Raw genomic sequence first — 72,089 nt, forward strand, 5'->3', positions numbered from 1 at the left:
GTACATATTTATTGATCCTAAAAAAATACAAAAAATAATATATTTTAAAAATACAAAAAAATGATATACTGTCAAAATTCTAAAAATTAGAAAATGTCCTGAAAAAATGATCATCTTAGTAATAAGAACTTTGATGTATCTCCAAAAAATTATATATTCCAAAAAAAATGAGAAAAAATAATAATAATAAGCCAAGTGGTGAAAACTTGGAAATGGGCGCTACTTGAGGCCTTTGCACCCCTATTTCTTAGCACCTATCATTGACACTTGGCCTTTCTCCATCATGCCTTATCCTTGTTGCCTTGGTTTGGAATTGGTCTTTATCATGGGGGCATAATTGTGTTTGATTTGTTGTCTTGGCTGCATTAGTCTTTAGGACACCTCACAAATGGTGTTTTTCAACACTACCCCAATTGTATTTTTCAATACACCCCCTAACATCGAGTGTTTTTCAACACTTATTGGTTTGGTCTTACCCAGTTTCATCATGTGATCTTACCTACTTGCAAGCATTTGATCCTTATCCTTAGAACTTAGTATTAGTTAACACACTTAAATTTTTAAACACAAACATTTAATGCTTGACCTATGTCATGATCTTTTCTTTGTATGCTAATTGTTATTGATTTTCATTGAGTGTCCTTGTCTGATAAGTCGATCTAGCATGCATTACTAGAGGACTTGGGACATGGAGCATGTTTTTATTTGTTTTCTACTTGTGGATGTGGTCTTGAAACTCTAGAGTGTCTCTTATTTTCCCCTTGAGACACTTCAGAGATTTGAGGCATCATCCTTGACTGTTTTTGCACAATTGTTCCTATGGTCATCCTGGGATCTATGCCTTGATGCGAGCATAGTTTTGTTAAATTAAATTGAGTAAGTTAACATCAAATTCATCTTGACCTTTACGTCTTTGATGCTTATGTTAGAATCTTTCCACATTCCAATTTGATATAAATCACATTCATATCTTCATAGTTGCACTTGTGACTAGTGATGATTGTGTGATTTTCTGATGTCCGTTAATAATGGACCAATAATGAAAATAAGTTCTTTTACATTCTCTAATAAATGATGAACACAAAATCCTATGTTACAATTTCTCTATTGCAAGTACACCTTTGCATTTTCATGTAGCTTGCATTATTAGATTTCATGTTAGTTTGCACTTTTTAGGCTGCATTATGAGTTTGAGAGGGTTTCCCCTTCATCTTTCTTATGGAATTTTAATCAATTGTGGTCATGTTTTGATCTTCATTTCCTTATCTTCTTTTGTGATCTCAATCAACATTTCTATCTTAAACATTTGATTGATTTTGGGGCATTCAATTTCTTACAGAAAAATTTATTTTCTTCTTTCTATTTCTTTCCATATACTTCAGATTTCTACCTTCCATTCACTTTCACCCCACTTCTTTTCTTCTAATTCACCTTTGGGGCAAAATATTTCATGCTTGATGATCTACTTTGGTTCTGTGATTCTTATATCTTTCATCTTACATCAAGAACTTTATCTTTTGTTCAATTATTAATTTGTTGTTTCTCCTCTATCTCATTTCAATTCCGATCACGAGGGGGCAGTATCTATCAACTTCAATCCTTGATTCAATTTTATCAATTTTATCCTTAACTTTTTAAAGTCAAAATTTATTTGTATTCTTTTTCCTAATGTGTTCTCAAATTGACCACACATTTGGGTTGTTTTGTGATCCCAAATCAATCTCACACTTCAATTTCTTTCTTTGACTTCATGTGTTCCCAAATCGATCACACTTTAGTCAAAGAGGGGCAAATGTATGCACCCTAAAATGGTCACCTAGACTATGGGCCCCCATTATTCAATTTATCAAATTTCCTAAATCAATAGTTTGCAATATTTTATTAAATCAATTCAAATCATTTCCCTTGATCAAATTGTAAGTAATTTAATTATTTCAATATTTCCTAAGGTTTGATCATTTTATCCTAAGTCTTATTTAATTAAAAGAAAACATCTCTTTTAATTAAATAATTAACCTGCATTTAATTAATTAAGAGAAAAATCCCTCTTTTAATTTAATTACATATTTCCTATTTAATTAAAAGAACTTGCTCCCTTTTAATTAAATAAAATCCCACTTGAAAAAGGAAATAAAATAAATAAAAATTAAATTTATTTTTTTCCTCTACACTTAAATGCACATATTCCTAAATGGGATTTCATTTAAATTTTCTCCTCTTTTCTTATTGGTGGAATTTTGTCTTACACGGATCATTCTTTCTCCACCCTTGATTGCCCCTTAATATTAATCCTCAATTCTTTTTTATAAGAGAGAGCCCTCTCCTCATTTTTGACATCCATGGTTATGCTATTGTTATGCTACAGGTTTGGAAAGCAATTTTTGGACGATTTTGAGCATTAAATATTTTTGTGGAGAACTTCTATCTTCTTGTCTTCTTGTCTTCTTCTCTCATGCATCCATGGCTTCCATCATCATGATCCATCCTTGCATTTTCATATTAGCTTAGATCCATATTTGTTTTCATAGATTAATATTGCATTGTTATTTCCTTTCATAGATTATATTTCCTCTCTTGCATTTCTTTGCGTTATCATCATTTAGATTAGTTTGCATCTTCATTTGCATTCATATTTTGATTTTTGAATCTCTCATTTTATGGTATACTTGCATGGGCACAAACTAGGTCAAACTAAGGGCCTCCATCACAAACCCTTGCACTCCATGAATAGAGAGCTATGAGCTGCCATTAGAGACATCTTTCTTGAGCAATCTTGGATATAATGACTCCTAGAAGTGTGCTCACATTTTAGGCATATAGGTAGGACATTACATTTCTATAATCCAACGAGACATTAACGCCTCAATACCACAATACAATATACCTACAACACATCACAACATATCAAGAATATTACTATAGTTAGTCAATGATCCTGTATCACTCCATAGCTTCTCCTTATCCCTCTGAGGAAATTAACTATCATCACCTTGTAACTCCCAATACTAACAACAACAAAAACCACCTCAACAATGCACGTATGTGTGTGGAAAAAAGGAAGTGACATGAGGATAGGAACATAGAAAGCAACACGAATGACAAAATAGGCTGGCAATGGTCAGCAGTGGTTAGGGTCGAAACAAGTGACAAACCAATCAATGGTCACCTCGTGAAACATGCCAGGCAGTAGCGACTCTCACATGGGATGGGCATTCAAAACAACAAGCAGGAAGTTTCAAATGTAAGAGCTCAATCAACTGAGGCTTGTGACAAACCGTCATGCTACGGGGTGAACCTTATTTACTTATAATAAGTAGAAATAAGCCTAAGTTTGAGGTTATTAATATCATATCTTGCCCCAATATGCATTGAAACAAGAGCACATGCCAAACGTAAAATTTTAAGTAGAAGATCATGAATAACACAATGTGTGTCCCCAATACAAACATAAACATTTGATTACAAATTGTCTCATTTTTTTATAAAAAGATAGTAGCAGTGAATCAACATGACCGATGACAACAAAAACACCTACTATGCTTATGTAGTTGATGGCAAAGTGACTGTGAAGGAAGAGTGGAAGAGTGAGGTTATCTATGTGTCTCCTCTACCCACACCCTCCACTACCTCATCAGTTTTCATGAAACAATAATCCTCAAATGATCACAAGAAAATAATGAGGTTTGATCTCCCCCTAAAATTTGACACTTCACATACCCTATAAATGATATTATGAAAGTGGATTTTGTATTTTTCCCTGTTAATACAGTTAATTTTTCTTCCTAATATTTTGTTGATAGTCAATAGCAAAATAGATAAACAATTTTTTAAAATATATAAAATCATAAACCATAAGAAAAAATAAATGTCTTTGCATTTTTTAAAAAAAATGTTAGCTAAATTAATGGATGCATGAATCAAATAGATGCAATAATATCTTGTCAGTGGTAAGAACTGTATGACAATGCTCATGAAATTATTGTCTTAGCAATTGCCTCGTATCCTTATTAATATCGATCATCCTATATTATTTTTCTAGTATAAATAAGAACTCACATGCGTATGAAATGACCATCCATATTGATTTTAAATTTGTTTGCTCCCCAATGTTTGTGGAGTGGTTTGTGTGATGATACTATCATCGTGATAGCTTCTATGTTACTTCATCTCAATCACTTCCTTAATTACTTGCTAAAATTTGGTTTCATTGTCAAGAATCTTCTATAGATACTTTGGTGTTTGCCTTATTCTTTGAAAGACTTATACTAATGATGAGTACATGTGACTTATCATCTTATAGAACATTAGGATCAATGTAACTTTACTTAGTTTTCAACCAATGTGGATTTCATTTTATCAAAAATATTAGTCATTGAAGAAAATTAAACCTAGACTATAAGATATATTTGATGTCTATCTCTCATACAAACATCAATTAATCCCTTCATTATATCATGTTTACCATCTTTGTCAGACATCATAGTTAAGTTTCTTTTTAAGCATGCTATAACAATGGTTAAGTTGTTGTTTAGGATCGTCACTTTGTAATATTATTGTTAATCAATTATTTGATAATTTATTTATTTACTTATTTACTAATTTATTTATATTTATTATTGAATCTTACTCCAAGAAAGGAACACACATTATATGAGTCCACTGCTTGATTTCTATAATAATTTATGATTTTGATTGTGTGACAAAGATCAATATATTGTGATAAGATGTTCTTCCTTTGCAAATACTATAGGTGTTAATATATAACTACTTAAAGATGCAAGGTAGTAACTTTAGTATACAAGATGTTGTAATAAAAAATTGTACTATACTTCTACGATGATCTAGTGTTCTTGTTGATAACAATTTGATTAGGTCTCTCATTATGCTTGGCTATTTCTAGTAATATATAAATAATTCAAATAAAACACATAAGAGCTTGGAGATGGCTTGCGATATTTCTAATTCTTTTAAAAGAAAAAGGGAGATTTTCTTTTTTGTGAGGATAATTGATTTAATAAATTTTTATTTATTTCCAACACTTTGTATTTTTCTTCCTCCCTTTTTGAATTTCATTTTACGAATTTGAATTTTTTTTTCCTTTTTTAAAGTTGATTTAGGTCTTGTTAATTTGATAGATAATTAATGACCTAACGTGATTTTGATTTGAAAATCTATTGTGTTCTTCTAATTTCTTCCTTAATTTGTATTGATTGATCGAAATTGCGCAATTCAAGTCTTTGCCATTTTTTGGTTGTCTACAAATACCCCTTCTTTGAGCTAATATGCGAAGCATATTAGTTCAAAGATTGTCTTCATTTTCTGTCTTTAGGTTGAATTCTGATGATTGAATGATGTCTTGACATTTTGTAGTTGTCATGGTGTATGGTTGTTGATGGCTTGATGTCTGATCTTTGATGATTTTATGTCTTGATTGTCGTTGATTTTGTTGATTGATGTTGCAATGCTTTTACTTGGATATCTTGGATTTTGGTTAATTTGATGTTTGAAATTTTGGCTGGGGTAGAACATTTTTTATTTTTCAAAAAAATTTAATGCCTCAATTTGATACAGATACACTACTCCCTCAGAAATGAAATTGGAAAAAAATGGAAGTGCAAAAATTAAGTAGGTTCCAACTTTATTTATGAAATGGTGGATAATTGACGGGTAAAGATGGTTAATTTGATTTAGTGTAATATCCGATTTGCGAAAGGGAGAAAAAAGATTCTAATGTTATACAAATAGGGTGAAAAGGTGATATAAATGCCCCTACGGAGGGTTAAATAGGTCACAAGACCTTTTACCCTTGTCATTTTCACACTCCCCTTTTTCATTTAATGATTTGGAGCTTTGAGTTAGCGAGGATGGTGGTCCCTTTACGAGAGCATAGATTCAAAAGGGGTCATAGGTACGAGTGTCCAACAGACTATGGTGCCCTGATAAGTCATCAAGATTCTCCCATGTTTAAGATTTTTGCATTTGTACCTGTGTTTTTGGAAGTTTGCACAAATTTTTATGATAAATGTGGCAGATTGAATCTTTTAGCGCATTTACCTTTTCTTTTAGCACTTTTGAAATATTTTAGTGCATTCAAGTGATCCTTTAGTGCATTCACGATGAAACAACACATTCAAAAACCTAGTTTTAAGGCATATTAGTGCATATAGGTAAAATGTAGTGCATTTAGTGGTTTTAGTCATGCATATGAATGATTTAATGCATACAAATAGTCTTATAGTGCATATGTGTAATATTTCGATGCTTCTATTTAAAATAGCGTGTATTCCCTATTAAATAGCACATGTGGGCATTGTAATAGCACTTAACCATCTTGTAGCACATTCAATGTATGAAATAACACTTTTGATAGTTAAAATAACACATCCATCTAGTATAGCGCATATGATTGATTAGGTAGCACAAATTATCATTGAAGAGCAAAAATTGAGTGTAGGGTCTGAGTTGAGCATAAGATAACGCAAAAGACTAGATGCTAGGTCTATTAGCCAGGGATTGTCAGAATGAGTAAACAATAGGAATTATGTATTCATGAAGTGATGTTTTAGGATCAGTCTGATGATAGATAGGTAAAGATTGATGCCCCAACTCAGGATACAAAGTAGGGAAAATAAACAAGTCCGACTCAGGATAGAGAAAGATAAGTAATAGGCCCAAGATGGAATCAGTAGCTAGATAGCTAGATATAAATATTAGACTGGTGTCTGATGATCACTTTATGACAAAAACTGACATTTTTATTTGTCTAATGAAAAACAGGTTGTGGGCGAAAGCTTATAGTACAAGGACTATATATGTGGCCTTTAGAGGTTGGTAGGTTGATTGTCGAGTGCAAATCGCCAGGTGATAGACAGATGTGGGTTTACTCATTTACTACAAATGCCCTAGTTCTAAGTGAACAAGGGGATATTGATAGTTGTGGCTGAGCGGTGGCACTTGGACCACAACACATTTCATTTGTCAATAAGGGAGATAATAATGACTCCCAAGGATGTATACCAGATATTGCAGATCCCAATAGTAGGGGATTTGGTGTACTATGATCAGACCGCTAATGGCACTGCTTTTCAAGACTTATTTGGGGATTATAGCATTAGTGATGATAGCATATCATGGTTTTCAGATGCTGTAGTATGAGGCATTACTGACAATTTTGGCTGGTTTGATAGGAGGATTTTTGTTGCCAAACTAACAAGGGCAAGGATGTTTGGTTGGATGGGGCTGATTGATACAGGATATGATAGATCAGCCATAGAGATTTGCATGGGGCAGTTGCATTTTGGCCCATTTATATCATGACTTACATCAGGTTGTATATTCTGGAGCCTCGTCGCTATCAACAAGGGTGATTTTGCTATAGTTATGGACATGGAAGCATTTACCCATTACTTGTCTAGTGTGTGTACAACAAAGATTGTAGGGTATGTCATACATGTATACTTATTCTAGTATGATCATACAACCCCATTGGGCAAGACAGAGCACTGGCAGTTGATTTTGGATGACATTGATAATGTTGTGTGGAAACCTTACCAGTTCATAGAGCCATGGGCTGAGAAAGATGATGAGATGGTATATTTCTTTGGTCCAAGGTATTTGCTAGGCTAGATAATTGTAGTAATAGAGCAATTTTGTTTCAGGCAAGTGGTGAGATAGTTTGGTTGGTGGCAGGGCATGCCACAGGGGTCAACACATTATGCTCGGTGCAGTCAGAGAGAGCAGTGTGGGGGCTGACTTTGGAGTATGAGGCTTGTTTGGAGGCCTTTTTGTAGATGATAGACACACCATAGCCATGGGCATTGTGGGATGGGGTGGTAGATGTAGGGATGGAGGGGGATTATGCATGGTGATTTCGGGAGTATCCCTTCCCTAGATACACAAATCTGACCAAGCCTATTACAGGGATCGATGAGTCATTGAGTAGGGAGAGGATGAGGAAGATGAGGGTGGTACAAGGAGAAGCACAGGGAGATGATGGGCCAAAGTCAGTGTGAGAGGTGTGGTTAAAGCATGGGGGAGGGAGGTTGAGTAGCTGTGGTATTGTTGCAAAGGGGTGTGGCACGAGGTCCAGTGTAGGGACCAATGGGTGTAGGGAGGGTTGGAGGGATCCATGGCCATAGTGGTGTGAGGGTGAGAGGAGGGATGGTTGGTGGTGTGGGAGTTAGACAGTGGGATAGAGGTTCTGAGCAGGGTAGGGTAGAGCAGGTGAGGGCTAGGTTGCCTGAGGATGTGCAATTTGTCTAGCAATAGAGGCCATGGGTGCAGGTGCCTATTAGGGATTGATAGGAGGCATAGCCACAGGTACAACAAGTGCCACCAGATGCACAGCTACCACTAGAGAGGCTGGGGGGATCAACTAATTTGGAGGCTAGTATGAGTGCCATGGAGGCTCGTATGGGTGAGGTGTTGAGTACATTATAGGCATTTATAGTTGCGCTGACATCGAGGCCACCACCACCACTACCAAGGACATATGGGGTATTGACCAGTTAGATAGTCAATGTTGCACCAATGTTAGACGTGACAAGGAAGGCACCTTAAGAGGATATGAGTGCCCTTAGTGAGCAGGGACTGTCGGATTAGGCACCTTTGCATGGATGAGTTGACATTATGTGTTGTGACCGTATTCCTCATTATGTATGATTATTCTTTTGATGTTCATTTGATACTCATGCTAATGTACTTGGTTGATCCTTGGATGTTTATGTGGATAAATGTTGTGATTTATTAATGTTCATGTTATTTAATCTATTGGATGTTCTCGTTGATGTAGTTTATCTGGTATTCATGTGGATTTTGGCCTGTGGATGTATTGTCTGATTGTTGTTTTTGCTTTATGAGATATCTGAGCTTATAGATGTCCATATGTGTGCACTTGTTATATCATGGACTCATGTATGCATGTGATGGTTTGATTTGATGGATATGGTAGTCATAGATGTTAATGTATATATCTATGAATGGTTAATGGAGCATGACATATTGATAATGATTAAAATAAATGACATGGAAATAATGATGTAATGAAAAGGTGATGTGATAATATGAGTGTGATGACATGAAATGAAATATGGTAAAATGAAATTGGATTTAATGAAATGAGATGTAATGGAATGGAATATAATGGAATATAATGAAATGACATTGGGTGTAATGTAACATGATGTAATGAGATGTAATGTGATGTAATAAAGTGATTTGTAATGTAATGTAATGAAATGAATCGTGAAAAATGAGTTGGAATGGGATGAATAATGTGGTAATGCAATGAAAATTTGATAAAATGTGGAAAGAAATGATATGTGATGAAATGATATGTAATGAAATGATCAGAGCTAATGCAATGAAATGAAAAGAAATTGGTAAGTGAATCATAAATGTAAGGAAATGGAATTAATATGATGTACGAGAAGAAATATGATATGTGGTATGATAAAATAGGATTATATGTAATGGAATAAAAATTAATGTAATGCGATGTAATGTAATGTAATGATATATAATGAAATGAAATTTGTTGTGATGTGATGCAATTTAATGTAAGGATATGTAATGAGAAGAAATTTATTGTGATGTGATGGAATGTAATGTAATGAAATGAAATTGGTTGTGTAAATGAAAATACAATAAAATAAAATAAATGTAGATGAACGAATGTGTGACAATTTCGTGGAAGTGAATATGGTAAAATAAGAAAAAAATGTGAAGATGGGATTGTAATGACATGAAATGATAAATAAAAGTGTGAGAAAATGTAATGGGAACGTAATGAAATAAAATGTGATAAAATGTAATGTGACAAATGGAATGTGAAAGAAAGTGAAAAATGGAAGGAAATGGATGGGATGTCAACTATTGAGATTCAAAAGCCATGAAATGAAATAGAGGAAATGCACGAATTAAAGGTAATGTGATGAAGAACATGAAATGGAAGTCACAAATGTAGAAAGTAAAATATAATGAAATGAAACGAACGATGATATGTAAGGAAATGAAATGGGGGGGGGGGGGGGGGGGAATGATGTGTGATGTAGTGAATTATGATAAATGAAAGGGAAATGAAATGTAATATGATGAAATGAAATTATTTGAGATTCAAAAGTCGCGTAATGCAGTAGATGATGTGGTAAAATGTGATAGTGACTAGAATTATTTAAGATTTGAAAGCCATGTTGTGTAGTAGATGATGTAGTGAAATGTGATAGCATGGTGGTGATATGATGAGGAGACAAAGTTCATGATAGTTGAGTGCTAAAAGCTCGCCTTGATGTTGATGTTGTTGTCTGTTATTGGATAAACAGTCGTGAATTTGCTGAATGATGTCGTGAAGGCCTCCTTGTGTAATCCTGATTTATGTGCCAACTGTTTATTTTTAAAGAACCCAACATTAAAATGCAAACTAAATGAATGCAACTAACTGTCACTTTGTAAAGAGATGCAAAATTAATTGTCATCATAGAGCGTTTAATAAAAAGTGACTAAGTACAATCACCACTAGCTCAACTATGGTGATATGAATACTATTTCATGGTAAGGAGAACCAACAAACATGAACAATGTTCATGAAAAATATGATAGTTATTGGAAAACAAAGTGATATCTATAGAAGAATAAAAATAGGCACGCAAATAGTCATATGTCAGATGAAAAACCAATAAAATATCATGACTTCATCCTGACACCTCTAGTAAAGCACATCATCGAGGCACTAGAAGTACATAGTAGTGAAAAAAAAACCATTATTTACAGACCAGACATGCTGCTAGTTGTGTGTAATAGTGTCAAGTTTGTTTAGTTTTGTCTGGGAGCAACTGGTGTACTAGTTAGATAAGCAAGCATGGGATGTGTCAGTGGTGATTTAGCAGAGGATTCTATCAGGTGATGTGCATCGGTGGGAATTAGGGTGGCTGAATGTTAGAGCCACAGGTCAAGTGTATCAAGTACTAGTGCGGCAGGATGTAGAGAGTGGATACATGGAAGACTAGTAGAGAACAAGTCTTTGGTGAGTGACAACTATAAGTAAGCAGATAACATGGGAATGGAACAAGGCAAGGTGAAGAGTAGAATGTGGTTATTGGATATATTGAGAATTTGCAAGAAGCATGCAAGTGAAAATTATGTTGGGCTCACCAGATTAGTCTCAATGGGAGGGTGATGTTAGCCAAGGCAGGTGGATGAGGCAAGGGCAAAGAGCGAAGCATGGTCGGTGAACCTCCAAGGAGCTAGTGGATCAATTGGAACTACAAATGTTAATTTTTTAGCCAAGTGAAGCAAGTCAGGTGGGACAAGGGTCAATGTAACCCCAAGAGGTGGGGATTAGGGTAGAAGAAATGCCCTTGTCTGTGTTAATGATGTTTTCAGGGACTATAAACATTATAGGTAGTGTTGGATGATGAGCTAATGATGTAGGTAGAGAATAGTCCACTTGGGATGACTACGAGTATGTCAAGAACGAAGGAGGAGGTAGGGGAAATAAAATCTCCTAAAAAGTCTAGGGGAGAAGCTCCAAAGGATACGAGAGGTGTTAGTGGGAGTGAGGTAATGAGTGGGACAGATTAGTTGATTAGCCTCAGGACACTGGGACAAGAGTCAACGGAAGGGGGAATGAGCGATGTAAATGTGGAGGAGCCATAGCTAGAGGCAGGAGGTGGAGATCAATCATCACAAGATGTGGAAGAATTATGGAGAATGTTAGCTGCAGAGAGAGTCTGAGAGGAGAATGCAGAATAGGAGGTCATTTTTTTGTTGGGATTAATGGAGAAGATGCAAGAAGATGGAGCACAAACGGAGGCAAGATGACTAGAAGCGGTGGTGGATGTAAAGCAGGTGCGGGTGCAATCACTAGAAGTGCAATTGTGTGTAGAGCAATCATGAGTGGAGGGAAATAATGCAAGAATGTGGGCAAAGCAGTCACAGACTTAGAGGTTATAGGAATCTCTAAAGATGGTGCAAGTGGGTTTAGAAAGTGCTCAGAATGAGCTAGTGTTGCTGTAGTCACAATTTGAGTCATTTAGGGAGGCAATTGCAAAAGCAAACTCCCTATCATTGAAATTGTAGGAGCGGTTAGTGTTAAGTGAGGGGAATGTGAGATAGTTACAAAATTGTTTAGGCAAGGCAAAAGCAGATGTGGAGTCCTAGCAAATGGCTACTGATCAAATGCAGCAGGAGCAGGATGTGGCCCAATGGGTGATCACAACACCAAGAGTAAACAAATTGGCGGAGAATGTGTTCATGGAAATGCATCAGATGGCGAAGGTACATCAAGAAGTCACTTATTATATGGGACGTTATTATCATGCATTCTCAAATGAAGATTGATGAGAAAAATAGTTCGTAGATAGGAAATTTACACAACTATTGAATGTGCAATTATGCAGTGGGAGGTTTCCAATTCCCATAGATGCGGTGTTGGTACGTAGAGGGCTGGCTCCAAGGGCTTCCTCTTCTAAAGTTGAGTCAGAAGAAACACCATTAGTTGGACACCCTGTCTTACCACCTGCCCCAGCGAGGCCAGAATAAATAATCCACCAGACACTGTCTAAATGTAATGTTGTCATTTTTGTCATAGTAGAATAAAAATTTGTGCTTGTGGTTGTGGCAATCAAGGGACAATGGATGTTGATTGTAATACATTGTCATATTTGTTTTTGGTATTTTTGGAATATATTTGGATGTTTTTAGCATTTTGAAGAATATGTGAATGTTTTTGAGATTTTGATAGATATTTGAATGTTTTTGTGACAAATGTTGGAAAGGTTTCAATCTCTATAAAAGTGGGAACAATATGATTTGTAGAGTAAGGGTAACCTTTATTAGTATGTAGGGGAATGGGATGTCTGTGTGGGCTCTTAACGAAAGATGAGGATAGATATGTGTGATATTTGGGGAGCCGTAAGATGTAAGACATAATTCTATGCATATTAATAGCCTTCATAGATGATTACAAGGCTAGCATTGGGATGTTTCTCTAGGCGTGTTCCGAGATGGATACTCCCAAGGCCTATGGAAAGGTGTTTGGGGACCCGAAAAAAGTGCTTGAGGGGCCTGAAAAAGGCATTTGGGCCTAAAAAGGTGCTTGAGGGGCCTAAAAAAGGTGTTTGGGCCTAAAAAGGCATTTGAGGGGCCTTAACAAGGCGTTTGGGCCTAAAAAGGCGCTTAAGGGGCCTAAAAAAGGCACTTAGGCCTAAAAGGTGCTTGAGGGGCCTAAAAAAGGCATTTGGGCTGAAAAAGGCATTTTAGGGGCCTAAAAAAGGTGTTTGGGCTTAAAAAGGTGCTTGAGGGGTCTAAAAAGGCATTTGGGCTTGAGAAGGCGCTAGAGGGCCCTAAAAAAGGCGTTGCAGGGGAGCCAAGCTCTCACACTTACGCTTACTTATTATGTGCCCCTAGTTAAGTGAGGATGAAAGAGTCTGACAGATATCTAAGTTTTCGAGATAGCATTGATATATTTGTTGAAGGGGGTTAGACCAATTGTGGCCACTACAACATAAATAAGACTAATGATCTATTGGTCATTGTTGTTCTTGACAAGAGGAAGGAAAAGGGGATACCTCTTGCACTATTCGCATTGTGCCAAATTTTCCAAAGCTTAGCAAGAGGTTTCAAGACATAACTATACTGCTTCTTAATACTAGTGTGGCACACTGTATTCAAATATTTTATGTCCTTTTATATGGCTTGTTTGAGCTAAAGTGAGCCACGTTTGACAGGAATTTTGAGGTGTTAATTTTTCGAGCTTTCATGACTATGTTTGGCAATTATGACCCCCTTTTGAATGGTTTTGGCAAATTTTGACAATTTTTGAATTTTTTTATAATTTTTGAATTTTTTGGTAACTTTTGGCAAAAAAAATTGATAATTTTTAACAATTTTTTATTTTTTAAAACAATTTTCAGCAATTTTTGAATTGTTTTAATGATTTTTGGCAATTTTTGAATTTTTTGATTTTTTTGGCAATTTTTGAACGTTTTTGATAATTTTGGATGATTTTTGGGTATGTGGGAGTGGAATGGAGAATGTGAGTGAGATTTGATGGAAGATGGGGGTAACTAGGGCCATGTGAGGTACCTAAAGAGGCAATGAAAGGATTTTGGGACATCAAATGGGTCGACTGAGGGCTAAAATAAACATTGGGGATCATTGGTCAAGGTGGATAGCTAAGATATGCATTGATTTTCTTGCAATTCATGTCTATGGTATCTCAATACATAATTTGACTCCATATTTATCCTAATATGTTGTGCTTCCCTTTGGTGTTGTTGTATTAATTGTCTCTGTTGCAATGAATTGCATTTGAGGCCAAAGAACCACTAAATAGTAACTCACAAGTGTTTCTCAATTGCGTATGTGTGAAATTAACTTGATTGTGCTAGATAGGCCTTAAACAAGCAAAAATTTTCACAGAGACAGTCAAGTACTGTCATGATTTTTACAACATTAAAGGACTTGTGTTGTATAGGGAAGTCAAAAGGTGAGATCTCTCACTCCTTTTCAAACCAAAGGTTGGCATTCTCACTTCTTTTGTACCATTTTTTCTTTTTTGGTGTTTATTTGATTTTTTTGGTATTTTTGATGTGTTTCTCAAAGCTCTAGACATAAAAACTTTTGGGGTGGATGCTATTGATGGGCTCTGCTAGGTCTGTGCCATCACAATTTGAGAGTCTATAAGTGCCAGTCCGAAAGGAATCTATGATAATGTAAGGACCAATCCAATTGGCCTCCCACTTTCCTTTCTTTTTTCTAGCTACTTGGTTCTTGGGGTTTTTTTGGAGCACTAGGTCACCAAATTGAAAAACACAAGGTTTGACCCTCTTGTTGTAATGTCTTGATAACCTATTCTAATACACTTTGAGGTGTTCATGTGTTGCATACTAATGTTCTTCTAACAATGCTAGCTATTTTAGATGGGCCATTCTGTAATGCTCATCTGATAGGATGTCTCGAATAGTAACTCTCAATGATGGGATCTCAACCTCTAAAGGAAGAATAGCTTCATAGCCATAAACCAATGAGAATGGTGTTGCACCTGTAAGTGTCCTAACACTAATCCTATAGGCCCATAGGGTAGGGTTCAACTATAAATGCCAATCTCTACTAATATCATTGACGGTTCTTTTGAGGATGTTGATAATGGTTTTGTTGGTGGCCTATGCTTGGCCATTGCCTTGGGGATAATAATTTGACGAGGAGTGGTGTATAATGTGAAATTTTTCACATAGTTCATCAATTATTTGACTTTTAAAGCACAAGGCATTGTCGACAAGAATGGCATGGGGTATGCCAAACCAACAAATGATATGGTTTAGAATGAAGGAAGATATTTGTTTTCCTGTAGAGTTAGCAAGTGGTGCCACGTTGACCCACTTGGTAAAGTATTCTATGGTGATGATAATCCATTTATGTTTTTCAGAGGAAGGTGGATGGATGGCTCTAATCAAATCAAAGCCCCACTGATAAAAAGGCCATGGTGTGGCCAAAGGGTTGATCTCTTGGGATAGCGCATGAACAAGGTTACCATGGATTTGACATTTTTTGCAAGTTTTAACATAGTAAATAAAATCCTTTTCCATGGTTGGCCAAAAATAACCCATCCTAAGAATCTTCTCTAATAGCATAAACCCACTGGAGTGTGACCCACAAATCCCTACATCGACCTCTTGTAGAGCGACTCTAGACTCTTCCTTTTCAAGACATCTAAACAAAGTACCATCAAGACCTTTCCTATACATTGTATCGACCACCAAAGTGTAACATGAGGTTTGGCATATGAAATTTCATTTTTGGTTACGTGAGAGGTCAAAAGGAATGATGTTATCACAAGGGTAAGTGATGATGGGGTTATACCAAAGGGAATTGAGAGTGTCTAAGTGGAAAAGGATAAGGGAATCAAGTTGAATAAATGCGGGCTGAACCATCTCTTCTACTAAGAACTCATACCGCTCATGTTACTCTGAGAGCTAGAGTAAGGAGGCTAAGGTGGCCATAACATCTGCTACTTTGTTCTTTTCTCTAGGAATTTGTTCAAAGGTAATATGAACAAAAAATGCCTTGAAGGTATCAACCATATGTTTGTAAGGCAATAACTTTTCATCTTTGGTCTGATAAGTGTTAGTGACTTGATTGATGATCAACTGGAAGTCTCCATAAACCTCTAGTGTTGTTAGTTTCCACTCTAAAGCTAGTTTGAGACCTAAGACAAAAGCTTCATATTCTGCCATGTTGTTGGTGTAGGGGAAAAGTAGTTTGTAAGACTTAGGGATGATAACACCTAGTGGCGTGATGAGCAAAATACTGACGCCTAATCCATGATGTGTGTGGGAACCATCAAAATAAAATTTCCATGTTACTGGCTCTGTCTAAAGAATGTGCATGTTTGGGAAATTAGCTAAGATAGGATTTGAACTCTCTAGAGGTGCATCTGCCAATTGATCAGCAATGGTCTGTCCTTTTATTACTTTCCTATCAACTTACTCAATATCAAATTCACTTAGGATCATCACCCATTTGGCCAATCTGCCTATTAATGTTATTTTTCTGAGAATATATTTGAGGGGGTCAATTTTGGAGATGAGCTTGACTTTGTGTGTTAGAAGATAATGACATAGCTTTTGGGAAGCAAAAACTACAGCTAGACATGCCTTCTCAATAAAAGAGTAATTGAGCTCATAATTGACCAAGGTACGACTGATGTAATAGATGGCCTGTTCCTTTCCTTTGTCATTTTCTTGTGCTAGGAGGGCTTTGATTGATTTATCCATTAGAGAAATGTACAATAACAAAGGTTTGTGTGATACTGGAGATACCAACACTAGCATATTCATCAAGTAGGTTTTGAGTAAGTCAAAACCTTTATGACACTGATCATCCCACTGAAAAATTATATCTTTGTGTAGTAAGTGGGTGAAAGTTACACATTTTTCCACCAATTGAGAAATGAACTAACAAACTGATTGAAGCTTGCCTTGAAGAGAGCATAATTGACTTAGGTTCTTCGGAGGTTGCATACTGATTATGGCTTGTACCTTTTTAAGGTCAACTTCTATTCCTTTAGCTGAGACAATGTATCCTAGAAGCTTGCCTGATTTGACACTAAAAGCACATTTCTTGGAATTGAGCCTAACTTTGAACGCTTCTAGATGGGTGAATATCTTGGCTAGTATGGGGAGATGTTTTTCTCGACTATGAGATTTTGCGAGGATGTGATCTACATAATATTCCATAAGAATATGCATCATATCATGGAAGATAATGGTTATGGCTTGTTGAAAGGTGGCCCCTGCATTCTTTAGCCCAAAGGGGATTGCATTCCAACAAAATGTGCCCTATGCACAAGTGAAGGTAGTTTTCTCTTGATCCTTTGGTGCTATCCTGATTTGATTGTACCCTGAAAATCCATCCATGAGTGAAAACATGGAATGGCCCGTTGTCAAGTCTACAATGGTGTCAATTTTGGGAAGAGGGAAATCATCTTTGGGACATGCTTTGTTTAAATTTCAAAAATCAACGTAGATGCGTACGTTACCATTCTTCTTTGATATGGGAAAAATGTTGGATATCGATGATTCATACGCCAAGGGCCAAATAAAATTGGTGCTGATTAAATTTTCTAATTCTACTTTGATTGGTAGAGCTATATGGGGATGCATCTTTCTGAGCTTTTGTTTTACTAGCTTGACCTCCAAAGAAATGTTGAGATGGTAGAGGATTAAATTCGGGTCTAATCCTCGCATGTCTACGTAAAACCATGCAAATTTTATCTATCTTTCTTCAAAGAAGTGAATGAATGCCTTTCTTTCCTCTGTGCTTAAAGACTATACCAAATAAATGACTCTTGGTTCTTGTTATGTGCCAATGTTGACCGGTTCTGTTAGTTCAATCAAGATAGAAGATCTTTCTTCGGAGTGTTCAGGCAAGGTATCAATCACCCCATCCGTGGGTTCCATAGTTGGGTTTTCACTTTGGTATGCATCACTTCTATTTGTTTCTATTTTTTTCTTGAGATCAATTATAACTTGGTAGTGATCATTAAGGCCATGAAATGCCTAACCTGTTCTAGTGTGACTGAGGTGATTAATATCAGACCCAACTATAAGCATCTCTTATGTCCTTTGTTGACAAGATGGTTCAACTACATTAAGGTAGACAAAAATGTGATGGTGAGTGTCAAAATGAGGAATGTGTTGAGGCTCAATTGTATCTAAGCTAATAAGTTCGAGATGGACTAGGGAGAGTGGTTCATAATATGGAAAGGGTTCGACAGGGTTTGAAGACATGATTTCATTGGATAGCTTGTACGCTATATTCATTAGATCTATGACATGAGCTTCTTCTGGAGTATTAGGAAAAGTAGAGCTTGTGAGAGGCTCGTAGTAGTCATCTTCAAATTCTATTGGAAAGAAGTCAAGAAATAGGGTTTGAAACTAAAAAACTTCACCACATTCACCATCTTCTAAGTTGCTTTTTTGTACACTGACTCTCACTGAAGTGGGTCTCGGACAAGAGGTTGTTCCTTGTGTAGTTAAATTGTTAGATGTAGGTATGTGAACAACATCACATTCTTTGTTATGGAGAGACTCCTCGGATAATAATTCAAATCCCATTTAGTGGAGTCATCATCATCTTCGAGAGGGATAGATTTACATTTATGATGTCATTTGTTGTCTGGCTATTATCGTCCATTTGTTTAGGTACCCATACAAAGGTGGAAGAGGAGGAATCACTATGCTTAGGACGAGATTCAGAAGAGATTTGTGTCTTGTCTTATTCACCATACCCTACCCTTGTTTTGGACCTGTTGGACCTGAATTGTGCTATCAAAGGTTCGACAATGCCTATCCCTTTCCCTAAGGACCATCTCCTGTATATCCCATTTTTTTTCATGAGATCAAAACCTTTTCCGTGTAGGTGGGGGGAGATGTCAACGTTTTTTTGATTGATTTCTTCTACTAAGCTTGGAGGTGCTCTGCTTGCTTTGATAAAATGTGTGTGATAAGACTTATTTCAGAGAAAGTGGGGGATTAAATAAGGAGATTGAGTATGTACCCACCCCTTTTCTTTGAAATTTACACTTTCTATCGAATTCTTTCATCAATCTATCCATTTCTTCATAGTGTGACTGTTTACAGTCTTTGGGTGATGATGGTGAAGGAATAGAAGGACTTGAACAACTAATTTTCTCTTTTCCATTAATTAATGTCGATGAATGGTTATTATTTTGATCAGTAGAGCATGAAGCATCTATAGATCTAGACTGGTTGATGTTATCTGTCGGTGTGTCAATTTCTTCCCTGTTATGAGGGACAAGGGAACTACAATACTGGGCAAAATATTGATCTCCGGGTATGGTCACCTCTTGACCCATGTAAGGAAATTTAAGACACTGACGGTAAGTAGAGGGAACGACCTGCATGTCATGAATCCATAGTCTTCCCAACATGATGTTATAAGTTAATTGTAGGTCTAAGACCTGACATAGTTTCTTTCACAACTAGTCCTACTTTGATTGGCAGAATAACCATGCCTTTGGAGGATCTCTCCTCATCGTCGTAGGCTTTGGTGGTGTTTTTCTTTTTTGGGTCAACAACATCCTCTGTATACCCTAGGGCTTTTACTAAATTGAGTGTGCAAATATTGAGACCTACCCCATCATCGACCAATGCTCTTTTAACTCTATTTTTGTGGATAAAGACTTCAATATGCAAAGGAGAGTTTTGTGGCTGAATGACTGACATGTCATCTTAGGCTGAAAAAGATACGCAGTGAGGGGCAAATACATTGCTGACCATGTTCTGAAATCTACTCACATCTAGGTCATTTGGCACAAAGGCTTTGGTGAGTATTTCTTTATGCTCTGGGGAGATTTGCAACAATTCAAAAATGGAGACGTGGGCTAGAGTCTTAAGTAATTGGTTGACCAGGTTGTACTTGGTCAAGGAGGAACTTGCAGCTACATGATTAGGATTTGTCATAGGTCCTTGTAAGATAAATTTAGAGGCTTGGCCTCAGGTAACGGTGTTTGAGTATTATTTTTTGTTTTTATATTTAACTATGATAACATTCATGACATCATCAAAATTGGAGATCATGTTAATGGTATTGTCGTAATGATGTGCATAATTAACCTTAGTCTGATTAGCTTTGGAGGATTCCCCCTTTCCATGGCTCATGAAAGCATTCTTGAAGGCTCTGTGGTCTTCGTTATTGGTAAGATTATTTACTTCGATGGTTCCATCATTAATTAATTTTTGAATTGCTCCCTTAAGGGAAAAATAATTGTTTGTTAGGTGACCTTGTTTCGATGGTAGGCACAAATGTGCTTATCATTCCACCACTTCGGTTTGACTTGGGGTTCATAAGGTTTGGCCTTAGGAAGTACAATGAGTTCATCAACTAAGAGAGTTTGCAAGGCACTTTCATAAGACACCCTGATAGGAGTATACTCCTTGGGTATATTGGAAGATTGATATCTGCAAGGAGGAGCTTGATTGTAAGCAACTTGTTTGATCAAACATCGAGGGAGTTGCTATGTCATGTTGATGGAATGGATGGGCATTGTCTTGCCAAGGCATGTTTGAGTTGGTGTTGTTGACAATGGGATACGACTGACTTAGATTGGTTTGAGGTTTGACATGGTTAGCTTTGGCTATCCCATCATTAGTGGTGTTCTTGTCGTTGTTTCTCTACCATGATTTTTGTTTATCAATTGCCTGATCAAAGGAATTATGCGTATGTGTGGAGTTGTTTGAAAAGCCCTTACCATCTTTTGATAGTTTAATGATGTCATTATTTAGTAAGTTCTCTTCTACCTTAGCAGCATTCTCTAAGGTAGTTTTAAAATCTTTAGGCACTTGGAGTTGGAGCCAATAATTCATCAGTTTGGAGAGACTATTAATGAAGATGTCAGTGTTCTCTTTATTTGGTATGTCTTTATGGTACTTTGTGAACGTGTTTCTCCACCATTGTAGGAAGGTCTTAAATGACTCACCGAGGAGTTGTTTCATGTTGCATAAGTCAATCGTTGTGACTTCCCTTTCGATATTGTAGGAATATTCGGAGATGAACACGAAAGCCAATTGGTCAAAGGTCTTGATATTAGAGGGTGTCTTGGAGAACCACTCCATGGCTTGCCCTCCAAGGCTCCTAGGAAAAAGATGTATTATGTATGTCGTGTCATGGACAAATTCCATACTTAGGGTATAGAATTGTTTGAGGTGATCTTGTGGATCTGATGTACCAAAATATTTATCATATTTTGGTATTTGTACATTTTGTGGGAAAGGTGTGAAGGTGATGTTCTTATCAAAAGGGAGAGGACACACCTTTTTGAGGCTAAATTCAGCAAGTTGTGTTTTTCCTTTCTTCATTCTTTTCATTTCCATTTGTAGGTCTTGTAATTTTTGTGTGACAACATCTAAGGGTGACTCTTCTTTGTCTCATTTCAAGTTGATCACATCAAAATCGAATGGCAATTTTGTACCTTGTTGTGCTACTGCTAACATTCCTTATGTTTCTTGAGTATCTTGTCCATGATGTTGACAAGTTTAGGATTTTGTTGAAAATCTTTAATTTTAGATTCAATACTCCTATCATCCCATATGTTAGATGAAACCATTATGGCTAAGGATTCTGAATTTTGATTGAACAAGGGTGACTTATGAATAATTGCGTTCTGTGAGTAATTTGTTGTTGTAGTAGGTTTAAGGAGTTTGAGAGATTTTGTGCACTTGATGGTTCTGCTGGCTATTGTAGCACTCACTCATATAGGTGATAATTTTGATTTTGTCTCTATACTAGTTTTATGCGGTGGCATGAAATGTGAGTTGGATTCTTTTAGTTCTAAGGCATCTTCAAAATGTGAGGGTTTCCATTGACCATGATTCATCTATAATAACAAGCTAGGTTGGACAAGGTGTTTGCCAATGTTGATAAGATGAGTTTCACCTTTGCAAAGTCAGGTAAATGGCGGATGTGTGTCTCCGAACATTTCTAGCTTGGTGTGTGAAATGAAGCAATGAAAACTGTTGGGTTGATAATTATGTTTGTAGCTCTGCTTGTTTTGAAAAGATGTTTTCGATCAATTATGGAGTCTCTTAGACTTGTAAAATACCAGTGAGGAAATGGATATCCAAATTTGTCATTTGTTCACAATTATCATGCATGTAGATGGCCTTTGTTTTATGTCTTTTCTTAGATGCGTCACAATATTGATTAAATGCGTTGTTTACAGATCATATGCACATTTTAAATGCTCAAATGCATAATTCTAATTGTCATGTGCATTGTTTAATGATTCAAATGCATTGTGTGAAGGCCTAGATGCGATGTTTTATAGGAATATGCATTATAAAAGAGATCAAAAGCATCACATGAATATTCAAAAGTGTTGCAAACATGTAGTATATGCACCACTTCAAGGTTGTTCAACAATTTTCTTGTTTTGGACTTGTTTTCTCAATGTCAGTTTGAAGTTACATCTCTTGGAAGGATAGTGATCTGCACATATGTTTCTTATTAAATTTTTAAGACACATCCAAGCACAATAGCAGTATAAATCAAAGTAAAACATAAAATTGCACACACATGTAAAGTGAAAGGAATGAGCTTCCTAACAAGGTCATCTAAAAGCTGGTGACTAGTGGGTTTTAGAGTTTAACCCACTATCTTTGAATTTAGCTCTCTTGTGACAGAGAGCTTTCCACCAATGCTACGTTTAGTGCAATCCCTTATGGGACTACTGGAGGAAGGTTATATTCCAAACATGGGTGGCTTACATTTAATTGAGAAAACAAGATTGGGAGACAATCCCTCTCACCGACCCTGCTAAGGCAACTTGAGAGGTAACCTTTCTATGGCTAGATAATCCTACCTAGTAGAAGAAGGAAATGGAAATCACAAACAGGTTTGAGAATCTTATCACTCAAGAAGAGTGAGAGCATATCCCTACCATCTTGGCTTCCCAAACACAACATACACAAAGTTTTAATCACTAGCCCTTATACTATTGAAGATAAAGGGGCTCCTAGTTAAACTATGTGTGGATTCTTTCCTTATTCAACTATGATCAATCTTTATAGAAGGTTAGGCATTCTGATCAACTCAAAGGAGTTAAAAGCAAAGGCCTACTGTTGTTTTAGATCAGCGAGATTGAACGCTTCTATTAAGCTATGTTTGGAAATTTGAAATGCCGTAATTTATATTAACAAGAGCCGAAGTCCACTTACTTGATTCAGAGCTAGCAAAGGCTAGGTGCATTGAGGAGGGTTTTCGTTCCTATCGCACACTCTCTGCAATCTCGAGAGCTTTTGTTAACTCGGAAGGGACCTGTAAGCAAATGATATTTGAATCTAGAAGTTAGATTTAGGAAACTGTAATTTTTACCAGATGTGTTACAGGAATACTCATGTGTTACAGGAAGCTTTGTATGCACTGTTTAATCTATCAAATATTCTATAATAAAAGCAAGTGTGTTGTAAAATAGTTTATATTCATTCTAGAAATGATCATATGCATTACAAAACTCTTATAAGCACTACAAAAAGATTTAAATGCGTAACATAACTATTTAAAAGTGCTTTAGAAAAATTAAATATGTTAAAACAGAGTTCAAAAGCATTATAATATCTCTCAGAAGTGTTAATACATAGCTTAGAAGCATTAGGAGATTCAAATCCAGCCCTTGTGTGTTTGGGGAAGACTTAGGGACTCTACTCTTGCTGATACGAAGCCTCCACAATGCTGCAAAACCTGTAATCAACTAGATCTGCACAAGGAACTAGCAAAAAACATAGATCTATACTAAAAATGAAAGATTGGACTGAAAGATCCAAAAATAGAGAGGCTTTGCCAATTTGTGCACGGTATTATCGTGTATTCATGAAACTTTAATGTAGAATGCAGATAGACTGACAACTGTTGGTGTAATTAAGTATTTACTTATTGCACTTTACTTAAGTTTACTTAGGTCAATGCATTATTTTATTATTTCTTAGGTGAGACACTTAGGAGTATGCGTACTCTTATGAGTTGTCATGTTGACAACACTAGAGTAAGCAACTCTAATTCAGCACATGGTGTCTACAACACTGGAGTTTGCATAATTAACCGAGTTGTCATATATACAACATAATTATTCACACTCCTATTTTAGCACACGGTGTCTACAACATAATTTTACATGCTACACCTTTGTAGGCTTATCCTCTCATCATCACACTTACGCTTGTGCTTAATGGAGGATAATCCACTTCTGGTGGACATGTGCTTGGTTGTAAGACTTATCAGTGTGTTGACTCCTAGACATTCTTGAAGCACCCCAGAGGCCTTTATATACAGGCACTCCTAGTGTGTATGTACATCACAAAACATTGAATGACAATAAATCAATTTTAGATATTGTTATTCTAATCATACCTTGTTGGTCTACTGTTGTGCTTGTGCCTGAGTTCCTTGATCTTGGGTGATTTTGCCCTAAGGCAAATTCTTATTTGGGTATCAGAGCTATACCAAATTCTTAGGGCAAAATCACTTAAGATCAATTCAATCAATCAATACAACATTGAAATGAATATCATATTCTCATATTAATCATACTCTTTTGGTCTACTATTGTGCTTGTGCTTGAGTTCCTTGATCTTGGGTGATTTTGCCCTAAGGTAAATTCTTACATGGTATCAGAGCTATACCAAATTCTTACAACAACGAACTAGACTAAACCCAAGAAATTGTTATCAAAATGTAAATTCTACGAATGTCTCATGTTTCCCTAACTACAACTGCTAAGAAAGCTCTCAAACCATCATCTCAGTGACAGTTCTAGAATGGAAGCATGCTTAGAATGCAAATCTACAAGAATGCATGCAAGATCTATAACTATAATGCAGATTATATGAGGATAACAACTCTTAGAATGCTATGACAAATGGACATACAATGAACTAACATGTAATGAATGATGCTAAATGACATAGAAACAATGCTAAGATGCTATGGATTTGCTAGAATGACAGTGCTAAAATGATAACTTAGAGTGTGCCTATAGTGCAGATGCCTAAAACTTGGGTCCTTTGGCTTTTGGATTTCCCTCCTATTTATAGGATTTCAGAAGGGGTTGGGGTAAGAATAAGAATTTTCACCTTTGACTGGTGGATGAAAGTGAAACTAAAAGAATCTCATAAGAGACCAGGAGGAAGAATCCAACAAACTTGGTTTTGAGGATAAATGGGGATATTTCTAATTCTTTTAAATGAAAAAGGGAGATTTTGTCTTTTGTGAGGATAATTGATTTAATAAATGTTTATTTATTTGCAACACTGTCTTTTTCTTCCTCCCTTTTTGAATTTCATTTTATGAATTTGAATTGTTTTTCTCTTCTTTTAAAGGTGATTTAAGTCTTGTCAATTTGATAGATAATTAATGATCTAATGTGATTTTGATTTGAAAGTCTGTCGTGTTCTTTTGATTTCCTCCTTAATTTGCATTAATTGATCGAAATTTCGTAATTCAAGTCTTTGCCAATTTTTGGATGCCTACAATAAGATCTTTAATTGAAGCCAAAAATAAAAGTTTTAAATAAGACAAAAAGATTCATAAACCTCCCCTCAAATAAAAACCACTACACCCCCTCTTACATAAAGAAACATTACATATTGACCTACAAAGTTTTTACTTTATTTTAAGAAAACCTTAAACACCCATCAACGTCCATATCATTTTCTAAGATCAAATCCTCTATCCTATCATTTAATTATCACAATTATTTTAATTAAATTATCAATAGGGCTTGTAGTTCATTAATTATGTTTATTTAATGGAAACAATTAATCCAATCCACTGAGCTCACAAGAATAGGTATCCCATATTTTCAAAAAGTTACAAGAGAACAGATCCATCCACTTTACAAATCTAGGAAATACATTAAAATTCAACTCGAAGCCCAAGGCGCGCAGGCGTACAGCCACTCATTCAAATCGAGCTGAATACACATTTGAAGTCCGCTAGGAGGGAAACTTGTTTTTTGAACAAAACAAACGGAAACCAAAAAAAACCCTGTATCATCCTGAACTGAGCAACAATTGACAAAAGAAGAGCAATGGCTCCTTGCTTTGTAATTCCTGATACTCTCAAGGACTTGGAAGATGTGCCAGACGAAGAAGACTGCCTTTACGCTCAAGACGTTGTTGAATTGGACGCGCTTTCACCTTCAGAAATAGATGAACTCGTCAAGGGTTGAGCTTATAAACTCTGAACATTTCAAGTTCTTTTTGAGAAATGAGTGTTGTTAAATAAGCATCGAATCGTATTTCATTCCAGCATCTTAATCTGTAAATTTTCTTTGCTTGGCGGTCTGTGACAACAGTGGTGATAATAGAATTCCCGTTAATTGATGCTCTTTTGATCGCATCGTGTAATTATCTTTAGTCTATTCTCCACAGCATAATGATTTTCAGTTAGGTTTTGCGTTACATAGCGTTTTCTGTGTTTTTCAGGGGTGGCATTTGACTTGGCCGATAAGGACCTGTTTTGTGTGGAGGAGCAGCAACTATTTGATCAAACATACTCTCTTGTTAAGGGATTCCAATATCTCCCACCCTCGGCTAAGGGATTCTTTATTGAGAGCCTCAGATCAAATTTCAGCGTGCTGCTTCTTAACATAACGACGCTTTCCTCTCATTCTAATTCAGACGGTCCATCTCTGCAGGATCGAATAAGCTCCTGCCGAAGTGCTCTTAAAATTTACACTTATTTTCTTCAGACAATTGTTTTCATTGAAGAAGCGCAACCCGAGCAACCTGTGCCGCGTAGAAACAATGGAAAGGTAAGAGCATTTTATTGAAAATCAAAGAAATTGTCTGTGATTTACATAGAAATAAATTTTTTGAGCTGAACTGTCAAAGGCCACTGTTATAAGGGCTATTTTGTTCTGATCTATTGATTAGACTAAACTAAGCGTTCCGTTCTGGGGATTTACACGAAAAACCTGGTAAAGACTTATCTTAAACAGAAGATTCCACAGCCTTCTGTGATACACTTGCTCAACAAAGTTTTTTAGAGAACTCCAAAAAAATTCAGTAAAAGAATATTTCAAGACAGATTTCTCCAGTTTCTACAAAAATCCACTGGGAAAACTTGACCGTTCTTTAATACAGTAAATATTTTTCTTTCTTCACCTTTGAGTCAGTGCAAACATATTTAAAGTGGTTTTATTTCAAACGATAAACATCAGTGCAAAAGTTAAAACACGAATGCTTTGAAACATGGTAGAAGAAAAAACTCAAAATAATACCCACAATTTTCATCAGAAACTAATCATTTTCCAATTTGACAGGCAAGGTTGATCCATTTTGACATTTAAACATACAAATCAAACAACACTTAGTTGACAAGGAGCGCTCTAACCAAATATATAGAAAAATTCTGATATAAGCATAGATTTCTGGTGCACAATTCAAAAACCTTTTTGTAGGATATAAATTTAAAAGTTTATGCTGCGGACAAACTTTTAGGAGTACTCAAATTAAACATTTTGGAGGAGTATGCGAAGAAAAGGTTTTTGTTCCATAATTCAAAAAAGATGATGAGGGATTTTGGCAAAAAATCTTTCTACACCATTTGGAACAGCACACGTAAATGTCTTTGGAACGTTTTACAGAAATCTACAAATGAATTTTGGATAGCATAACTTTCGGAAGCATTCCAAAAATAACTATAACAGAATACTTCAAAGGCTTCTGTTGCATTTTGCTCATTTTTCGTTGAATTTTTTCGCCTAGTAATGTTCCTGTAATATGAGCCTTCTGTTAATAAAGTTGGCTAAGTATAGATTTATGGAGCATTGTGCGGGGTCCTCCTTAGCATAATTTTCTGGAGCATTCGTAAAACATTGTGAAAGGAAGTTCCTAAGTGCACTTTTGGATTACAGCACAAAAGTCTCTCTAAAACCATCTCCTTGCACAGGTCTTTGGAGGATTCAACTCTATTTTGTTAATAAATAGACTGACATTTATTGCACGTGCAGTTTTCTGTTAAATAATGTTGCCAAGCCTCTCTGAAGCATCCGGCCTGATTCTGCCACTGATTTTTCCAAGCATAGGTTTCTTGAACATGCCACTCAATTCTGTTCTTCAATATCGTTTCTAAGCCGTAAGCTTGCAAAAATAAAATTTTATCAAAAGTTTGAGCCCCTAACATTCTGAAATTTACCTACTAGTTTGCTACAAAATATTTATTCAGAATAACTAAAAATTGCTAAAACATATATCAGATATAAACAGAGAGCTTGCTGATGCATACCCAATTGCGGTAAATCAAATCAATATTTGTTTTCTTATGATATAATCTCTTATAGCAGATTTTGATGCACCGAACAGGTTAAATAATGCTTTAAGCTCAATCAGAGATATGCTACCCTGGATTTCCAGAATAGGGGGATGGGGAAACAGGCTTTTAGAGACTTCTTTTTCACATATATATAGACACACACACATACATACAAGAACTTGAAATTTCAAATATATCATAAATTTAATAACATTGTAATATTCATCTCAGCAACATAGTAACATTTATAAATCTAAAATCAATGATCATTCATCAAATCATCATAGAAATAGCATCAAATGATTCAAATCTAATCATCATAAGATTAAAGAACATAGGATAGCATCAAATGAGAGTTCAAATTTCAATTTCATACATTCATAGATATAATTCTTTGAAACATTGACAAGTATCAATAATCATATATCAAAATGTGCAAATGCTGCAAGTTTCAACAAAATGAAAAGTTGCATACTTGTATCATATCATAGATCAGTTATCATTACATCAATGTATTGTATAATGTCAGAAGACTCAAAGTCTCAAACTTTGAAGTCAAAATTAAAACAAAGATAATATGTTGGGCCGCCCCTAGGATTTGGTCTAAGAATACTTAATATTGCTCAGATTTACACTCTCAATCTGCAGACTTTCACCAACAGCTTCCAGAATTCACAGATAACTCTGTTCACATTCTAACAGCAGCAAGAGCAAATGATATTCACTCAGACATAACTGTGTTGACTCAGGCCAACCTATATGCAACTTGCAAGGAATACATGATTTGATTTTTTTGATCATATGCTTAAGATTTCATATTAGTAATAACATATTTCAATATTTAGGGTTGTATTGTGGCCCACACAGGAATTTATACTGATAATAGTTTACAAAACTGAATTAAACAAAAATTTCAGGTAGTGCCTTTAGGCCTGTCTGTCATATCTATCTTTCTGTTGAAGATAATATGAGGAATACATCTTTACATCATTTATACAGTAGTTATAAGTTTATAACCAAATAAAAAAAGAAGATGAGAGTTTATACAAGTGTACATAGTAATAAGCCAAAAAGAACTAGAAACTATCAACGAACATCAGTGAGATCATTAGTCCGAAGGACCAATAATATTATTGCTGCATTCAGCTCTGTCTGTTTCAAATGCTCCAATTGAGGATCTACAGCCTGTGGTATCTCTGCATCCCACTTGGGAGCGTCCAGTCCACGAGTCTTCTTTATCTATTCATTATTCTCTTTAATGGGCCCCCACAAGAATTAAAAAATGCAAATATTTAATAAAATTGTCATACTTATTGCCTCCTACTGCTGAAAACTACCATCAGTCCCCAAGACATTAAGGGATGGCTTGGCTGTCCCCAGCTGTACCATGGACAGTCAACAGTTTTTGAAACCTCTATTGACTGTCCACGACTTTCTGGGATGGTTTTCAAAAATTTCACTTCATCGGGAACGGCTTGGAAACATTTCTGGCTGTCCCTTTGTCTCTGAAACCACTTCTGTTTCTGAAACAGGTGCATTTAGGATGTAAAAGTGCTTCCATGTGACACTGGATTCAAAAAATGGCAACCATGGTAATCAAACTATACTAACTGAGTCTGCCCAGGTTGAGAGTTTGCTGGCTCTTCCAAATGATGTGTTGATTATTATCTTGTGCCTTGTAAGTGGTGCAACACAGCTATGCCTGTAATGAATGTGACTACCAACTAGCTACAAGCACATCGATGTAATCTTTGAACCAGTACATTAGCATCTTGGTGATGGATAAACTGAAACTCTTAAAATCAGCATCCATTGCTCCTAGGCAAAAATGACATTCACCACGGACAGTGAACAGTTTTTGAAACCTCTATTGACTGTCACTGAGTTTCTGGGATGGTTTTTAAAAAAATTGCTTCATCAGGAATGGCTTGGAAACATTTTCTGTCCTTTTGTTTCTGAAACCATTTCCGTTTCTGAAACAGGTGCATTTAGGGTGTAAACGTGCTTCCATGTAACACTGGATTCAAAAAATGTCAACCGTGCTAATCAAATTATAATAGCTGAGTCTGCCCAGGTTGAGAATTTGCTGGCTCTTCCAAATGATGTGTTGATTATTATCTTGTGCCTTGTCAGTGGTGTGACACAACCACAACTGTAATGATGTGACTGCCAACTAGCTACAAACACATCGATGTAATCTTTGAACCAGCACATTAGCATCCCTTGGTGATGGATAATCTAAAACTCTTAAATCAGCATCCATTGCTCCTTGGCAATTATGAGATTCTGATCTATCTAATTCAAGATTTCCTTTAAATTGTAAATTCAAGCTATGAAAAAACTCTAGGCTGGGTTGACGTCCTACCCTGATACAGACTGGTGAGATTTTTGTGTTGTAAAGTTAGGATTCGTTTAATGCTTGAGGTTAAGATAAAACTCAATGCTTTACTTTCCACCAGTCATATAGTTACAAATTGCCCCTTTAAGTTGGGCAAGGTTAGAAAACTGCTCAGAAAACATTCCATCCAAGGTAGCCTCCAAAATAGAACAAAATATTCGATAACATTCATATAATGCAAGTCAATCTAAACAGAGACAACCGCTACCTAGGAAAGTTGATCCAAAAGCTGTACTATAATTATTTAATGATTCCATTTATATATAATTAGTTATTTATTATTTATCTATGTATTTAACAAAAAGTTGAACAAATGATTTGGCCGACTTGGTGCCTAACTGGGAGCAGAGAGCATTGTAGTCTGCCTGTCCCGAATATTGCTTGTCCTCAAGCCACTTTGGATCCACACCTTCCCACATTACCTTGCAGGCATCATCATTGCAGGTTACCTCTATATAGTGTATTTGTCCCTTTTCCAAACATCTGGTTTCCATTATTCTTTGCATGCGCAACCCAGGTTTTTTCTTTGCTGCTCATTTTACACATCTCCACTTGATTTGGCTTAGGAGTTAGTGGGGTCTTCTGAAAATAATTTTTTTGATTGCATAGGAGATGCTTGCTTGGAACTTAATCTTTCCTTAGCCACTGAATATTTAAAATTCGGTCCTTTTGATGACTTCTTGCAAGGAGCTTGGATCAAATGTCCTTACCCAACCATTAAAGGGCTCTACTGGTCCTTCCACGAGAAAGAGTATAATATCTTCTTAGACACATCAAAAGCATTACTGCAAGCCTTTGAAATTCCAATAACTAATTGTCCACCTTACCCTTTTGCTTGTTCCAACTCACTGAAATGAGTCTTTGGGTCCTTGCTATTGAACCTTTCTATCAATCTTTGTTAAGTCCTCGAAGGTGGCAATGGAACCATAACCTTGGGTTACCATGCTGTGATACCACAACTCTGAGCCATTCCTTCAACAAGCAAGGTGTCAAATTTGATAGCTTCCTCTTCAAACATTGGATTCAATGAAAATAATGTGTCAAATTTCTGCAACCAAGCCCTTGCCATGGAATTATTGGCACCATCAGATGTGGTAGTAGTGATTTACGGTGTTGAATATCTTTCCTCTCTGCATTCCTCCTTCCATGCTCGGTCCTTGCCCTCATATCATAAAATTCAGTGAAGGTCATTTCTCCACGTGCAAGAGTGCTCCAGGCACTGTATTTACCATGAATCCTATCCATTTCATTCCCTTGATCAGGCCACCCTTCCTTACTGCTTGATGTTCCCTCTTTTTCCAGAAATTTAGCCCTAAAGATTTCATATTTGTTAAGGCTTTCTCACAATAGCTGAAGTTCTCTCACCACCGCAGCTGCTTCTTTGAGCTCCCTTTTGTATGGGCCTTTAAGAACTTAATTGCCGGTTCATTCATCTTAAAAGTTGAACCGTCTTCAGCATGGTATCCCTCATGCTGGGATGGATCACTCTGATCTCGTTCATGAATTCTTGGGGATTTTTCTTTTCCTTGTCATCCATTGCCTCCTTTTCTCTTTGCTTGCGTCCAAGATACTTGTCACTCATCAATGCACAGGTTGGCAGAATGCTGGACTCGTATACCACTAAAATATACCTACTAGTTTCTGCAAAAGATTTACTAGAATAACCAAAACTTGCAAACACAGACATCAGATATAAACAAAGAACTTGCTGGTGTATACACTATTTCAATAAAACGTCTAGTTTTATAGTCTTGGTTAAGATGAAATCAATATATGTGTCTCTTATGATATAATCTCATAAAGCAGATTGTGATACACTGAATAGATAAAATCATAGTTTAAACTCAATCAGAAACATAGATCTGAGCAATGTTAACACAGGGAATCAAGTTGTACTGAGTGCATCCAGGTTGATAGGTTGCTGGCTCTTCTAAATGATATCTTGATTATCATCCCATGCCTCGGAAGTGGTGCAACAGAGCTACAACCTTATCAATTTGACTATAAACCGGCTAAAAACACACATATAATCTCCAAATCAGTTAATTAGCATCCTTTGACGTTGGATAAACTCCAAAATCTCTATCCATAGTTCCTTGCTGATTTTGAGATTCTGATCTTGCTAAATCGAGAATCCCCTGAAATCGTGAACTCAGGCTATGAAGAAACAGTAGGCAGTTGTTGTCTGACCTACACTTACTGCTGATATTTTTGTCCCAACAGCAAAGCATTTCTTTAATGCTTGAGGTTAAAGATAAACTTCGATATAATTCTTCACCTCTACCATCCAAATATATATAATTTGGCCCTTTTAGTTGGCTAAGGTTAGAAAACCAACCCAAAACATTTCATTCAGGTTGGTATTCAGAATAAAACAAAATATTTAGTAATATCAATATAATGCAAGTTGGCTCAACACACAGACCACCACAAACTAGGGAAAGTCAGCTTAAATGCTGTTACTCAAGGAGAATAAGGGAGAAAACTAAAAAGTCACTGTAAAACAAAGAAACTGTTATTCAATGGATTCAATTATATATAATCATTACATTGATTAGCACGGGCTTTATAAAGCCATTATTCGTGTAAATAACTTCCTACAGGAAAGAAACTTCCCACACCTGATTCAATATTTATTAATCTAAATCACGTAACTAACCTAAATTAATGTAAAAACTCCAACGTTTGCCCCCTTATTACATTAATCCAAACAAGAGTGGAAGTTGCAAGGGTTTTAACCAAACCCTCTAGAGACTTTGATGAAGTGCTTTCAATCCTCCTTGCTCGCTCAAGAAACACTGAATTGATCGGATCAGTGGATCTCTTGACAACCAATCCTCAAGCTGCCTTCATAACATGTCTTCCGACCTCCCTTGCATAATGAGACACATTTCCTTTGAAATTCTACATCTCCTCAGAGTGTGTCTAATGTTTCTTTCAGTGCTGCACATGAGACACCTTTCCTCCGAAGGTCCACATCTCCTCTGAGTGTGTCTAACAACTCCTAAAGTGTTGTAGAAACAATCATCTCTGATATGTCTGCACATGAGATGTCTTTATCCAAAAGTCTACATCTCCTTTGAGTGTGTCTAACATCTCCTCAAGTACTTGGAAAATCATATTCAAATACTGGCCCCCCACCCCTTGCTCCTTGGAAGGACAATCATGCTACATAACCCCCCCTTCTCTTTAGTAAAGTCCCCTCTTCTCTTCAGGGACAAATCTGCCAAGCCCCGACTTTACAGGGGCACAGATAGTGGCTTCTCTTGCAATAATAATCTCTGAGCAAGAAGCTACCTTGCAATGATATAAAACTCCTCCTGCCTCCATTACCTCTACCCTCCTGATGATCTCTTTAGTTTCTAAGGCACAATATAATTCAGAAAATTGAAGTCCCTCTTAAATATTGTTAGTGAATACTTAACAATAAGCATGAACACATTAGGAATTAATGGAACCAAACCTCTAATTATATAAGCTACACTTCCAATCCCCTTTTTGAATCTGACTTCTTCAAATACACTAGAAACAAATCATATACAAGAATCTGGATTCTTGTATATGATTTGTTTCTTCTTATGACATCAAGGAATAATTTGGTTGATTTACATCTTTCAACTGTCACGTGGTTTGAAACTTGGGTTTGATAGGTTTTAGATTTCCTTGAAATGTAAATGAAAGTAAAGTTAAAATAAATGTTGTCATTGCTAAATTATTGTGTGAGTTGAAGTTTAGTGGATTGTATTTTATTCTAAGGTTTATTGCTCTTCCTCTGCATCTGATGTACTAGATTGGATGTTATGGTAAATTGAACAATTAGTTTATGATGAGTTAGAGGGTGATATTCATGTATAATTTGTCATCCTCCTATAGGAAAATCAGACCAAGTACAAAATTCTTTAATGGCAATATATCAGACAAGTTATAACTATTGCTTTCTGGAGCATGAATGTGGTTAGGATTAGTTCACGAGCATTTTGTTTTAAGCTTTTCACATGTATTCTGTAGAACCAAAATCAATTCCTCCATTGCCATTTTTGAAACAGAACAATAGAAAGGAATTCCCTAGCAAAGTATGAGATTACTTTTAACCGACAATCAATGTCACACAAATAAACACTGCCTAGGGGTATGAGGGTCATAAGCAAACAATGGCTTAAAAAATATTCAAGTTTTTCCCCCTAATTATCTCATGAGTTATGGCTGATCTGTTAAAGAATGCGATATATTTTCATATATACCTATTTTTGCTTCATTTGTTCTGCTTACATGTATGTTTCTAATTCCTGGTGCCCTTTTCCTCATTAAATTTGGGTAAATAAATTGCATGTATGCTTTTCCTATGCTTTATGAATGCTGTGTAAATTGAATGCTACTTTGGAATTTCTTCAAACATAGACTAAGCCACAACTAAATGGTGTTATCGATCTTTGCTTCTTGAAACAGTGTTATATAATTGTTTGTCTTACCGCGTGTCTCAGTCTTAATTTAAGTTACAGTTCAGACATCTAAATTTTCTATACGACCAAAGTTGCATGGACACAGATAGAGATACAAATACAGATATGGTATATGGATATGGCCACTTTATTAAGATCCCAAATCTGGATATGGCTGGATACAACATTATGTTTAGTCACAATTTTCTTAGTTATTAGAGGAGATTTTATATATATATATATATAGATTGGTAACATTATTATTGATTGAAACAGTGGGATCACATCTGGGGGACCCCATCCCCTTGGTAGTACATTACATTTCTATAATCCAATGAGACATTAACACCTCAATATGACAATACAATATACTGCACAACACATCACAACATACCGAGAATATATATATATAGATTGGTAACATTATTATTGATTGAAACAGTGGGATCACATCTGGGGGACCCCATCCCCTTGGTAGTACATTACATTTCTATAATCCAATGAGACATTAACGCCTCAATATGACAATACAATATACTGCACAACACATCACAACATACCGAGAATATTTCCTGTAGTCAGTCAACAATCCCTTATCACTCCATAGCTTCTTCTTATCCCTCCAAGGCAATTAACCGCCATCACCTTATAACTCCCAATGCTAACAACAACAGAAACCACCTCGACAATTCGCGAATGTGTGTGGAACAGAGAAAGCGGCACGAACGGCGGAACAGAGAAAGTGGTACGAACGGCGGAACAGGCTGGCAACGGTCAGCAGTGATCAGGGCCAGAACAGCTGACAAACCAGTCAGTGGTCACCTCGTGAAACATGCCAGGCAGTAGCAACTCTCATGTGGGACGGGCATTCAAAACAGCAAGCAGGAAGTTTCGAACGCAAGACCTCAATCAACTGAGGCTCGTGACAAACTGTCACGCTGCGGGGTGAACCCCTAGAGGAGATTTTATATTACTTAAAGAAGAAATATAGGCACAAAAATGCTATGTAAATAATTATAAGTTAATTCAGCACTTTACAATATGCAAAAGGTAAAAAAATAGTAGAGTTGCATTGGAAGACAACCCCCAAAAATGTTTTGCTGAAAACGAAAAACATTTCATTTGTCTCTTTCAATTGGTGTAGAATTTATTTACACCAAGAAATTAAAATAAATTGCATTAACAAAGTTCTTTTAAATTAAATTTGCAAAGATCAATGTCAAAATTTTAAAACAGGGATCAGATAGTATTTGACATGATTGGAAAGCCAAGGTTTTTTAGGCATACATAGGTACATATCAGATATATATCCAAATCCGATACAGGGATATGCATGCTTGAAGAAGGATAGAGGAGTATCTGACTATTCTGTCTATGACAAAATCAAATTATCTGAACTATTTAATGGTAGAACTTTAATATGATGGAATTTTGTTTGGTAGCCTCTGAAGGTTTGGGACTTGTAATTGTTTATGGATGTATTAGTTGATTGCTGCCTTTACTTCTTTGAGATGTATATTGCCTTCTCTTATAATCATTGTGCTATTAAATAGTTGGATTATTGGACTCCAGGCCAACTGGGGTTTACTCCTTAGGTATGTAATGCTGTATAGGTTTTGGGGTCAGTAGTTTTCTCCCATTGCGGGCTTTCTTTGTAGAGGCTGCATTGGTTTCTCTTTTTTTTCAACCAGTTTCTATAAAATCCCAGCCATGATAGCACTTCTTTTGTGTGCACATAAAATCAGCATGTATAAGAATACAAAAACCATTATGAATAGACATTGAAGGTTGAATTCATACTATCATATAACTATGTAAGAAAATAATAAATACATTATCATTATATTCAAGTAAGAAGATAAACTAGAAAGGCTCTTGCTATTCATCTTGATTTTTTAGGTTCCCTTTTTGCATCTTTATGGGGTGCAACAATGCCCACCATGTGAACCATTGCCCCATCCATCCCAATCAAATGGATTGAACAAGCATTCTTGGTAACAACCTTTAAAGGGTCTTAGATATAGGCTTGAAAAAGGATTGGCTTGTTCAAATTTCAACTGCGAAGAGACTTCAATGCGTCGCCCTACTGTACTAGAAGTCTGTCCTTGTTACAGCAAGGTTTGGTACAAGAAAGTGTATGATATCCATATAGGAAGAGGATGGCTCACTCCCATCCTATTCTAGTTTATCTATGTAAAAAACAAATTTTAATATATTGTGCACTACATTATGCTTAACATCTGTTTCTTGGTCTTTTATACTAACAAAGATGGTGGGAACGGTCGATACATATTGGTCAACTGGGTAGAGGATTCAATATACCCCATATGACACCAAGGGTTTGTCCTCCATCTTGAGGGTCATGCAAGCTTGGCAGAGCATTCCAAGTAGTGAACTTACCTACGTGGCGGATTTGAACTACCACCCCTTTAGACCAACAACAAATAGTCTATCCTCCTAGGAAGGAATAAGCTCTGACATACATCACTTTGTGACCTTAGTGATATAGTCAACTTTCCTCTTGTCAAACTGGGTAGCACATGGCATTAGTCACTCCTGTGCTATTAAGTGATTGCTACTGTACCCTCAAGATGCAATGGTTAGCTTCAATTAGTACTACCAAATATGGTAGAGCATTCCAAATATGTGGCTTTTCTTTGACATTGAATAATCAATAACAGAACTGAGGTACAGTGCTCACTAATGGGTTTGCACAAAGTGACACAATGATTGAGAAGCAATAATTTATAAATGTTTGAGATGATAATATTAATTTTGAAGTTTTGATTTGTTATGTGACCTTTTTCAGGAGTAGCATGTGTGTTTCTGGTAGGGAAGAATGAAACTTTTCGTCTTTCATTTCTGACAGCTCTATTTTAATAGCCTTGTATGTATTTTTTTTGTAAGGTCCAAATATGGGTAAACGTCTGCTTTGACAAAGCCTTTCATGTTTAATTAAAATGACAAAAAAACAATGAAATGCGTTCACTTATATAGTCCGAAGTCACTATAATACAATAGTAAATGCTAAGTATAAACAGAATTATTTTAAGGTAAATTAAAAATGTTTTGATATGTCCACAGGTTGGAAATGACTCTTATGTATAGAGTAATTAAGAAACGTATTTTGATAGTAACTGCTTATAAATATATAATGCCAAAAGCTTGTATCCTTTCTGCTTTCTGCACTATATTGAAGTATATTCATGACGACTTACTCTTGGAAATCCTGTTGATTCGTAGGAGAAAAATTCTCGAAAAAAACACATTCCTCAAGAATGGAATTGGGAAGTCCACTGCTCAAAAATCATCTCAATATTGGCTACAGCTGTGGAAACAAACATCAAACAGCTTTATGGCCAGTCTGATCCAGAAGAAAACTTACTGGCTTTTGTTGCAAAGTAAATACCTGCAACTTTTAATCTTTGTTCTTTGGTAATGTTTCGGTTATGTAAAATTTTGACTGATATCTTTTTTTGTTCCAACATCTTGCTGATTATGGACTTTGCTAATAAGCCTTATACTTTCTTTTATGTAGAGGTGCATTTTCTATGTTCGAAAAACCATCACTTTTGAAAAACAAGGAGACAAAAGATGCATTATGCAAAATTGTTGGTGCATGTGCTACCAAGTATCACTATACAATGCAGTCATCTGCTTCCATATTACATCTCATTCACAAGTATGATTTTCTGCCACAGCATATGGCTGATGCAGTTGCTCAAGCAGAGACAAAGTACAATGATGGGAGTTTAGCAGTTTCATTGATAAGAGAAATAGGACGGATGAGTCCTAAAGATTATGCTAGGGATGCCAGTGGTGCGGAAAATGTAGGTCGATTTCTTGTTGAACTTGCAGATAGAATGCCAAAGCTTATGTCAACAAATGTGGGGATTTTGATGCCTCATTTTGGCGGTGAATCTTACAAGATAAGAAGCTCACTTGTAGGGGTATTTGGTAAGTTAATTGCCAAGGCATTTAAAGATAATGATGGGAATTCTTCTAACAGTACACATAGGCTCCGCAGCAAGCAGGCAATGCTTGATATTTTGCTTGAAAGATGTCGCGATGTTTCGGCATACACAAGAAGTCGTGTACTTCAAACCTGGGCTGAACTATGTGAAGAACATTCTGTTTCCATTGGTCTCTGGAATCAGGTTTCAGAAATTGCAGCAGGTAGACTTGAAGACAAGGCTGCAATGGTAAGGAAAAGTGCGTTGAACTTATTAAGTACATTGTTGCAGTATAATCCATTTGGGCCACAGCTTCGCACTGCTACATTTGAAGCAACACTAGAGAAATACAAGCAAAAACTTACTGGAATGACACCTCCGAGTGCATCACATTGTAATGAAGAAAATGATGTGGTAGTCAAGACCGAGATCTCTGAAATTGAGGAAGGGGAAATTAATAATGATTTGAATGGCAATGTAGCTGAAGAGCATCTTTCTCCTGACAAAAATGAGGAAGCAGAACAAAACTGTGTTGAAGACAGTGGTCCATCTCAAATTGAGAATGGGGTTGATAATGATGACAACACTCCTGATGTTGGGAGTTTGGAACAAACCAGGGCATTGGTTGCATCTCTTGAAGCTGGTGTACGGTTTGCCAAATGTATGTCATCAACAATGCCCATTCTTGTGCAACTATTAGCATCTCCTGCAGCCACTGATGTTGAGCACAGTATTCAATTTTTAATGCGTTGTAGACAATTTTTGGTAGATGGAGCAGAGTCATGTCTTCGCAAAATGCTGCCCTTGGTATTGAATTTTTACTGTTAAGCTTGTTACATGATATTTGACGATTTATGTTTCACTTTATTGAAAGATTATTTTTCAATCTTCTTTGTTTTGCTTTATTTTAAATTTGTTATTCTACTATGTCAGATGCGAGCTTCTGTTGCATTGCCAAATCAAAGGTCACTGATTGCTGTTGGTTGATTGCCCTGTAGGTCTTTTCTCAGGAGAGAGCTATCTATGAGGCTGTTGAGGGTGCCTTCATTACAATATACATAAAGAAGAACTCAATGGAAACTGCATCAAATTTGATAAATATAACAATAGATGCCAGTGTTGGAGACCTTGCTGCACTTGAATACATAATAGGTGTACTGGTTTCAAAAGGGGACATTTCGTCTGGAACAGTATGCATAATATTAACTCTAATCCAAATATGTGACTTTTCATCCAGAAGCAAGCTTGTAGTCTCTATTGATTGGCTCTTTTTCATGTTCAAATGTGCATATTTTTTTGTTTTAGTAATGCTTTTAAGGCAGATGCAAGGTGCTCTTAATAACTTGTTTTCTTGAGTTTGTCAGGATGGACCATAAATAGTTTCTTTTATTTATATTTAGTTAATTATTCTAAACTGCAATGCCAGCCCGGACCTAGGCAATGTTTGCATTCTTGGCAATACTAAGTGCTGAATGGCTGTCCATTTTCTCCTTTAGCATGTGGGGATCAAGAAAGAAGCATCATTTATAACAGATTTTGCAATATTCATATAATTATTACAATTTATGACATTTATTCTTCTCTCTCTCTCACAGATATCTGCTTTATGGGATTTTTTCACATTTAATGTGAATGGAGTATCTGCAGAGCTAAGTCGTGGAGCTTTATCAGTGCTATGCATGGCTGCAAAATCATCTCCAAAGGTCCTCAGTTCGCATTTGTTGAATATTATTGACATTGGGTTTGGAAGATGGGCAAAAGAAGATCCATTGCTTGCAAGGACAGCATGCATTGCTCTTCAAAGATTATCTGAAGAAGACCGAGGAAGTCTCATAACACGTCATAGCCGAGTTTTCAATTCCTTAAAAAGTTTACTAGTTGGCCAAGGGCTTACTGAACAGAGCTGGTATTCTGCAGCTGAGCAGGCCATAAATGCTATCTATACACTGCATCCCAAGCCAGAAATGTTTTTGGCTGACATTATAAAAAGGTTTTATGTCAGTACTTTTGGACAAAATGAGACACTTGAACAAGTGGCTCCAGATGGTCAAAATCAGCCGGATGAGGCATCTCTTCACCAATGTTCTTTATCAGTGGGAGTTACCAAATTAAGTAGATTTGTGTTCATTGTGAGTCATGTAGCCTTGAAACACTTGGTTTATATAGAATCCTCTGTGCGGAAGGTAAGAAAGCAGAAAGCGGACAAACAGAGAGCAGCAGCTGAATCACAAGCATCCGAAACTGATGCTGATTTGTCACAGTCTTCTGAAAAAGCAACGCAGGTGAGTGATTAAGCTCAGCCTCCTTTGGTTTAAGTGGGATAACTTAATTGTCTCATTGTATAATTTTCGTTTGCTGGTTTGTGAGTTATACAAAAGCATATTATATACTGACAGCCAGTGATTTTCCAGGAATGTAATATCAATGCCGAGTTGGGTGTTTCTGCATCTGAAGACGCAAGGCTTGATTCCCTTGCAGAGAAAGCAGAGAAAGAAATTATTACAGGCAGACAAAATCAAAAGTTTGTAATCGGAATATGTGCTCCTATTATTGCAAAGATTTGTAAGGACTTTGCAATGTTGCAGAAAGTAAGTCTGCTTGTATTTTTCCTTCATAATGAACAATTTATGCCATCAAATTTCAATAGTTTTATAAAAATTAAGTATTGCCTCCATTGAAGGGTATTAACTCATACACGCACTTTCACATTGTAGTTTCCAAGACTACAGGCATCAGCTATGCTAGCTCTTTGCAAGTTAATGGTTGTTGATCCTGACTTCTGGTATTTTGTTGAGCTCTTGTACATACAGTTTTTTATTCCACTTGGAAATATGCCAACTTAGATGTTTTTGCAGAATTATCCAAGACTGAAAAATTAAAATTTAATGTTCAAAATTTTACAGTGATGCAAATCTACAGTTACTGTTTACTGTTGCTCGAAATGCCGTGTCAGAAACTGTTCGATCAAATTGTGTCATTGCTCTGGGTGATCTGGCAGTACGGTTTCCTAACCATTTAGAACCTTGGACAGAGCATATGTATGCTCGTCTTAGTGATCCATCAACATCTGTGCGAAAGAATGCAGTGCTAGTTTTGTCACACCTCATATTAAATGATATGATGAAGGTATTTTAATGTAGATTATAGATCATTTGTGGCTATCTAGTTAATTTTGTACATGAAACCAAGCAAGTACATTAAGGTAAAATTGATGGTTTTTATAGGTCAAAGGGTACATAAGTGAAATGGCTCTTAGGCTGGAAGATGAAGATCCACGCATCTCTAATCTCGTGAAACTTTTTTTCCATGAATTGTCAAAGAAGGGTGAGACATCTTTGGTTTGGTTTCATTTATAATCCAACATTTATTTCTTCTATATTATCACATGATCCAAATTATCTCTGTTTTCTGTTGCAGGGAACAACCCGATTTATAATCTTTTACCTGACATTCTCAGTCGCATTTCATGCCAAAACATATCAGAAGAAACTTTCTGCAACATTATGCAGTTCTTGATTGATTCTATAAAGAAGGTTTGTGTGATTAATCCTCATGAAATTATGCTGGATTTTTGGAAATACATATTTCAGCTTGATTAACTTCCAATTTTAAACTGACTATCATCAGTGAATCGAATATGGAAGAAAGTCTAAAAGCTTATTTCACTAGTGCCATAACTAATATGTTAAAAACTATTTTATTGTTATGACTAACTTGTGAATATTATTCTATTGTTTTATATATATTTTTAGGTTAAAAAGTAAAATTGGAAATTTGATTTATAAATAATATTAGTATTAAATAGAAGTAAAGTTTGAAGTTCTTTTATAATATATATTTTAAAAATGGTTTGTATGTATTTAATGAAATTAGAATATTTTTTATAATAAAATGCGTTTGAATTTCACTAACAATCATATTTATCGTACTCTTTTATATCATTCTGATGATGGATCACTAAAATGAATGGTTATCATGTTTCTTCTAATACTCGTTATTACCACCTTAATTCTTTTGCACGACAGGATAAACAAATGGAAGGGCTAATTGAGAAGCTCTGTCATCGGTTCTCTGGAATCACAGGCACGATTGTTTTTGACCTTTTCTTCTGTAGTGTTTACTGCAACCCGTCTTCAATGTTGGGTCTAATTTTTACTTTGTTCAAATTGTAATCTGTTGTTGATAGTGGGGACCATTGGCTAGTTTAGCTTTTCTCACTTCTTATTCTTCTCCTGTAGCAGTACCTATGTTATAGGGATTATTGTCAATAATGTTCATGTCGTTCATTTCATTTTACTATGTACCCTTCAACTCTAAGATTGCTGACACTAATCGTTGGATTTTGTATTTTCTAGATAAAAAGCATTGGGTTGACATTGCATACTGTCTTTCTCAACTCACTTACACTGAAAAGGGGTTCAAGAAGCTAGCAGATTTGTTCAAAAACTATGAACACGCTTTAGCTGAGGATGCTGTTACTGATTACTTCAAAAGTATATCCAACAAGGTTAGCAATGCACATAGCTTTCTTTTGTTTTGTGCTTTTTTTGTAGTCGTTTTCTGAATTGAGTACTGAAGGACTTTTGAGTCTCTAATACTCGTTGTCAGGCCAAAAAGTTTGCAAAACCTGAAGTGAAGTCTTTCGTAGAGGACTTTGAAGCGAAGCTTGTCAAGTGTCACGAAGAGAGGAAAGAGCTGGAAATAACGGCACAAAATGCTATGTCACATCAACAAAAATTATCTGGTCAGGCGGGAACGGAAAAACGAAATCCAGACGAAACAAATTTTGAGACAAAAATAGCGTTTCAGGACGATGGGTTTAATGAGGAGGATATTGGTAGCTCCAAGATTACATCAGAGGAAAGTACAAAGGGTGGTAAGATTTGAATTAGAATAATCTATGTCCTTTTTGCTTTACTTTCAGCTTCTCAAGAATACTAGTGGATGCCGTTCTGAAACTTTGAATATTGATATAGATTTTGCACATGCGAAATCTTGTCATGGTTAAAACATCCTTTGCAGTGGGCTTATGCCGAGAAGGAACGTTCTGTTTGTGGAATACTGATGCTAATATGTTTCGCAGATGCTGCTGAGGATATTGACAGCCATGAATCAATAATATCCGAGCCTGGAGATGCTGCCGCTTCTAGAAGTACGAAAGATGAAAGCTATTTGGAAAGTAATATATGTCCATCTGCTACCAAAAGCTGTAGGAAGGGAAAACCTAGGAAAAAGGTGAGTTGAGATGAATTTCTAGTTTCTTTTAGGGGACTGGATTCATTTGAATGCCTTTTATTGAGAAAATTTGTATACTTCAGCAATCGCGAAGGAATCCCAAGCTGGAGGAGCCCTTAACGGAGGAGGAGGGCGAATTGCCAGATATCCAACCAGCTGAAACTAATGTTGTTCAGCCTGGGACGGAGCTTCCTGATGACAACTCAAGCATATCAAGTTTTTCGCACGACAATATAGGTGAGATTGTATCCAATCACAGGCCTGCATCTGATAACGAACTGAAAGCTGAAACCACTCCTTTGAAAATCGACTTAGTGGGTATAGGTAGCAAAGGTACGGGAGGAAGTTTGGACTTATTTTGGATATATTGTGCTTTTGAGTATCGAAATGGCCATTTATAGAATTGATACCATTGATTGCCTGGACCAGAGATGGTAAAGCTAATCTGATGGCTTTGTATTGTGACAGGATTATCTCGACGTAAGAAAGCAGTACAACTGAAACTCCCGGCTGAAGAGTCAGTAAGTTCAGTGATAGACGAAGAGAAAGAAAATAATATCAAACAGATCCCTCACACAAGGAGTTCTCACAAGGCTCGACAACAGAAAGAAACGGTTCGAGACAGAACTTCCTGAATGTTACTTTACTTTTGTCATATGAATGCTTTCCTCTTTACTGTTTTAAAAGTCGAAATTATTGAAATTTGAGTATATTTGATTTCTAAGATTGAAGAATCAAACCAAAAGATTTATAAAATTGTTTATTACCAGGTGACCTCTCAGACAAGGACTTTGCGAAGACGATAATATATGACTTTCTTGGAGACCTAGAGAATCATTGGTACTCGAGCATGTGAATTATCTGCTACACCTTGTAGTTTTATTGATGTGTGTTTGATCAAAATTTGATCCCTGTTGTTTGAGCTTCAAACTTCACAATATATCCATAGATGTGAGTAATTCCTATTTTCCATTTAATGAAGAGATTGGGCTCTTATCTACAGAAGTTTTAATAATGTAGTTATTGAATTTGACGAATTATATGTTGGCTTCAAGAATTGTCGAACTGTGTTTTAATAGTTAGCAGTTGTGTCGTATCTGCAGTTGCATCAATGATCTAAATATCATGTCTTCGAAATTATTAGTTTACGAATTTGATTGCTTGATTAGCGAGGAATTTCTGAGAAGTTCATGCTATGGCTATAGTTTCGAATCTGGTACAATTCAGGTAATCTGTGTCATTTGATGCAGAACCGAATCAAGACCTCTATGAAAGGGTTGTTTAATTAATCAGCCCACTTAAAGATTAAAAGAGTAATTTGATGAAGAACCGAATCAAGACCTCTATGAAAGGGTTGTTTAATTAATCAGCTCACTTAAAGATTAAAAGAGTAATTTGATGAAGAACCGAATCAAGACCTCTATGAAAGAGTTGTTTATTTAAGGATATAGTAACAAAAATTAAATAGATGTTATAATAAATATAAGATTCATCAGAATTTATAGTAATAGTACTACACATAATTGTGATGAGGGGTATCTTGCATCACAAAATAAAATGGGACATAGTTTATAATTAAACTCGTGGCTTGGTTTGGTATTAGTAGAGGGTTTTGTCTTGTCATTATTCATTCAACACGGAGTATGAAATCCAACATGAAGGAAGTTAGCTAGAAAGGAGTAGTTGAGAGAAGCAAAGTTTGTTAATAGAGCTATTCGTTATTCTTTGGAAAATAAGAAGTTTGCTTGGTGGCTTGCAAGCATAAGTTTAGTTTCTTTTTGGCGTTTTCTACTAGATTGTAGATCTGGGTTAGCTATGGTTTGGATCTTGTGAGATCTTGCTAAATTACTATTGTAATTGCTTATGTATTTGGAGGTAACTCGGAAGGCTTTACATCTGGGCATGTTGGATGTAAATCTTATGATTATATTGAGAATCGATATTGTTGTTTGGATCTAAATCTTTGTATTATTGTTATTCTTTTGTTGTGTGGTTAATTGCTAGGGGTTCTAACATCTCCTTTAGGGATTCTATTGCCTTGCATTGCATCAAGTGTTATTAGAGCAAATTTTCTTGAGTGTGTAGACAGATCACCAAAGTTGAGGCAGTTTGCACCAGGACCTAGGGTGAAGATTATTAGAGCATAGTTCGGTGTTGTAGATTATTCATTGTGGAGTCTTAGATATCTTGGTTGTGAGGTGGTAGATTGTGGTTTTGACTTACATGTGGAGGTGACTCATAGATGGATTTTGATATGGAGAGATGGTTGTGAAGATGGCCTATTGATCTTGTTGAGTGAAAATTGGATTTGGTTGGAGATTTGTAGAGGGTTTGCAAAGATATTGGAAGATGGCTCTGGAAGGATTGGACCTTGAAGTGATTGCAAATCTTTGTGATGTTGTGGAGAAAAAGATTTTAGAGATGTTTGCTCGGTTGGTAGCTAGTTTGATTGATTGAGTTACTGTTTGATTGAAAGCTAGTTTAACTGATCGAGTGAAGGAAGGCATGATTGAGTTTCATAGAGATTTATGGAGCTAGAGTCTACCTATTCGGAAGTGAGTTGTTTAGGTGGTTAGAAGACTTGTTCAAGAGAAGAGGGTATGGCAAAGTTGAGGTGGAAGTTGGTTTTGTTGATCAGTTTGTGGAGTTTGATGCAAAGCCTCTAGAGCAATTTGTGGCTGTTGCTGAAGAGATTCCTAACTTTGTTGATGTTGAGATGGTGACTTATTTTCATGATTAGTTGAATGGATCTGCCATGAAAATTGCATAGCATCTTATCGAGGATGATGAGATCGCTGATTATGAGGATTTGCATATAGTTGCTGAAATGGATCTACATTCATGTTATTGAGATGATTAAGGATGTATTAGTTACTTTTGATATGGTTGATATGGATTTCCAATATTGCTACTAATGTGGATATGGTTTTGGATTTACATGTTGAACTTTCTTTTGTTGAGGATATGGATGTTGCTATTGACGTCGAGTTGAATTTACATGTTGCTGGCGTGGATTTACTAGTTGATATGGTTGAGGATCTACATGATATTGCGGATCTATATGTTCCTGATTTGCTTGTAGTTGATTTGGTTGATGATTTACATGTTGCTCTTATTGTGGATTTGAGCTTACATGTTGTTGACATGGATTTCATATTTGAGGATGTTATCATGGTTGGTTGTGATCAGTTATAGAAATTGTTGGTGAAGCATTATGTTTAATTTGTTCCTGGGAGTGAGCATGTTGATTGGGTTACTAAGGTTCATTCGATTCTGATGTTTCAGTGGAGATTTATTCTTTTGTTTGGGATGGATTGGAAACCTCTGGTGAAGATGAAGTTAGTTGGAGAAATTTCTTTTGGCATCAAAATATGAGACATAATTTTCTATCTACCTGGGGAGTCTTATGCAGGAGCATCTTGCATCACAAAATAAAATGGGGCATAGTTTATAATTAAAAGAGAAAAAACAAAAGAAAAAATAAATAAAATAATAAATGTAACTTGTGGCTTGGTTTGGTATAAGTAGAGGGTCTTGTCTTATCATTATTCATTCAACATGGAGCATGGAGTTGAGCATGAGAGATGAATCCACACAAAGTGCACAATGGTTGGTGTTGCAAAAGTATTACTTGAAGCTTGGATTAGAGCCTAATCAAAATGCACACAATGGGTCAAATGGCCATAGGGGACCACACTAGTAGAAGCATGAGTGGTGTCTATATGGTTTATAATAGAGGTAATGCCCATATTAATTGGTGAGGAGTTCTCTAAGGTAGAAGTAGAGAGAATCAAAAGATTAGACGATCAAATGATCATTTGCATCCTTGTACCAAGTGGAAACATCTTTATGATGCAAAAGAGAATAGTTTGTAGCCAGATGTCTAGTAGAGAAACAATGCTGATACATAAATGAAAGGCCTTCATAATCCAATGATTGAGTCCAAGGCCTATCCCGAACCATAAACACTATGCCTCTTGATAGTGGAATGGAAATATCCATATCAACCAAAATGCAGGTGAACGTAGAGCAACCCAACAAAGTCGTAGCCTTATCCAACTTAAAGAATTGACCAATAGAGTTTCTCATGGCCTGAAATAAGGAATCTCCAAAATGGATTGAGTGATTGAGGAGATGAATCCACATAGAGCACACATTGATCGATTTAGTGAGGGATTGTAGTTTTGTCTAGGGTTCAACATAAAGAGTGATTTACCCAAATCCATCACTTTCTCAACACCAAATCATGATCTTTGAAGGAACAAAACACGAGAAAAAAACCCCTTGGCACAAAGCAAAATTTCAATGTTTACAAGAGACGAAGGATTGCCAAGAACTTGCTACCTAGTAAAGACTAATGAGTTTACATTATCCACATTATCCACCACATTCAAGCCACACAACTCTACAAGGGAGGTCTTAGCACATGCAGTGGGTTAAACTTTCCCTGTTGGATGAGTAACAATAGTGGATTTGGCAGCATGAGCATAACTTCGTCTGCCAATATGGGACTTGAGAGGGAGTGAGAGGGAAAGTAATCCCCCAACAATAGGAGAAACCCCCAAACCACCAATAGCTAGGCATGGATCCAACTCTAGCCCAAAAAGAGACAAGGAAGAGGGATTGAGGCGACCCCCTTACTCTTTACAAGAAATACTAGTAGACATAATCACATCTGTAGACATAGTAGAAGGGTCTAGATTTCTCACAAAGTATTGTAGAGTGGACATATTTGCAAGGACAAAAAACACAAATGATACCATAGTAGACATGGAGGCCTTATCAACCAATGTAGAGGTACCAATTTGAAAATGTTTGACTAAGCGGGGCGTCCTTTGTTGAACATTCTTTCATCTCTTAAAAAATCTAATGTTTCCCTTAATACCACTCCCTTCCTTGTCATTATCTACTTCATGTGAATTACTCTCAACATCTCTTGTTGCCTTCAACAATTGTTGTTCCATGCTCAAACAAAATTGTACTTTCTACTTCAAAATTTTTCTTATAATAAGCTCAAAGTTACTTTGTTTTCATCCTTAACAATAAGGTATATATATTTTCTTCTATCACACATTGAGTCTCTATCAAATTGCTAACTTGTCTACCTAAAAGAATGTCACAAGCATCTATAGGCATTATACCACACTTCATCTTTGTGTTTTCAATTTGAAAACTAGCTAATCTTTGTTCATTTATTGAGAGCTAATAACCTCTTTGCAACCAAGAGTTTTTGTAGAGATTGGGATGTTTTTTCCCTTTAAATTTCAGCCTCTCCACCATTTCTTATGACACTGAATTTATTTATTCTATCACTGTCTACAATTACATTATAGCAATATCCACTTGATTTACAAAAAGTCTTGAATAAGATTAGATAAGATAATTTAATTAATGTCCAACAAAAGACCACAACTTGGGTCTATGGGACTAGAAGCTTACAACCAAGAAGATAGTAGACAAACGAAGAACCAAACGATGTCCACAAGAGAATAAGCGCAATAAATGAAGAAGAAAGCAGGAGACATCACATAAAAAATTAGGTATTTGTCTTCAAAGGGAAAAAATCCAATAGTGATTGATATGGCCGATGACTACTAGCGGTCTTGTGGTGTAGTTGAGTGCTACAAGAGGAGTGTTGCCAGCGAAGAAGTCCACTGTGAGGTATCATTGATCTGGAATGGCCCGTGTTAGCGAAATTGCACGGTCACTTCACACCCCGAGCTAAAGCTAAGGGCGAGAAGGTGGTCATGATAAGCTGTGCCTAGGTTTGACAAGTGGGGAATGATAGCTATAAAGTATGGTTGTGAAGCTGTAAGGACTCACAGAGATAGAGCGCAATGCAATGCTGATTTGTGTACCTAAAGAACTCCGAAAGGGATCTGCAATCTCTAAATAGACAATAAAATCTCCCTCTAATCTTGTAGTATATGGGGCATCTGAAAAGGAAATGGGTCTCAAATTCTAGCTCAGCTAAGGTATAAAGTCTACAAACCCGATCCTCTCTAGCAATATGGTGATCGACCTGGATCTGGAGTCGGTGCAAGCCTACCCTGAAGGAACCAAAGGGAGATATGTAGGGCATGTGTCCAATGTCTGTGTAAGTAGTCAGGGTGTACAATAATCCCATCATGAAATATCTAAGAAGTGCTCGACATAGAATGCCATCCTCGGATGTAGAAGCTCTAAAGGATCAACCTAGGTTCGTACAATATACTGCCTGTAGATGTCAATTCTGACATGCCCAGTCAACTCCTATTGAGAGGGTAGGAGATGAGCAAGAGTGTCTAATGAGAATTGGTAGGGAGGGAGACAGTTGATGTCGATCCCAACCGATCTCAGTAGGATAGTAGCCCGAGCATACCAACAGTGAGCTCTAGTGGTTAGATTGGAGTCTGCAACAGTAACTGAAGAGTAGTAGGCTAAGTAAAGTGTATTTGTGTTGTCCTTCAGCCAAGTCTGCAAATCCACTAAGATAGTGGAGAAACCAGATCAGGTAAAAAATGACAGCAAGCCTCAATGGGTGGGCTCCAAACTCAACCAAAATAACATTGTGGGGGGTGGATCTATGACATCTGATAATCTGACGGAAGAGTAGAGTCTGGGTGCGCTCGATCGTGGTCCAATCCGAGTCCAAAGGGGAAGGCCCTCGTACCATTGAACCATAGAGTACTATGGGTCTTACTAAGGAATCCAAGAGGGATAGCTTAGATGATGTGTCATGAAAGTGGTGTCTGAAGCACTATCTCTCAAGCATGGCAAGGGAACCCAACTCTTTGCTGATCCGAGGCAGAATGGTGTAATCTCAACTTCCCAACCCTAGAAGTGAAAATGGAGATGTGAGGTTTTCAGATAGTTGAAGACCAAAACAAGAGCCTTCTCCAGGTTCATGACCAGTTGTCTCATGCCACAAAAAGATGCAAGTCTATCTAGAAGTCTCTAAAGACCCTCAGGAGAAGAAGCAAGAAGAACCACATCATTAGCAAAGAGAAGGATGGAAATCAATACTTGGTGTAGATGATAACCATCACCCAGAAGCGAGGAGTCATTTAGAAATGCCTCGAGCTCATCAATGTAGATCCCAAACAAGGTGGGCGAGAGAGGACAACCCTGCTTCACCCCAATGGTGCTCTGGATAGGGTCGGAGAGGTTCTCAATGGTCTTGAGTCTACCAACCACAGTCTCATATAACCTTATAATAGTCATTAGTAAGATCTTAGAAATATCAATATCTCTAAGTCTCTGAAAAAGGGCCGATTTGGGGATAGAATCAAAAGCCTTATGAAAATCCACAAAACAATGGTAGACTTTCTTCAAGTGGTGTCGAGAATCCTCGATAATAGCCTGTAGCATCAAGATATGATCCATGGTCTGGTAGTTTGCGTGGAAGCCTGCTTGGCCCTTAGCCTTGCAATTTCTCCTGTTAAGCTCACTGGATAAAATAGTATTCAATGTTGTGGCATAAAGTTTGGCAAATGTATGAACAATCATGATGGTCCTATAGTTTTTGGGATTAGAAGCCGACCCAAATTTATGGATTGGGTGAATAACGTGTCTCGACCATGAGTTTGGAAAACCAAAACAAACCACTCTATTAAAGAGTGTAGAGAGATAAGGGCCCAAGATCGTGCTACCGAGCTTTAAGAGCTCAGCCTAAAAACCCTCCTCATCAGCCGCCCTGTTGCATCTCATAAGTCTGATGGCCTCGTAAATGCTGGAGGTGGAGAACAAGTGACAATTGGGAAGGGGGGGAGGGTGGGCTGGGAAGGGGAGAAAGTGTAGGCACACTAAAAGTACCCCAATTTTTAAAACTTTTAAGTCGCCAGCCATGATAAATTTCCACTAATGTATTCCTTGATTCTAAGAAAGTTTCTATGAAGGATTGAATTGTTTATGAGTCCAAATATGCAGATGTGGAAGCAGAATGGCAAAAATTCAACAAAGTTTTAAAGAAGCGGATAATTCATTTTTCGCTATACTTTTTGAAGTCAAAGTTCATTTTTCTGCGCGAGAGGAGAAAGGGAAAAATCTCAGGTTACATTGAGGAGGCATGAGTTTTAACATCAAAATTGTTTTGTCAAGATAATCCATGAACTAATCAGCATGAAATCATAACCACAATAAAGAAGTGAAAAATGAGTCACAAAAAGGAAAAATGCGTAGCCTACGCCTTTCGCAATCAAAAGCGAAATATCCACCATGAACGAATTGGAGTGTTTGGGATTTTACGCAAGAGGCCTTCTAAAGACTCACTCCCAAAATTCAGTAGAGAACCAACATGGTAAGCATGGAAGGTAGCATGCTAGCAAATAGCTTCAACAAATTGAAGACATTTGGATTACAGAGCATGTGAAAGTGGAGTTGATGGAAATTCCATTTTATCAATTTTGATTTTTAAAAAGTCATATAGACCGACACTCAGTATCAAATATCTTTTTACTCCAACATTATTTCGAAAATCGCTCCAGTCAGAATGAAGATAATTAGGTTTGGAAAAACATATCCAAAGATGAGCTCGATCCAACGGTGGAATCAAAAGATATGCCCCCCGCAATGAGACCCAAGTTTATAGGTAGACTTATTTTTCAGTCTGACCAGCAAAGGAACATTTTGATTTGAATTTAGTATATTTTGATACCACTTGTCCAAACATCATTCAAAATATATTAATGTATATCCTTATAAATCATAATTCATAAGTATGTCAGTTTTCAAAAGGAAGAAGATGAAGAGATCAAAGACCAAGAATTAGATACAAAACTCAATGGGCATCGAAGAGCTGATGAGTCACATGGAGAATATCTATTTATTGTAAAACCTTTTCATTTGCAAAGGGGTTATTCTTTTCTGCAAGAGTAGGTATTGCTAGAGTAGAGAGGAGACACAAGTTTATTTTATGCATTTTATTTCATGCATTTAGGGGTTTTATGTTTTGATTTCAGTAATAGATTTGGCTAGAGTTGTAGGCAAATAAAAATCAGAGCATTGCATTTGTTGTGTTCAAAACAAAGAAGAGTTTTTCCTCGAATAAGAGAATTTGGGTATTATTTTCTAAATATATTCAATCAGAGCATTGTTGTATTCGGATTTGGACATTATCTTGCATCTTGTGTCAAATAATGAATATGTTGTAGATCAGAGAATTTGCATGCATTCTTATTGTAGGAATTTGAATATTAAATTTTCATTTCTCCATTGCATTCACATAATCTGCATTCATATTGCATTACCAATTTCAAGAAGTCATAGAAATTGTGAGTTCTTGGCATTGGCTAGGTCTAGGAACTAAAATCTGCCCGAGTTAGTACTGTCTAGGGCTAGCTTGGTTTTCCTCTTTCGTTCTCAAGTTAAGAACTTACCAAATTAGTTTAAGAATAAAACAAGATTCATTGATTATCATTAATAAGGGAGATGTACCTTTTAATTCAGAGGAAATCTATCAACCTGATGATAGATTATCCAACTATTGGTATCAAATTATTTCTCATAGATTCGGGCATCTAAGAGTTAAATTGAGAAGAACAATCTGTTTACCAACAAAAAGTTGAACTAGGATGTCATACAACATGGAGACATGGTAGGTGAGTAGGCTATGGTTGGGGGTGGATGAGGGTTGGAGATGTTGAGGGAACATGATGTGCCAAAACATCTTGGGACACTGAATAAGCGTGTTGTGGAGGGATTTTCCCTGCGAAGCAATAAATATTCACTTCTTATGGTGAAGAAAGCGTTTTTAAGAGAGTCGTATGTTGGTGAAAGCAGGGGAATGAGTATCGAAAGCCAAGCCCAAGGAGTGTTGGAAAGTCTTACAAGTATCATCAAACCACTGGTTCATGGTGCAAGTATTCTGTCGAGCAGATCTGGTGGTGCTGGGAATGGAGTGATGGGGGATAGAGAGGAGAGTCGACTCCCAAATTGCGGTGGCCAGTGAGTGAAACATGGTGGACACTTAGCTATGATTTGTGAAGCTAGTGGGATAGAGGAATCTTCTCAAATGAAATATGAAAATTGTAGATGGAGGGGAGGAAAGAAGCAACAATGAGGATGTAGTCAACCACGCTCGTACCCCCACTATGAGGCCAACATGTAAAAAGCTCAGATCCTAGTAAGCAAGAGAGGCCATTCAGAATCACCAGGTCAGAGGACTCAAAGAGATGGAGAAGGTAGTGACCATAACAAGAAAGAGGCCCACTGTGATCCTCGGACAATCACTGAAGCCCCATATTGGTAGGATCCCTCTTTGTAGTACAAATCAAGTCGAACCCATAGACATACTAGGGGGTCTAGAGATTTCTAGTTTGTGCATTAAAATCGCCTAAGATGATGATGTCACCCATAGCCCCAAACTAGGAGATGCTCTCGTATAGGTTTGTAAAAGGGTTCCTCTCCTCAACATTATGCATGGCATAAGGTGAGGAAGCCGGTGGAAAGTAGCAAACAACAATGAAGATATCTCTCTGATGGCAGTTGGTGCCTCCAACACGGACCCACATAAATTTGGCATGAGTGTAAGAAAGAACCAATGTGGTAGTACTGAACAGATCATCTCTAATCAAACATGCAGCCCCACCAGAACCATGCACACCTTTGGAATCACAGACCTCCTCTCTAAAAACTGAAAGCCACTGATACCCTGTGTAACCTAGAAGGGGCCATACAAGACTTTGATGAGTCTCAGTAACAACCAATAAATTAGAAGACCCAACTCCATTGTGAACTAAGCTTGGAAAAGACCATAGGGAGCCATTGCCATTCCAATAGTTGATAAGTAGAGAGCCAATGGGGAGCTCAAACTTGCCTAGTTGTTGGTGATCAGACCATCATTTGGCTTGGGTATGTCTCACTTCCCAACCACTAGGAGGTGAGTCACGAATAACTACTTTTAGATTCCTTATAACTGCCCATTTCTCATTACTCCTTGCCTCAACCATGAGACTCCTAGGGTTCTTTAGTTCAATTACTTGTGATTTTATAAGGTCCTCGCGAAGAAATATCTTAATGGGAAGAGGGAAGAGCTTCTTCTTTGCCCTGAGAGTTTGTAATTGATCGACCAGTCAGAGAAACCTAAGAAAAAGGGTGCCATCGTGTCCAAACCATGCTCTGTCTAATGTAATATCTGAAATACCCAATTGCTCGCTGAGAAATGGGTAGCTATCAGGGAGAGGGTCAATGGAGGATGGAGGAAGACCTCTAACCCAAAGGTTGAGTTCCTAGAAGCACCTAACCTGATCCTCTGCTAATTTCTCTTGGACAATTTTTTCAATCTCATGTAGAGGTGTAGTATTGGAGTTCTTGCAAGTGGAAGCCCAAGATTTAATATCCTGCTCAGTTTCAATCAAGAGAGATGTTTGTTTATTAACGATCTTGATTTGCTTGTACTTGAGGCTTTTGATATCTCCAAAGTCTTCAATAATGTAGCCGATATCTTTTGTAATGCATGCTATTTGGGTGGTAAAAGTTTTAGAGAGGTCTTGGATGCATGAAGAATTAGTCACCACCTACTAGTTCAAGTCATTTAATGTCTCAAATAGGGAGTGAATAGTGTCTTGGAGAGTTTGGTTCATGAATTTGTACTTCCATAATTGTACTAAGAGACCTTGGGAGACTACAGAAAGAGAAAGAGTTGTGACTTTCGGTCAACTATCTATTGTAATGCTCCTAGATTGGGTGGGGGGTCCATGATTCAAAATTCAAAACCGTCGTTGTAGAGTAACAATGTTATGCAATACTTGTATAAATAGATGCAGATATGATACTATGTGACTCTATCCAAGCATAGGGGACCATGTTTCGTAACATGCATTGTGTCAAACAATTGATGTGCTGTCAAAAAGTTACACAGTTACAGAGATCAAAGGTCAGACATTCTGTCGAACAACTCACATGCAATCTAAGATCTAGTCAGAAGGCTGTAGTGACGACTCTCCTGCGGCCCTATATACTACTCCCTCCTATTTCTCACGGCACACTGCACCCTCCAATTGTTCACAACACTTTAGCTTCCCGTTGTAGTTGGCCACTCACTGCACCTGCACTTGGCAACCCACAACAACCCATAGAAGAGATTTACCCAAGAAGACTATGAACTCTTAATAACCCTAGATGTCAAAATCTACATTAAGTCCACAAACACAAGATCGATATGCTACCAAGGCATACATAGCTATCACATTGTTTTTAGTTAGATCACATTTAAAATCTTTCTTTCTTGTATATGGTTGTAGTTTCTATGTTCAAGGTATTGCTTTTCTTTCTTTGGTTTTAATATACTCTTTTGAACATGAATGCTTCTCCTTGTTTTGGTACTTCTGTATTTTGAGGTGATGCACCACTTTTTCTATCTATTTTGTAACATGATTCCTAGTGAAACACTTTTTACTATTGACTTGTATTTGTGGACATTCAAATGTCCTATGGACAACTTCTTTGTATTGCAAATACAAGTGTCTTAAACCTCTTTCACGATAACTTCTTCTTGAAAGATCTCTTCCTCTTGTACCTTGATTGAAATCATTATTTCATAAAGTTGACTTCTTCTAATCATGTTAGTTTTTTTTGTTAGAAACACAACAAAGACACTGACCCTTACACAACCATGACTAAGGATGTTCCAAGTATAGGCCATTAACAATCCACTAACATAAAATTTAGTAGCCCACCTCAAGAGTGGATAGATGACTCTCCCAAAACATGGGAAGAAGAATGAGGGGTTAGAGAACATTTTTTAATGTAGTCAGACATCTCTCTCGACAATATTATCAATAGGATTGTAACATCCTCAATTCTTGAATATAATTTAATAAGTAAAAAACTATCTTGGGAAGAGAAAATAAAAGAAAAATTATATAATACATTAATAGGGGAATATAATATATGTATTAAATCAATATGATGACTTATAATATAAATATAATATTAAAATAATAATAAACAAATAAAACATTGTTAATAATTGATAATATTGAACAAATTGTTGGAAATACAATAGGGAAAGTAAACTCTAAGAGGGTGGGGTGAATTAGTCCTTCAAAACTTTAACCATAAAATTATTCACCACACCCATCTCACAATTTGCATGTAAATTGAAATAGCTAGCCCATAGCATGAAAGCAAATAATATTCAACATATATATGACACAAGATATTTGGTTGCCTAGAAATCCTCCAATGAGAAGGTAAAACTAGGGTGGAGATGGCACCCATAAATCTCCACTACTGTAGTAATAAAGTGTATCCAATGAAGGCTACAATGTTTGATCATAAGCTATGATCTACCCTATGAAAGGCCTACCCTATTAAAGGCTTACAAGATTTTTAGATCTTACTTTGTTAAAGGATTTCAACACCCTGTTAGAAGTGTACCTATTTAAAGGATTTAAAACTAACAATGAAGTAAGCACTCTGTTAAAGAATTTATAATAGCCTGTTAGGACTACTTTGTTAAGAGATTGAACTGATTCACTTGCTAGAATGTATCAACCATGATCTTGTAGTTAGCACTTTCCTACTAGATAATAGTTCACCTCTTTCCTGATGTGTATTTAATCCTCACCGATCAAATGTATAACTTCTGCCCTCTAACTACTTTCCTCTGTTCTCCTCTAACTGATTCTGCAACGTATCTCAATTTGAAACTCCTTAGCCCCTATGAATACTCTGTTTGTGCATGCAAACTTCTCTCTTCACTCCTAGCTCACATACACTGTTTAGGGTTTGTCTTCCTTAAATAGACCTAGGTGACTAAGGGTTGGGTATGAATCAACGATTGTGATTTATCCATTTTTCTCCTTAAAACATCCCTTCAACTGATTGGTTGCATGTACTGCATGGGGATCCTCAATATAGATTTGTCCTTATCATCTAGAATCACAAAACAATCCTTAAGTTGGCTAAAAAATAGTTTACATAAAAGTTTGTGCCATTAAAAAAAACTATGTCCAAAATTGTTTACTCCATACTTGAAGTGTCTGATTCTCAACATCCATTGTCTCTTCAATGTTGTAACTCGGTCTCTAAATGACTCGACATCCACTAATCATTTGATATTTGAATGACTTGGCATCTACTATCTGCTTGACACTTGAGTGACTTAGAACTTACTAGTTACTCGACACATACTATATATCTCTCGCTCGACATATACTATCTGGTAACTTATGCTCGACATACATTACTTGTTCGATATGAACTAAGCATGACTTATGTATATTGTCACTCATATGTCAAAACCAATATGAGATTAACACAAATGATTATAAGCATTAATATTTTTGATTAAGTAAAACAAGTTTTTTACAGGGGTTCCTGAAACCCACCAGTTAATAACATAATAAAACTAACAATTTAGGTCTAGCTAACAAGCAACAGTAAAAACAATAGGCCAGACTCGACCACCAAAAAAAAGCAAAAAATAGAAGGCCAAAAGCTAGGGAACAAGAAAAAAACCAGGAAGTGCAATCAAGGGACAAGTTCTTTAGCCAGCTCCTATTTCTTTAACTCCATCTCTTCCTTGGCCTCAACCTTTGGTCTTCGAGTGGCTATCTTCTTGAGAAGCCTCCTCATCCCTCTTTCTCTTTTCCACTCTCCTTTTTCTGCTTGGGCTCTACCCCTGTAAAGACACCTCCTCCTCGGTCACCCTGGTTCCCTCTTTGTCCTTATCCTCCTTCCCCTTTTTATTTTCCTCCATCTTCCCATGTAATTGAATGATGTTATCATTAACCCCTTTAATAATGTTAAGGCTCTAATTAGCTGAGTTGTGAAGTGTAGTTTCCATCCTTTCCACCCTTTTTTCAATCTCTGAAACCTTGGCCTCTAGTTTGCCAATTTTGACATTGTCACCTTTCCCTCCCGACCTTTCCTATCCTGACAACCTGAATTTAATTTCCTATATCCATTTTATGGATTGAAAATTATCTACGACGCTATTTTTGGCATTGTTCAAGAGGTTGAAACAAATTTCCTGTGCATTGTCACTAAGAATCACTAGGCCTAGGTCAATAAGTTCTTCCAACTAAATTTTTCCATCCCTTCCCTTGAGCACCTCCGGGTTAATATGTTCTCTAAGCAACCCCATCTTTGCTGTACTTGCATGAAAATTCCTCCATACAATTTTTGTACCTTTCTCATCTAGAGAAATGATAGTTTTTGCCATGCCCTCTTCCTCCTTCATCTCTTCTAGAGCTTAAGAAATTCTCTCCTTACCCTTTCCGCAAGCCCTCTCATCTTCCTTCTCCCCTCCTCTTTTCCTTTTAACTAATCTCTCCACCTTCTTGCTAGCCTGTGCCTTACTAGGTCCATCCTCTCTCTCATTGCCTTCCCTATCTGTGTCCATCCCCTCTTCCTCATCATTATACTCATCCTCTGATTGCTCCTCCTACTTTATCCCTTTCTCTGAACCTCTCCATGGCTTATTTTTGTTCTTCTTACCCATATCCTTGATGGTTTTTGCCACCTCCTCTTCTTCTCCTGAGTGCATACTTGCACTATCCTCTGTGTCCGATGGGAGGTAGCAGCTCTTTGTTTCTTTAGACAAAACTTCCACACGTTTGAGCTTTAAAATGCTCATATAATAGTAATAACAAACCCTTGTGGAAGGCAGGGTTAGAGTGCACTTTCTTCTTATAATCCATTATACTCTTGTTAGCAAAGAAAAATAGATAGTAGGGAATGGTAATCTTAGTTTCGTATTTGAAATGATTTAGAATTTAAAAAATGATGGATTTGAATCCTGTCAAACTTGGCGTTGAGTGTAATGTAGGAAATAATTTCCCTTAGGACAAACCTCCAAAACTTCTTAATAGAAGCAGGCTCATAATAGGCACCCGTCTTCACAAGATCCTTCATTTCCTTCGAGTCCTCAGCAAAATCCTTCATTGCATTCAGGGAAATTTTCTTGTTCCTATAAAATTTAATGCCCTGGTTAGGGGAGTTTATTACCTCAACAATAACCCCTTCATTGAGCTAAAAATCCACCCCATCAATCTTCACCTTCCCCTCTCCATGTCTTCACCATTAGGTCAATAATCTTTGGGTCCTAGCCATGAAGTTTTCAATAAAGGACGAGATACCTCCTTCCCTCAATTTCTCCCACACCTTTGAATGCCTCTTCCACTTCTCAACTTCTTCATCCAGCTCCCTTCTATGCCCCTCCCCAACCATGATGTTGCAAACAAAATAACAGAGACTCTGAGCTTTTCCTTCTCCTTGGGTCGAGACTTGGTTTTTCTCCCAAAACTTGTACTTGACTTCGACCTTGGAAAAGTAAAAGATGAATTATTACTATAAGCCCTTAAGATCACCCATAAAACATCCAAATAAACCCCCCAATTATGATATCTCTGGATCAGCTCATGCCAAACTCTCATTACTTTATAATATTTTTCATTTCCTCTATCATATTCTTTATATTCCATGTTGGAAGGTGTTCTCCCCTTAGGCATTTATTAATGTTATTTGAGTCCCCCCTCCAACCAAAGGCATTTGACCCCAACATCTTTAGCTATTTTCGTTGTTTGAAGGGCAGCATTAGCCTTTGCATAATGGTTAGTTTGAAATCCAAGAGGGAGAGTAACTGCCGCAATCCCACACCCATGACTATTTCTAATCACACCTCCACATCTCACCTCTCTCAGGTTGCCTTTGGTTGCACCATCAAAGTTGGCTTTGTGCCAACCTTCTAGGGGTAAAGACCAGGAACACTCCTTTCTTCTTGTTTGAGAATCATGGCTGTATCATTAACACTTGCAAAAGGGTTAGTTACTTTTATAAACATATAGTTTTCCAAAAGGGCATTTTGAATTTTATCAGACACAAATTTAATAGTTAGGTTAGCATCCCTAAAGATCCAGTTATTGTTTTCCTTCCAAATACCCCAACCAAAATGAGGCAAGGCCCATTTACTAATAGCTTGGAGCCCAGTACCCCTCCAAGAATTCTCCCACTGTCTTAAGAAATCAATAGATGAGTTGGAAACACACCAACTCATCCCAAAAGCTTGACTGAATAAAGACCAGGCCTCTCTAGAGAAAGTGTAGTGTATAAAAAGATGATCCACCATCTCGGCCTGGTTTTTGCAAAGGACACACCTATTAGGAATAAGATGCTCAATCTTGCATAAGTTGTCAATAGTCAAAATCTTGTTCTAGAGAAAAAGCCAGAAAAGATGTTGAATTTAGGGGTAAGACCACGGTACTAGGCTTTAGCCCATTCTGGTCTCAAATCTTTCTTCATAATAGCTTGGTACCTCGAGGCCACCGAATAGGTTCCCGAAAGAATTCTCCCAAACAAGCTTATCCCAGTCCTCATTCACAACCACATAAAGAAGAATAGTCATAAGGGGTTTAAGGTCCATTGAAATGTAAGATATCTCCCTCCAGCCCTGGTCTTGTCTATAATCTGATACAAATCTCCCAAACATTTGGATGCAAATGCAGGCCCATCTTTCAATTCAGGGATGACAATAAGAGGCCCCTGAATCAACCAATTATCCTACCAAAAAAGAGTTTCCTCTCCATTCACAACACAATAAATCTCCCTACTATTTGCAACATCTATTGCACTTAGAAATGTATTCCAAATATTAGATCACCTTGGAATTGATTCACTGTAAAGCAAGTTTTTGATTGAAGGTCTACGAAGATATTTATCTTCTATGATGTCCCTCCATTCCCCTTTACTTGAAAATATTCTCCAAACTTGTTTAGCTTGGAGGGCTTTGTTGAAAGGATGTAGTTTCCTTATCCCCAAACCCCCATTCTATTTTGGGAGACACACATTATCCCAAGTCACCAGGTTTAAATGCTTGTTACCTTCCGATCCTGACCAAAGAAAATTCCTTTGGATCTTCTCCATGTGATCCACAAACTTGCTAGGAATCCAAAAAAGACTCAAAGCATAGGTTGGAAGGTTCTAAAGAGTAGCTTTTCCTAATCGAATCTTGCCAGCTTGGCTAAGAGTGACTCCCTTCCATCCTGCTAGTTTCTTGTTAAACCTGTCTAATATTTTATTCCAAAAAGAATCCAGGGGTCTCAAACCCAAGGGAGGCCCAAAGAAGGAAGACTTCTTATATCACAACCCAAAATAGTAGCAATCTTCCATTGATGCTCAACTAGAGTATTAATGAAGAAGACTGAACTCTTGTTCTAGTTTATAAGTTGCCTCGATCCCCTAGAGTAAGAACTCAAAATATTTTTCACCACCATGGCTTCACCAACAGTGGCCCTCCCACCCATCATAGTATCATTAGAAAATTGTTAGTGGGAGAAAACTAGGGGACCAAAAGAAGGTTTGATACCAGTTAGAGTACCCGAAATTCTATTAGCAAAAATCATTCTTTCAAGACAGTCAGCCAAAATAATGAAGAGAATGGGGGAGATTGAACCCCCTTGTCTAAGACGTCTGGAGGACTTAAAAAAGGCTAAGGGGGATCCATTAACTACCATAGCTAGGGAGGTAGTAGTCGCCAAATGGCCAATAAATTTGATAACCCTTGAATTAAACCAAAAGACCCTAAGGACTTTGAAGAGAAAGGTCTAATCCACACGATCATAAGCCTTAGACAAGTCAAGCTTAAGGAGGAAACCTTCTCTCTTACCTTCTTCCAAAGAGTGGATCACTTCATGGACAATCATAATAGAATCTAGGATATGTCGCCCTAGGATAAACCCATAATTTTGAGGAGCTATAATAGAGGGGAGAACCACGATGATCCTTAAAGCTAACACTTTAGAAATAATCTTATAGAAAGAGTTACATAGGCTGATAGGTTTGAATTAGTCCATAGAGTCTGCCCCTACCACCTTAGGGATAAACACTAGGAAAGTGGCATTAATATCCTTGAGAAGACTTCTAGCACTGTTAGTTCATGTTTTTCAGAGTCGCCATTTTTATTCTTTATCTTTGGTTCACTCTTGTTTTCACATTTTTGGTTTGAACCATTGGTTCTATCAAGTGTCAAATTTGAAAATGAAGTTGTACTAACATTTTCATATCTACCCAACTTTGTTTTTGGCAAATCCTTCCCTCAAGATAAATTGTTGACCAAGTCCTCCTTTTTAGCCAACCTTAACCGAAAGTGTTTTATTCCAAAGCACCATCTTATTGAAGTTCAAAAGGTTTCTTGGAAGAATTTGTGAGTCTCCTCATACTCCTTGAACCTTTTTTACCCCTTGTACCAAGTTCAAAGAACACTAAATCACATTGAACCATCTGTACCAAAGGAACTAGTTTACGTGTTCAATTCTTTGTTCACTCCTCAAAGCAATGTCACTTGGTGGGCCCCCTTAACATGCCGCATATGCATGTGGTATGTGGGACATGTAACAACTAGTTGCCTCGTGATGTATGACATGGTCATGGGTGACACCATGATCTAAAAGGTAAGTACAAGCAATTAATGGTTGAAGTAAGATTGCCATCAATGATCATGCTAGAGTTTTAATTTAAAGGTGCAAGAATAAAGATTTGACACGTGTAATAAGGGGTAATTATTTGAAGTACTTGCCTCTTGGTTTAATGCCAATACTTAATTTGTCCCGTCATCTTTCCTTCACGACATGCTGAAATTATTTCTGTCCTCTACATAATTAATGACCATTTCCTCTTTTTTGAGATACATTTAAAAGGAAGTTTCTCCTTTAAAAAGAAAACATTAAGTTTCTTTTTCTTGTTCAAGACAAGCAGTTGCAAGAAAAATGGAGAAAACAAGCCTTCTTCCATAGTTGGAATGGTCATTGCTCTTCAGATAATCCTTCTATTTTCTAGTTATTTTTCTCTCGCTTGTTGAGCGAATCATATTTGTGGTTATTTCTTTGCTTTCGAATTCAAAGTAAAGCTCCTAAATCATGAAGTCTACACTACACCTATTTGGGAACACTCGTAGTTTGCAATGTAGGTCCCCCATAATAGCTGATATAGACTTGTTAGGAGTTGATTTGGGAAGTGTTTCTAAAAGAATGTGTGAAAGATTGGCTAAACCTTTTTCTACTAAAGTGTTATACACAAACCTGCTCATGGCCTCCACTTTCCCACCAACTTATGCTTGCCGAGAATTGATTCAAGAGTGCATATATATATAGAATGTGTCCAAAGGAAATATATTGAAGAAAGATGAAAGTATTTTGTTGAATATCAATAGAGAGACTGTATCTAGCTTGTTTCACTTGGAAGAGCAATAATTCTCCGACCTCACCTTGGCCTTGTCTGTGGCTAGATTTTCTGAGAAAGCAAGTGATTATAGGAATGTCATAGCAAAAAGCTGGACTGAGTCTTTCTATAAAGGTGGTTCTAGGTTACCCAAAACCTTGAGGAAGAGCCTAATGACTACTTAGGTTCAAGACATAATGGTTCTTTTACATAGGATTTGTGGGTCTCTTGATGTATCTATTTTTGAAGATTGGATGTACTTCTATATTCAAATTGTGTTAAAAGGTTCACAATTTCTAGATTGGATGGAATTAATAGCTAGCTCTCTCAGAGATCAGTTGAAAGGTGCTTTAAATATGAAAAAGGACTTTTTCATGTCGCCCTATTTAATGTACATGCTAGCTAGCACTTAGGATTTGTAATATTTGCCACACGAACCTTGGACCGAGAGTATCACAATATATTACTATTGTCTATCATTACACAAAGATAAAGTCTTGGAAGACTTTATAAAGGTTCATGATGTCTTTTCTAGAAAATTGTGCTTTGATATGAAAAGCTCCCTGCAATACAGATTATCACCTGAGTCTCAAAGGATCGTGCAATCTTTTGGTAGCTTTTACATCCATTTCCCAAGGTTTACTTATCTGAGAGTAGGAGGTTTTGATGAGGAACCTATACATCTCTCCAGATTTTTCCTTGATTGTTCCTCTTGGTAGAAGTAGCAAGACAATTAGTAGCTATGATAAACAAATTTTTAGCCGAAGAGGCTTGTGATATCATTTTTCAACTTAAGCTAGGTAAATTGACATGTGAAAGCATGGAAGATGAAAAGTGTATAAGTTCTGATCTAGTTAAATTTGGTTTTGGTTCCTATAAGGCTAGGCCAAATTTTGACAGCAAAGGAATTATTCATGGCCTATTTGATACTCATGCAAGGACTATACATGTATCCACTATGGAAGATTTTTGGGAAGATTGTACTGATGAGTTAGAGGTGAAGAGAAGGGGGTTATCCAGGCTCACCATTTCACAAATCCACCTTTCTCAATTGAATTTGGGTACCGATATTATAAACATAGAAGAAGACAAGACAAGCATCCCGAATCCCCAAGAAATTGAACTAGTTAATTTTTCTATAGATTAGAATTCTAAAGAAGAAGATAATATTCTTGAAAGAACATCAAATGTGATTAAAAAGACAAAGTCTTGGTTGAGAATGAAAAAAGATACACATGCTAATGTCTAGGTTGACCCTATTTCTAATGTTGGTCTTACAATTATAGGTAGCAAAAGGTCATCAAGGATCTCTGAGAAAAAGATCCATAATCACCCTCTTGTGCATAAAACTTGTGCCAACAAGAAAATTAAAATGTCAGTGCCAGTAAGTCTTCATCAAGTGATTTAGGTTGATGGTGAACAAGAAAAAGATTAGGGTGGAGAGCTCATTGATAATAGCCAGAGAGTTCAAATGACTGTGGGTTCATCTCCTCTAAGGATGCAGACTGTAATACCCCAGAAAAGGCTACCGAATTGCAATGATATGCTATCACGCCTAACTGGCTTGTGGCTTCGGTGAATAGAAAAAAGAGTTTGATTCTAGTTTCTGTCATGAACCCTCCTAAAGGGAATCCTATAATTACAATTGAATAAAATATAATGATAGTTCATATACTATTATCAATTATTCACAAAAGAAATAATATTGATAAACCATATAGATAAATATTAATGATCTATTTATTCTACTTAACTATTTACATTATTCATAATAATATAAATTAATAATAATAATAATAAATATAAACATATTTAGTAATATACATTAATAAATAATTATGTAATATACATACATTAGTATGCCTAACCGATGGCATTATAAATATTTTAATATAAATCTAATAAACATAATACCAAACATACTAATAAACATAATACAAACCAATATATAAATAATTAAGCTATGATGAGTACATAATTTAAACCATCACATCTTGGAAACACGTCCACTTAAGCATGAGAAATGGTATTAATGTGGAGTCAAAGAAGGGGCACGTCCATTCAAAGACAAATATAGTGGTATATATGCAGAATTAAAGTTGTAAGAGGAATGTATCATGTTTATGGGATGAAAGTTGATAATGTATAAAGGTCGAGACAGATTTAAGGAGACCCCATAAATATTTCAAGATCGAAACCGTGGAATACCATAACGTCACCTTTAAGAGGAATAACACAAATGATTTATTCAAATTAATGATAAAGGGCCAAGATAATAAGGGGGACCGTAGAAGATAATGAAGATATGAAAGGTGGACAAGAACTAGACAAGTTGCAATTTTAGTGTTGATTCAATGGAAAAAGTAAACTTTGAAAAAAATGAATAAATGAATAAACAAACAAACAAACAAACAAACAAACAAACAAATAAATAAATAAATATATGTAATAAAAGAGATTATAATAATTAATGAATCAAATTACCTCCTAAGTAGACCACCTTGATGGATGTCAAGTGCTGCCATCAAGGCTAAGAGGGCCAAAGTTTCACTCTTGGGCTTAGGTAGGATGTTTAAGAAGGAAAGTAATTTTCATCTAAGTAGATCACCTTGATGGATGCCAAAGTGATTCCGTCAAGGCCAAGAGGGCCAAAGTTTCACTCTTGGGCTTAGATTGAGAAAATAATGTTAAAAATGGACATCTAAGTAGACCACCATGACAGAATAATAAAATATTTCTGTCAGAGCCAAGGGGGCCAAAGTTTTGCTCTTGGGCTTAGATTGGTTAAGAAAAATTTGACATTATGTCAACTTAATTCAGTTAAGAATCTGCCAAGCAGACCACCTCATTGGATGATTGATGTCTTCCATTGAGGCCAAGGGGGCCAAAGTTTTTCCCTTAGGCTTGGTAGGGTATTGGTTTAGAAATAATTTATCACGACTCATCTTTTGCTTTGAGAAATTGTATACAATGCATGCTAATGATTACTTGTTCTTGCAGGATTAATGATCAATAAAATGTAGTAGGGAAGTATATTTTGTAAATCATTTCCTTCACTTCATTGTGAGAAACAAATTATAAAGAATCAATAAATAACATATGATGTGTCTACATTGTGTATGCTTCGTATCTTCATCTGTCTGCATTGTGTCTACTCTATGTCTTCATTAATTAAAGATGCATGTCTTATAAAATCTTCCAGGCCTTTTGTATGAAAATATGTTCTTGTCTATGAAAGAGCTTGTGTATGAGTGATATTGCTTGAGGACAAGCAATTTTGAGAAGGGGAGACTGTCATGACCCCTCCTAAAGGGAATCCTATAATTATAATTGAATAAAATATAATAATAGTTCATATACTATTATCAATTATTCACAAAAGAAATAATATTGATAAACCATATAGATAAATATTTATGATCTATTATTTCCACTTAATTATTTATATTATTCATACTAACATAAATAATATTATTCATAATAATAATAATAAAAAATATAAACATATTTAGTAATATACATTAATAAATAATTATGTAATATACATACATTAATAGGCCTAACCAATGACATTAGAAATATTTTAATATAAATCTAATAAACATAATATCAAACATACTAATAAACATAATACAAACCAATATATAAGTAATTAAGCACCGATGAGCACTTCATAATTTAAACTCTCACATCTTAGAGACATGTCTGTTAGTCTCAGATTGGTATTGACAATTGAGTGTCAACACACTTAACCAATTCTCAAGATGTTGCCGAGTATAATACAGAAGACGAGCTATAGTGTGTGCCAAGCCAAAGAATTTAATAGGTTCTGAATGAACTTCAGGTGCCAAGTGAATTTTAGGTGTCGAGCAAAGTTCAAGTGCCGAGAAAAGTTCAAGTGCCGAGTGATAAGTGATGGTGAGTCACTATAGGTGTTGAGCAGAGCATAGATGCCAAGTGAAACAAAATTACTATAGGAGCCGAATGAGACAGAATTCCTATATGTGCCGAGCATCAACAACTAGTAAGTGCCAAATAATACAAAATCAACGTAGGAGTTCGTGCCTTCACAAACTTAGATGTAAACCATTTTTGAAGCCGACATAAGATGAAACTCGAAGGATATTGGAGATAAAATTGAATCTTTTGCATTACCTATGTAATCAACATGCAACCAATAAGAAAAATGGAGAGGGCATGCAACCAATAGGAAAAGTGCAAGAATTGAGTGGGAAATGAAGAGTAAATATTGATTGTAGATTCATACCTAACCCTAAGTCTTTGAAATCTTTAAAAGGGGGATGAAACCCCATTGTATGTGTGCACGAGAGAAGTGTATGGATGAATCACAACAAAGTGCAAAGGGGTATAAAGACTTAGAAAGAGTAGAACAACATTGCAGAATCTAGTTGATCAAGAACAGAATATCAGAGTTTTGAAGAGTGACATATCAGATCAAGCAAGGATCATAGAAGATAGAGATGAACAAGGATATGGAATCAGAAATTAAGAATTGCAAGTCATCAAGTCAAGACATTCCACCACACTTACTAACCATTGTATTGTGAGAATGGAAATCCTATGTTGATAGGTTGGCTTAGGAGCTATATTGGTTTAACAACCATATTATAGATACTTAACATGATTGTAAATCCTTTAATAGCGTAGAATTCCAAGTAAATGTTTGTAAATCCTTTAACTAGGTCACTTTTAATAGGGTGAAAGTTCTTTAATAGGACAGGCCTTTCACAAGGCAGACCATTGGAAGTGGTCAAACTTTTTAACCTTGAACAGTTACATATTGTTGCAGTGATACTTTGAGGGTGTCGTTTCCACCCTAGTTTTACCTTCTCATTTTTGGAGGGTTTCTGGGTTACCAAATCTTGTGTTATCTATTTTCATGCATGACTTTACTTTTATGTTTATTAGATGACTTAGATGCATGCAAATATTTTTAGTTAAAAGGTTTTAAAGAGGTTAAAGTTAGTTACTTCTGATTCACACCCCCCTCTCAAAAGTAAATCTTCCGAATTGTAAATTCCAACAATTGGTATCAGAGCCAAGTTCTCACAAGAAGGAGCCTTACAGCTTGGAGAAAAGATTTGGAAATGGAAGTATACAAACTTGGGAAGATCATAGAGAATCATGCAATTGACATACAACTTGCTTTACATGCTCTGGAAGAAGCTAGAGAAGAACTGAGAAAATTCTTGAAGAGAAGAAGAGAGATTGCCATAGTTGAGAATGATACACAATAAAAGGAGATTGACACCTCAAAACTATTCACAAATGGAGATTCCAAAGAGTTTGATGCAATAATAACAGATCTAATGGAGAAGAATAGAGCTCAAGCAGAAGAAATCAAAACACTCAAGCTTGAACAAGAATCACAAGCCATGATGCTTTCTGAGGTGACTGCACATAACAAAAGAGCCATTGAAGACAAGGCTATGCTAGAAGAAGATAAGAGAAACCTTGCCAATAGACTGGAAGAAAAGTCAATTGAACTTGCAAGAATTTCAAACATGCAGCTAGACACCCTAAGTCAGCTGATGAATGCACATCATGAACTAAATGTCAAGGACATTGAGCTCTCTACATTGAAGATGCAAAATGAACAACTGCAAAATGACTTGAAAAGAGAGAAGGAGATTGCAGAGAGTTTCAATAAACTTAATGAGGCCATCAAATACTTTGAGCAGCTACTAAAATCACCAAGGGCTAGCAATGATACTTCAGGACTAGGATACATCAACACTAAACAAGGAGAGTCATCCAAGACTGCAGAAGAAAGGAGTAACAAAGGTAAGAACATTGAACCTACTTGTCATTTTTGTGGTAAAAAAGGACATACCTCTAATGTATGCAGGAGCAAGAATGCCCATTAGCATGACAAACCTAAGAATGTGAGTCATTTTCATAAGTGCAAAAAGCAAGGACATCAATCACATAACTGCAGGACTAGGACTATCAGGACACCAAGATTTGAAGGTCACTACTACAATTGCAAGAAATGTCAACATAGAGCTTTTGAGTGCATATCAAAGTCTATGTGGACACCTAATCAACCAGCCAGGACAAATAACCATGGTGATCACTAAAATTGGGACTATAACACTAGGTATAGCTGTTATTACTATCAGGAATATGGACACATTCTTAAAAATTGCATAAGAACACATTTCAAAGGGAATTACAATAGATGGTTGAGCCAAACCACATGTTTCAATTGCTTGAGGACTGGCCATATCAACAAGAATTGCCCAACAAGGTCAAAGACACCCAACTTAAAGAATGACAAAGGTAAAGAGAAGGTAGATGTTGAGCACATCAAAGGAGAAATGAATAAGACATGGAAGAAGAAAGATGGGTGTAGCACATCAAATGAAGGGATCACTTCACCTAATAGGTCAAGTGGTCACACTTTATCAAACTGAGCAAATAGAAGGCATGAGGGACTGATTTACAAAGCTTTATCATACATCAGTTCCTAAATAAAGCAAGTATCGAAAAGAAGAGATCAACATGAACAAAGATGCAAAGTTAAAAATTTCAAGATTTTACAAGTGTTGCTGAGTTGTCCTCAGATGCCGAGTAAAATCCCAGTGCATACCAAGTTAACTATCAAAGAAAGTAGAAGCCGAATGATCAGTTGGAGCAGAGTTGGTAGTGGTAGTCAAGTAAAGAGGAAAATTTAGTTGAAGCTGAGTGGGTAATACTTCTGTGGATGCCGAGTGATGAAAAGGAAATGGGAGCTGAGGAATGTAGAAATCCTTTAGAACCTGAGTGGATAGTTGTAAACGCACTAAACATTAAATGCTATGAAGATAGGGTATATTATCATGTTTTCAATCATTTTTCTTCATTGCGAATGAAGAGCAACGATGAAAAAGAGTGCATAGCGACTTCATAGTAGAGAATCCAGTGTTTAAGCAGATTTCAACAACATTTTAGCATGATTTCATCGATTTTGAGGTATTTACATTTGTGCCAAGCTATGCATTTTCATATTTTCTTTGTGTACAAACCCTAGATTACACAAATGGCTTCTAGCTCTAGGAAAACAGAGGGGAAGAAACCATTTGAGGTCTAGCTAGTGTCCAATGAAGTGAAACAACCTGACTTCCACCTAATCCTTGAAGTGGCATATAAAAATGACATAGCTAGAGCCCTATCTATCATACCCCCCTAAGGTAGTTATGGTTCAAGATGTTAGGAGATGCTATAATTGCAAGATTAGAGCCATAAGAGACATGGAAATGAGGGAAGCTTATGAGAAATTGTGTGAAAACAAAGTGTTGAAGGAAGAATATCAGATTGTTGAGAAGAAAGGTTTGACACGAGCCCTATAATTTCCTATAGTATTCAAGACTGAATGGATTAGGCTAGTGCTTAGTAGAATACATGATGGAAGCTTATGGTTGGAGGATGGCCCAATGAAAATAACAAAGAGAATTGTGCATAGAGTGATAGGTTACCCAGCCCTAGATCAGCCAAAGACCCTTAGGAGTGATTCTAAGGAAGCAATTGAGAAAAATATTGGTGCCAAGTGGAACAAGAGAGGGATGAAAATTGATACCATTTAAGACCCTCTTG

At 36.5% G+C, this 72,089-nt stretch overlaps 1 protein-coding gene across 2 annotated transcripts; it reads left to right on the plus strand.

Annotated features, from left to right (window-relative positions):
- Nucleotides 1–25,958: 25,958 nt before the first annotated feature.
- LOC149563831 (binding protein) lies at nucleotides 25,959–45,394 on the plus strand. Of its 2 annotated transcripts, none has more exons than XM_089826954.1 (18): nucleotides 25,959–26,237; nucleotides 26,499–26,827; nucleotides 38,410–38,567; nucleotides 38,705–39,926; nucleotides 40,118–40,309; nucleotides 40,715–41,401; nucleotides 41,531–41,707; nucleotides 41,834–41,901; nucleotides 42,023–42,245; nucleotides 42,344–42,443; nucleotides 42,537–42,652; nucleotides 43,145–43,202; nucleotides 43,475–43,626; nucleotides 43,728–43,995; nucleotides 44,203–44,354; nucleotides 44,438–44,687; nucleotides 44,823–44,968; nucleotides 45,125–45,394. In XM_089826954.1, the coding sequence occupies exons 1-18, from the start codon at nucleotides 26,102–26,104 to the stop codon at nucleotides 45,158–45,160; spliced, it is 4,470 nt and encodes a 1,489-aa protein (XP_089683080.1). In that variant the 5' UTR covers nucleotides 25,959–26,101; the 3' UTR covers nucleotides 45,161–45,394. The 2 variants fall into 2 exon arrangements, with proteins under 2 accessions (XP_089683080.1, XP_089683081.1); XM_089826955.1 differs by having other exon boundaries at nucleotides 26,015–26,237; nucleotides 44,438–44,591.
- The last annotated feature ends 26,695 nt before the right edge of the window (nucleotides 45,395–72,089 follow it).

The sequence above is a fragment of the Cupressus sempervirens genome, chromosome 4 (assembly GCF_028749045.1).
Source record: "Cupressus sempervirens isolate cs-2001-9-10 chromosome 4, ASM2874904v1, whole genome shotgun sequence".
NCBI classification, from domain to species: Eukaryota; Viridiplantae; Streptophyta; class Pinopsida; order Cupressales; family Cupressaceae; genus Cupressus; species Cupressus sempervirens.

What these genes read in the sequence shown, in the direction of transcription:
- LOC149563831 (XM_089826954.1), top strand. Translation starts at nt 26,102, where the DNA reads ATGGCTCCTTGCTTTGTAATTCCTGATACTCTCAAGGACTTGGAAGAT. An exon ending in TTCGCAAAATGCTGCCCTTG is followed by an intron (nt 39,927 to 40,117) that starts GTATTGAATTTT and finishes ATTGCCCTGTAG; the next exon opens with GTCTTTTCTCAGGAGAGAGC. An exon ending in AGTGGGTATAGGTAGCAAAG is followed by an intron (nt 44,688 to 44,822) that starts GTACGGGAGGAA and finishes GTATTGTGACAG; the next exon opens with GATTATCTCGACGTAAGAAA.